Below are 72,089 nucleotides of genomic sequence, written 5' to 3'. Positions count from 1 at the left end.
AGGAAAAAAGGAGGGAGGGATAAAGAGAAGAGAGGGAAGGACAAGTGTACAGGTTCATAACTGTTCTGAAGAAATCATCAGAAGTCTACACAAAATTAGCTAAATGTCCTTTTAAGTTAAGAACCAAATAACAAACCTTGTGATACAAACTGATATGCTAAAAGACAATGCTTAGAAAATGAATATGTACAAATAAATTGTTTGTTTGCTTTTCTTGTTAGAAATGAACTCTTCGCTAGTAGGATCAGTGTCTTAACATAGCAGCTGGCACAAAGGTAAGTACTCTTTATATGTTTAACTTGATAACTTCATTAAGTATATATTATAAAATATATAGTTTCATTAGGAAAAGTTTTGTCAAGCAATTAAAAAAAAATACTTTGAACAAACTTTACGTATTTCCCATGTTTAAGTATCCATTGAAGCTCTGCTATCTTGATTTTTCCTTTCCATGCTTTTTTGGATAAATCAGTGCCATAATGGGGAGAGTCCTTTAAAGTGAGCCTCAAACATTGCAACATTTTACTCCCTAGAGCAAACAAACTTTTATTTTAGTATGACAGAAGACATCAGTTTTAAGGAAATATTTGGGTGAAACCTTTTATCCAAGGAATCAATTTAGCTATGTAGAAATAGCTACCCGTTAATGCATGCATCAATTTATTCTTTTTAGAGATGTTTGTCTAACACAGGTTAAACCAGAATAAGTCAATGAGGAAGCATATAAATTTGAATGACAAACAGAATACATATCTCATTTTGTTGAGATTTTTCCATAAGAATAACATTAAAAAAAAAAACCTGCACCCTCCACTTTTAAGGAAAGAAGACTGTAGCTACCCCACAAATTTCACGCATTAATTTTGCAATATTTTATGTGAGATAAAGCAAGATGAAAATTAATATTAAGAATTCAAGAGCATGAAAGGCAATATAATGGGAGGACATGGTTTTCTTCCTTCTTGGATTTCCTAAAAAAAAATTAATTTTCCAGAGATGGAAGCATTGTCTTCCTAAGAGAGCAGGGTGCTTAATAATACTTTTAAAACACTATAATTTAGCTAAAATAAAGAAGCAAAGGGGAAACGATTGAACACTTCTCCATGGTGTAAAAAGGAGGAAGAGGAGCAGAAAAATCACATAAGTCCTCTTAACTGATCTAGTTTACCTTTTGTGTTTTGTTTTGTTCAAGTAACCTATTTAAAAACGCATCCATGCATAGATTGCCCCTATTATTAATAGTAAATGTAAATTTCAACCTGTCAAGTTTTTCTAGCCCCACTTTTGCAAGGTGTTTTTATTTTTAAGGAAAAAAAAAATTAAAAAGCAAAGGCATTTCCTAGGGCACATGCTGCCAGACACCCAGCATTTATCTTATCTCAGTTGATGACTTTCCTTTTATCCTGAAATGATTTGACAATGACTCTATGATTTCCTGTACAAATTACCCTTTGAAAGTGGCAGTGGCGCTTGGCAGCGATCTTCACTTAATTACTGAGTGGATTATTAGCATACGGCTCCCCACCCCCCTTCATTTCTTTATATCTTCTAGATTGCGTTGACAGTTCCCTTTCATTGCCTGCTTTAACTCACTGAATACTAAACATTATGCAGATTGCAGCCGAGAAGTACCCAGGCTACTCCAAACCTCTAGTCTGCACCAAAACCTTTTTGATGGAGAGTAATTTACAGGTCAGAAATCAATAGTGTGTCTGGGAAGTGCATTTGTGGGTTTTCTTAATTTAGATTGGGGTGGGTAGCGCGGAGCACTAATGTTCAACAGTGAATATTCTTCCTCGATCTTTCTGAAAAACAATTAGTTTTGTTCCTTCCTTTAGTATCCTCCGTCTTTAAATAGGCTGAGATCTTGAGATCCTATTTCTCTTATACTCATTATGCTACCTAACTTGGCGGGAGGGGGTTAAAGAGTCCCTGTTTTGAGAAATGATAAGCTTCACTCCTTAATCTGTCTCTGAAGTCGGGGGACTGATAAACTGACCTCCTCGGCAGGCATGTGTAAAGTGTTATTTATTGTTTGCCAGGGCAAGACAAATGCAAATGATAAATTGCGAAGATGTCTTCCGCACTCTCAAAAGGAACCTTCTCTTCTGTCTTGGCTCCCGTCTTTTGGCAAAAATTTGCACATATGTCGGGCATTCACCATCCAGATCTTTATCCTTTTTTTTTTTTTTTTTTTGTTCATCCCTGTACTGCATTCTAAAGCATCTTCCACATTTCCCAGGGTATAGTAGGGGCAAGAACCCCTTTCCATTTCAGCCTTATGATGTAGCTTAGTTTAAGGGGGTGATTTTTGTTTGTTTGTTTCCTCTTCTTGGGAAAAGAATACAATATCTACATGAGTGATTTCAGGACTTGGTGGAAGTGACACCAAAGCAATAGGAGTCAGCACGGGTGGGGGGAACAGCTGGGTGCTGACTGTGTCATCTCCATTCCAGGACTATCAACCACCAGCTTTATTCTTCTACTGTTACATCTGCTATGAAATTTGGGTCTTCCAGGTGGCAGCCCAACATGCTGTCCAGTGCTATCGGGCCATTTAAATGCTTTGAGCTAATGCTGCATATCCATTTTCTAAACAAGTTAGCAGATACCATATGCAGCAATTAAAGTTTTATTGAGTGGTGCCTGCTTACCATACTGAATTTGGATTGGCTACCATCTGTTTCAAAGCCTGTGGTACCATCCCTGTTGCTTGAGAGAGCATTTGTAAGGATAAAAGATTTTTTTCTCAACTTCTGAAGAAGCTGCTCGCATTATTTTTTTACATGCAAGCCCACAAAAGTGGAATTGGTACAAATGAAAAATACCAGACAACGAGAAGTTAGGATTGAATACATGTTTTTGAGTGATATTGGCCATCACACCAGAAACAAAATTTTGTATCTTCCAGCCTGGCCATTTTTAGTATATATGTCTTGCTGAATATGTTATTTTTCAGAGATACTTTCTATGGGAAACCCAATGAATCAAAATTAGGACTGAGCAAAGAACATGAAAATTGTTTTGCATTTGTAAGAATTAATGCAATTATTCTCATTTTCTAGGAAAATTTTACCTGGAACCACAGGGAAAAATAAAATACAAATTTTACATTTTATTCACTGTACTGCTAAAACTCTGTGGAGACAACGTTGTTTAAGATCAGTCAGAGCTGAACAAAGGGTTTTGAAGAAAGCATTTATTAAAATTTAAGTGATGTCTAAATACTTGAGCTGTGATGGTTTACTGATACAATGTTAATGTTTGATGTTTTCTCAGAGACATTTATCACTGTTCCTTTGACCTTCATGAATGCTGAGATGGAAAAACACATGATAGTGAAATTCAAAAACCTCTTCAAAATTTTAAAACTACCTGAGTGTTAGTGGAGTCTAATAGAATAAGGCCTGGAGTTCAAACCTGTTGACAAACTCTTGATTGTATAGATCTTGAATATATTGTTTGATAATTCTGTGGATGCTTTTCTCCTTGAGAAAAATGAATATATTATAGCTTATTGATTCTGTTCTTTTTAATATTAGCTTAAGAATTTGAGTCTTTGAATCTTTAAAATACATAGCTGATTTCATGGATGGACCTAGAGTTTGTCATACTGAGTGAAGTAAGTCAGACAAAGAGAAATATCATATGATATTCCTTATATGAGGAATCTAAAAAGAAATTATACAAATGAACTTATTTACAAAACAGAAACAGACTCACAGACTTAAAGAACGAACTTCAGGTTATAGGGGGGCAGGGAAGGATGAGGGAAAGGGTTAGTCAGGGAATTTGGGATCGACATGTACACACTGCTATATTTAAAATGGATAACCAACAAGTACCTACCGTATAGCACAGGGAACTCTGATCAATGTTATATGGCAGTCTGGACGGGAGGGGAGTTTGGAGGAGAATGGATACATGTACATGTATGGCTGAGTCCCTTTGCCATGCATCTGAAACTATCACAACATTGTTAATCGGCTATACTCCAGTATAAAATAAAAAGTTAAAAAACAAAAAAAGAGACATCTAGACTGGTATTTGACCAACTATCTGTGTGCTATGTCCCTAGCCAAGTTGACACATAAAAGTAATCATCACATCCATGATAGCTAGAGTGACCACATCCTTCTAATTGAAGCTAACTCTGCTAGATCAATAAGCATAAACTGGAACTGTCTCTGGCAGATGAGGATGTAAGGTCATCCTCATTATAGTCTCACCACAGTATATTCTGATATCTCCATGGGAATTTCTATGCATCTCTGCATCCCCAGAAGAAGCCAGTGCTCTGCATGTTGTTGTGTTTGATAAAGGCTTACCACCTCTCCTGGCTCTTGTCAAAAATTTATGTAGAATTAAAATAATAAAAGGTGGGAAATGAAATAATAAATCCATTAAAAATTTCTAAATAAAATACATAGCTGATAAGTGAAAAGAGAAATAGCTATAGTTTTTGTACTGGCTTTATTACATCATGTGCTGATTGTTCATTAGGGCTTCTTCACTTTTCAGGTCCTGGTGAGCAATGTCAAATTGGATGAGTGACAAGTTCATAGCATCATAGGCTTAAGCCTCGTCTACTTAGAGGAAATGTGACGTGCTTGAACAAAAACACTGACTGTGATTCAGGAGATCTGTTTGCTCACCTCAGAACTACTATTCCCTAGCTAGGAGAATAATCATTCTCTTTTGAGTCCTTTGGCCTGTTCTATAAAATGGTGCTCAAAATCCATGTCTACTTCTTTGGGTTATTGTGGGACTTAAAAGAGTCTATAAGATCTCTGTAAATAATCATTGAAATATGAAATGAAAATAGTAGTTTGCAAATTGTAAAGTGCTGTCACAAATCCTACCCACCCTTCAACTGAAGGTCAAATGTCATGTCTTTAAATAATAAGAATCCTTCACCCTGAACCCAGCAAGTAAGGTATTTGTATCTGTCTAAAGACATTCTTCCCTATTTCTTATAAGCTAAGAGAGAATATTTTAAAAGCCCTCTATTCTTTGCTATTTGATGTATGTGGTCTATGGAACTGAAGCATCAGCATCACATGGGAACTTTTAGAAATTCAGAATTTGAAGCCTGTCCCAGACCAGATCAGATCTGCATTTAGCAAGATCACCAGGTGAGCTGTATGAACATTAAAGTTTGAGAAACACTGCTCTTATAATAATTCTGATTTTTAGGGAATTTCTCAGTTTTTAAAATTAAGTTATTTGCTGTATGAAGATCTTATAGGACTTTAAAGATTACTAGCACAACCCCATCATTTCAACAAAACAAGAACAAAAGAAAACAAATCCTAACTGGGATTCATATAAATTGTGATTTGCATAAGATTAAATGTCTGGTTAATTCATTTATTTATTCAGCAATTACTGAGCACCTACTGTGAACCACACTCTGTAGTAGGCATGGAGGATTCTATTTAGAATAAAATATGGCACCCAGTATTAGACAGCTTGCAGTCAACTGGGGGCAGATGAAAGTTTTCTCACTCCTGTCCGGTCTCCCTTTAGTCATACCACAGAACTCCTCTAAGAGGTGTCTGATCCTGCCTAGTAATTAATCTTCACCCTTGTCTTACATTTCTTCCAGACTCACATATTTATTTATCCCCACTGCTATGACATTAGAAAACCTCTGCCTAATGAATTTGATGAAATCAAGTATCATTCTTTGGTTACTCACATATAAGAGAAAAATGGCTCATTGGCCAGCATCGTGTCATAGCACTGGCAGATACATCTTACAGTATGTGCTTTTTACCTATTCTCCAACCCATGCCCACCCTAACAGAATTAATATTATTATCATATAACAATAATAATAACTAATATATATTGAAGCCTCACAATATGCCGGGCATGAGTCTTAGCATGTCACATGTATTATCTCATTTAATCATTATGTCTGTTCCATGAGGCAAACATCAACTCCCTTTTTACAGATGAGGTAACTGAGGCACAGAAAAATTGAGTAAAGGAATGATAGAAATGCATTGGAACCCTGGGCATTCTGACTTTAGAAGCCTATCATTGTATATAAAACCTTAAGGAAATTATTGTACCTTTTGGAATAATTTCCAGTAGGATAGGTTGTCTCTAATTATGTATTCTTTTCTTTCTGTCCTGAAGCTGGCAGATCTCCCACTGATAACAATGGGAGATCTAGACATATTAGTCCCAAGTAGCTCTTTCAAAAGAATTAAACAAACTGATGAAGATCTTAAGCTTAATTAAAGTACTTTCATTTTCCTGACTGAAAGGTCAGTGGAAGCAAAGAAGAACTGCAGTTTCAATTATTTATTGACTACATAGTGTTCTTCCTTCACCAACAGCAATTCTTTAATTTTTATAACTATAAACATCTTGTAATAATTTTCTTTATTACACAACATTGGATGAATGCCCATATTGCTCCCTTGCATTTTCACTGTAACGGTTTCTTCGAGTATGTGCTTCTTGTCTTTCCTGTTACAGACTAATCATTGGGTCATTTGCCACTAAGTGGTCTAAAAGTGTATTTAGATCTCAATAGCCGATTAGACTTTCACATAAAGGCTTGGTCATCCCAGTCAAAAGGGTGATTTTAACATCAGTCTAAGAGTTTTCTGGCAACCATCTCATTTCTCATTACTGCCTCATTTTTATAATTGGACTTGAATGCTGCATGGACAGAAGCCAAGTCTACAGAAGAGTGAATGATCTGACTTTAGTGAGTTACAGTACCTTCTTCCGTGTGCTGTCAGTATGGAAGAATGTACTGGTCACTTGGTCTATGCTTTAGTTTCTAAACTGCTTGCAGTCTTTGTTTTCACTCCTTCCTGCTCCATTTATTAGTATCCCTAGATGAGTTCAGAAATTGTGTTAAATAACTGAGTATTGATGCTCTTAATAAAGTTTTACAATGCTGAAAATATTAATGGAAAATAAAGTCTAAGGTTTATCTACACCTTCATTTATCATATTCTTCATGAGCTGAGGCAATCAAATACTGCATGCTTTATTGTCAAGGTCTCCCCAACATTAGAACATGCAAAGAATATGTTTAGTACACGTTGTTCTATTGAAATAGACACATTTCTAGAACCTCACTGTAATACTTCTCACTCTACTGAAAAATCCTCTGAAATCCTGGACCAGTTCCAAGAGGATTATGTAATTAAACACCAAAAGATCTCCTTATAAGATAGTTTGTACTAAAAGTAGTCTCATGGTATATGCCCCAGGGTCATGTTGTATATAGAGGCTCCAAGCAATTTCTTCCAATGAGCTAAGGATACCAGTCCATAATCAGTATTTCCACCCCTTGGCCACTGCTTACAGAGTTTGCCATTATTGCAACTTTGCCCTTGGCTCTACAAATAGCTTTGTTCTGGTCTTTCGTTGCCAGCTTGATTTGCGGCTACATAGATCTCTCAACAATATAGAGATGTGCTTCATTGCTTCAAAATCTGGAGAATTTCTGTTCACCTAGATGCAGTCTTGTATTCCTTCAACAATAATTTACTAAGTATATGATCTAAGATATACCAAAACACTCATGATCAAAATCCTTCAACAATACCCATTGACTAAAATATAGTATCAGAACTCCTTAGACTTATATTAGAATCTCTAATATTCTCCAGGATCTGGTTACCATCTGTTTTACTACTTGTGATTCCAATTCCTTCCTACCTCCAACTCTCCCCTTCAATCAACCTGAGTTACTTACTCTCTGTAAGTAATAGTAAAATAAAAACAAATAAGACCTCAACTGACAGGATACATTAGTGGCTCACTCGCACTGACTAGCAAGTTTGGGAAGTAGTCTATGCCTGTGTCTGAGGGCCTGTGGGTAGAGTGAGCCCTGGGGACTGGTGAGTACATGCAGTGCCCCTACATGACTTTCTTTAGATGAGACTGGGTGACAAAGTGGCCAATCTTCTCAGCCCCTTGAACTCAGTGCTTCCATCAGCATCTCTAGAATACTAGGAGGAACCTCAGAAAGTAGGCTTGGGCATCTTTGGCTCATATGCCTCATTCCCTCTACTTTGATGATTTTCTTCTAAGAATCTCTTAAATTTCCTCATACAGCTCTTCTCTGTGAATTCAGATTGTACCTAATAATAGAAAGCATGCTTTTCCCAGAATATTTATTACTGCAGCTTTGATTAGGCATGAGTTTGATTTGTGTAATTATGATTTGTGCTCTTGGGTATGGCACTCCATGCATTTCAAATCCCACAGTACCGCTCCTTGCTTTTCTTTAATTTGCTTTCCTTAACCCTCACTTGACCAGTACGGGTCAGTCTCCAACCTAACCCTTCCCACTCTGTTTTCAATGCCCAACTTACCAGTGAGTGAGGTCATGACACTTAATGGCAATAAAGAATGTGTACCTCAGACTCAACATGTTTATTATCAAAGTACAATTGATCCTTGGACAAAATGGGCTTGAACTGCATGGGTCCACTTAACATGCAGATTTTTTTTCAATAGTAAATACTTTAATAGTACATGATCCGAGATTGGTTGAATCTGAAGGTGTGGAACCGTGAACATGGAGGAACCACTTATATGGAGGCAGACTATGTTATAGGCGCATTTTTGACTACAGGGAAGGTCAGAGCCCTTAACCCCAGCATTGTTCAAGGCTTAACTGTATCTACTTACCACTCCTGGTCCATCTTGATAAATAGAAAGATTTTCACTCACTTCAAACTAGAAATTTATTTCACCTTTATGAATTATGTTCAAGTCCTATCAATTCTTATCTGAGAAAGTGAAGCAGAATCCCAAGCTCAAAAGAGGAGAGTAGATAAAAATCTAAGTCTCTGTGGAACACATATAACTTTTGGACAATATAATTTTTCAGACAATATAATTATATGAATTATATGATTATCTATCCAAGTCTTATCAGTTATCTCTCCCAAGTATCTCTTGAATTTCAATTGGTCACTATCTCACCACAACTACTATCAGCTAACCATAAAACCTCTCTTCTGGAAAAATGTAATATTGTAAACATCATCCAACTTAGCTCCTTCATTGTATTTCTTTAGAATTCATATACGTCCTTTACCCAGATGGCCATCAGGTATCTCTCTGAATCACTACCATAATCATGATTAAATATCACCTTTAATATACATTCAGTGTTACCTAGAAAAGAAAGAGAAAACTCTAAGGCAGAAAAGGATCTATAAGAGCGACACTAAATCCTCCTCCTAGTCTCATCCTGTACTGATCCACATGCCTTAAGAACTCGTGGCGGATGGGAGTGTGTATCCAAACAATCATGTCTCCATACCTTTTCCTCATCCTGCTGCTTCTGCCTAGAATGTCCTTGCAACTTTCTCTTCCTGAAAAACTTCCCTTATCCTTCTAGATGAGGTTCAAATATCATCTGCTTTGTGAAATGGCCCTGATTACATTTGATAATATTATGTCTTCCCCTCCTTTACATACACTTAAAATATGTTTTATATTTCTCTGTGTTTCTGTGCATATGGCAAAGAAAGTGATACAAATATAACATTGTCAGGTTTCCTTACCAGTAGCATCTTTTTTTTTTTAACATCTTTATTGGAGTATAATTGCTTTACAGTGTTGTGTTAGTTTCTGCTGTATAAAAAAATGAATCAGCTATATGTATACATATGTCCCCATATCTGCTCCCTCTTGCATCTCCCTCCCACCCTCCTTATCCCACCCCTCTAGGTGGTCACAGAGCACCGAGCTGATCTCCCTGTGCTATGTAGCTGCCTCCCACTAGCTATCTATTTTATACTTGGTAGTGTATATATGTCAGTGTTACTCTCTCACTTCATCCCAGCTTACCCTTCCCCCTCCCCGTGCCCTCAAGTCCATTCTCTACATCTGTGTCTTTATTCCTGTCCTGCCCCTAGGTTCATCAGAACCAGTAGCATCTTTAATCAAAGAATACATGGTTAAAGCTTTGATAATAGGATAGGTCTTTCACAGCCAACATTTAAGACCCACTGCACTGCAAGTTATTTTCATCAGAATTATGTCTTCCTCAGATAGTCACCTGCTCATGTTCCAAGGTGTCCTACCTGAAAATATGAGCTGCTAGGAAGAGATCTAGAGTGTATTGAGCTGGACACACACAAAAAAAGAACTCTGTTATTGATAACCCAAAAGTTGTATGTCTTCCAGGATACTTTTATATTTTTTTTCTACGTTCCCCTTTTGAGCTTGTGATTCTGCTTCAGCTTCTCAGACAATAATCACCATGAACCAATAATATTAATTATTGCAGTGACTGAGACTCTTCATATACACCAGGCACTGTGTAAGTTCTATAGGGATATAGTAGCCCTAAATTTTGGATGAGGAACGTGAAAGTGAATTCTCCCAAACAGGGAATAGAAATAGTGAATGATGAACAGTAGTTAGTCTGTCCAACTCCGAAGCCTTTGCTCCTAACCACACTTCTGTGTGCTTGCCTGAATCAACCATTAACTAATAGCATTATTTTTTACATTATTATTCATCTCTTTGAGTAAATACCTCTTGTCACCTTTGTCTTGATGACAGAGACCCAGTGACATACTGGGAACTCCTTGGAAATTTTATCACATTGACTTCTCATGTTAAACAGGCTCATATAGGACACTGAAGATAATTCTACAAAAGCTATGCAGTATTATTTGAAACTTCACAGACCTTTGAACCATCTTACTATTTTGTAGCGTTTAAGTCAGTTTGAGATTAAGGCTATCTTGTCACCTTTTTGTTTGTTGAGTATATTTGGAAAAATCTTAAAATAAGATCATCGGTCTTATTTAATCTGAAAGCATGAGGAAAAGGACCCTTTTAATGGCATTTTCTCTCTTTTTTTAAACACTCTATCAGGATGATTTCAAACATTTACAAAAGTAAACAGAATGGCACAATAAATTCTAATGTTCCTCTCTCCCAGCTTTAGCATTCATCAACTATTGTTTCATCTATAACTTCCATTTCTCCCCTCACTGAATTATCTTGAAGCAAATCTCAGATATATCATTTCACTCATGCATTTCAGAATATATTAGTAACTTTCTTAAGCAATGGCAATACTATTATCTACACCTACAACATTAACAATAGTTCCTTATTGACATAAAATGTGCAGTTAGCATTCAGACTTCCTCAAAGTTTGCCTCATATGCACTATTTTCACAGTTGGATTTCTTCTAATTGGAATTCACCCAAGGTCCATAATTTTTATTTAATTAATATGTACTCCTAAGTCTCTTTTAATCTATATGCTATTCTTTTTTTTTTTTTTTTTTGCAATTTATTTTTTGAAAAATCTTAGCCTTTTGCCCTGTCAGGTTGCCTTCATCCTGAAAGTTGCTGATTACATCTCCATAGGGTCATTTAGTAGATTCCTCTGCTCTTTGTATTTTCTGTACACTGGTGGATAAATCTAGGGACTTAACTTGATTGGGTTGGATTTTCTTTTTAGGAGGTGGTAATATTTTGTTTCAAATTTCATAAGAGGGAGGATGTTTCATTGTAGTTAGTACTCTTATTATTACTAAATGTTTCATTGTATTAGTATTATATTGTATTATATCTTAAATTGTCCCTTCATTGTCTAGGGCAAGCCTCTTGAAGGCTCTTGAGTCCTTGTGACACCACCCCAGTTGTCTTTGATAGTGTCCTTGTTTTTTGGTACAAGACGTTTCAGGCTCATCTTGTAACTTTCAGTATTCAGCCTTGGAATCAGCTGCTTGTCCAAGAAGCCAGTTTTGAAGTGAGGAGTCATATTTCTTATAGGCCACAGTCTAGTTTCTAAATTGGAAATTGTCTCAGGTCTTTTTACTAAATAGAGATTTTTTTTGTTATTAATATGTTTTAATTGCTTACTTGATTTACATTATACATAATATATAATATAATATATTTATAGTTTCAGAATAATAACTATAAGATTACTAAAAACTATTTAATTTTTTGTTTTCTTTAGTATCTCCTTAAGATATAGTCCACTAGTGGAATCAAAAAATGATACAAATGAACTTATTTACAAAACAGAAATAGACTCACAGACATAGAAACCTTATGGTTATCAAAGGGAAAAGCGAGGAGAGGGAGGAATAAATTAAGATTTTGGAGTTAACAGATACAAACTACTTTATATAAAATAAACAACAAAGACCTACTATACTGCACAAGGAACTATACTCAATATCTTGTAATAACCTATAACAGAAAAGAATCTGAAAAAGAATATATATATGTACATATATATGTATATATACATATGTATATCTGAATCACTTTGCTTTACACCTGAAACTAACACAGCATTGTAAATCAACTATACTTCAATTAAAAAAAAAAAGAGAGATGTATTCCAGCAGGGATAAGAATATATAGGCAAGTTACTGAATTTTAAAGTTACTTGAAACAATTTATTAGGTCTTGAATAAGCCATCAGCTCAACATACAGTTTAGTTCTTTGTTTAATCTTGCTTTTAAATTTTAGACTCCATTTTTTTTATTTTAATGTAACTTTGTCACATATTCACATAAACATAGTACCAAAATCAAATGAACCAAACAAGGTATATTCAGAGAAATGTAGTTTCTATCCCTGTACTTTTCCCTCATGTTCCCTCTCTCCCCTTGGAGATAACTATTGGGTTGATTTTATTTTATCATTACAACTTCAAGAAAGTGCAGATATATTTATAGTTTTTTGAGATAAAGCAGATTATTATATATACTTTTCTCTGCCTTGTTTTTTTTTTTACTTAATATATCCTAAAAATCACTTCATAACAGTTTATAGATATATTCTTTATCTTTTTTTTTTTTTTTTTTTTTTTTTGCGGTACACGGGCATCTCACTCTTGTGGCCTCTCCCGTTGTGGAGCACAGGCTCCGGACCCGCAGGCTCAGCGGCCATGGCTCACGGGCCCAGCCGCTCCATGGCACGTGAGATCCTCCCAAATCAGGGCATGAACCCGTGTCCCCTGCATTGACAGGTGGACTCTCAGTCACTGCACCACTGCGCCAGGGAAGCCCTCTTTATCTTTTAATAGATGCACAGTACTCCATTGTATGGATGTACAGAGTTTATTTAAGTGGTTCCAATTATGACAGGCATTTAGGTTATTTCCATTGCTATCGCAAATAGTGCTATAATCAATAGTCTTTCACATATGTCTTTCATAGTTTTCTACTGTATTTTTGGAATATATTTATAGAAGTGGGATGTCTGAATCAGATGGTAAATGCATATGGGAATTTTCTAGATACTGCCAAATTTCCACCAATAATATATGAGGGTGCCTTCTTCCCTATAGCCTCATCAACAGGTTGTATTTTTTATGCCATGCAAAAGTTTTTGTTACTTTCTTTGATTGTTTGATTGATTTTTACATAATAATATTTATCAATATTTTCCTTTATCGACTTTGGGTTTTGAGTCATGGTTGGGAAAGTTTACCCCACTCCAAGATTACAGAAGTAATTCTCATGCATCCTTGTAGTATTTACATATGTTAATTGTTTACAATTACATCTCTCAATCCACCTGGAATTTAGCATAATTGATGGTATAAGAATTAGATCCAATCTTACTTTTTTGTATGGCTACCTAGTTATCTTAACTTCGCTTCATGAAAATTCCATCTTTTCATGACTAATTTGAAATAGCACTTTATTGTACACTAAATTTCCATATGCAATGTTGGGTCTATTTTTAAATTTTACAACATGTTATATTAATTTATCCTTCTATATTCATGATACAACATATATTTCTTTAATTATAGACATATTAAAATGCATTTTAATCTGATAAGGTTGGTCCCCTCATTGCTCCCATTTTTCAGGGATATTCTTTTATGCTCTTCTAAATAAATTTCATAATCAAATTGTCTGAGCCAATAACAAAACATCATGGTGCTTTTACAGAGATTGCATTGAACTTATAAATTAACTTAGAGAGAACTGACACTTTTATTGATAATGAATCATTCAATCAAAAACCACGGATATGCCTGACCACTGTTTCAAATCTACTTTTGTGTTTTATAGTTTTCCTCGTATAGGTCTTGAACATTTCTTGCTAAGTATTCTATATTATCATCATTAGATTAGATAGAAAGATATAGATATAGATGTAAATGTAGATATAGATATAAGTATACATAGCAAATAATGAATTTAATGGCTTTTTACCTGCAACACATTTTCATGTGCTCCTGTGCCCTTTTGTCCACAGTATTATATTACTTCTTATTTCACTGACTTTTTCAGAGAGTATGTTAACCAACCACAAAAGCAATACTTGTAGAAAGTGAATTGTTCAGCAACACAATAACAAATGTAAATTCCTTAAAGTTCAGTACTTTCTCTAGTTCTTTTTTTTTTTTTGGCTGCACAGCATGTGGGATCTTAGTTCCCCAACCAGGCATCAAACCCATGCTCCCTGCAGTGGAAGTGAGGAGTCCTAACCACTGGACTGCCAGGGAAGTCCCTCAGCCTCCTAAATGAAGTATCAAGATATATATTTGTAATAGGCAGAGACACAACATAAACTATATGTTCTTCATTTTCTTTGTCCTTTTTTCTTCATTTATTCAAATTATTATCCATTATATTATTAAGAACCCTAAATATACTAGGGAACTGCATCTCTGTTATTTTACCAAATAAATACAAATTCCAACTGATGAACTTGAGAATTTCCTCTTAATGATTTTTTCACTCCAGATTAAATTCCCATACCTCCTCTCTTGATATTTAGTGACTGAAAATAATTTGCCAGGGGGCTTCCTGGCAGCAGTCCAGTGCAAACAACCTAGAGAGCTATAGTTCTTCATTAAAAAAGGCTAATTTAAGCTTAATTATTCTTTGGCTGATCCTCCTGGCTTCAAACTTATTCATTAGTGCCCACAGATATAGTACAACAAAATACACATTTTCTTTTTCTTAAAGATTTATTTCCAAAACTATTTTTTGATTTAAAAACATGTTGACACCACAACATAGTAGATTGCATTGTTGTCCCCAATCCTGTACCTTTCTGGCATCAACACTCTTGTCATGGCCTCATTGTGGTGGAGTGAATTTTCTCATCCCTTGACTTTGGGCTTGGTTTTGTACTCCCTTTAGTCAGTGTCCTGTGACAAGAAATGACAAAACACCATTTCAGAATCTAGGATTTAAAAATCATCATCATGTTATTCCTTTTGCCCTTATGCCATTGCCATAAGAAAAAATATATCCTGGTTTACTCAAATTCTGACACCCAGTTACGGTTCTAATCACCAATTCCAATGTGTGTTGGGGAGCAGGGGTTCCCCACACCACCAAGCAATTCATAGGCACCATCTAGGTGTACTACAATTCAACTCAATTTTGACACTATCTAGCCAGAGATAGCATCAGATTCTATGTGTTGAGGGCTCAGTACCACAAGACTGCCCCCACCCGACTTGAGATGCCAATCAAAAGTCCAGGTTGTGACCTTGCTTCTGACTGACTGGCTACAGATTGGAGGCTCTAATGGCCCCATTCTTGGGTTCTATTAACTTTCTAAAGCAGCTCACAGAGTTCAGAGAAACATTTTATTTATTAGATTACTGGTTTATTATAAAAGAATATAACTCAGGAATAGCCAAATAGAAGAGATGCATAGGGCAAGGTAGGGAAAGGGCAGGGAGCGTCCATGTTCTCTCCAGGTGCCACTCTCCCTGCATCTTCACCTCTTCACCAACCTGGAAGTTCTCCAGATCCCATCCTTTTGGTTTTTTATGGAGGTTTTATTACATAGAGATGGTTGATTAAATCATTGGCCATTGGCCATTGATTCAACCTCCAGCCCCTCTCCCCTACCTGGAGGTCAGGAGGTGGCACTAAAAGTTCCAACACTCTAATCACATGGTTCTCTTGGCAACCAGCCACATCCTTAGGTGTTGTCCATAAGTCACCTCATTAACATAACGAAAGACACCTTTATCTCTCTCATCACATAGAAAGTTCCAAGGGTTTTAAGAGCTCTGTGCCAGAAACAGGAATGAAGACCAAATATATATTTCTTATTATAGATCACAATAACACATTAACACACTAGGACAAGGATAAGAGACATATGAGGGAGAGTTGCCCCAGCTGCCTCACAGTTCTGCAGTGATGAGTAGAGCTGTCCTAAGCTGTCCACACATGAAGAGCGCCACATAAATAGGCCCCAGCTATAGCAGGAGAATTTCTCTTGATCCACAGATTCACAAGTATATGAAATGATTGTTATATAAATCATTGAATGTTAGAGTTGTTTGTAAATGGCTAACTCAACAATTACTCAAATCTGCAAACCAAATACTGACTTAGAGTCTTGGGTTTTTCTTTTTCTTTCACCTTGTAATGCAATTAGTCATAAGGTGTTTGTTCTACCCCTCTAATGTTTTTGCAGCGTCACTTTCTTTCCATTTTCTCTATCATTGTCCTATGCATGCCTTATCATCATGTATCTGAATTATTACAATAACCTTCATACTGGCCTTTGATTTCCTTTCTCTCTAATCCATCTTTCTCAGTGATACCAAAGTGATATTTTGTTTGTTTTGTTCTCCAAATTACAGATTTGATCATGTCCATCCTTTGCTTGGAAAGCTTAGATTAATACCTGTTAAATTGCAGCCACTCTTTCCTCACCTTTCTCATAATGGATTATAGTCACAAGTTTTCCTATGGAGTCTATAAAGGGCCTTAATATGAGTGTTCGCAACAGCCATTCTCCATCAGCACAAACTGTCTCTTTCTTACCTTTGTGGTAGATGATTTGTCATTGTCCAAACACACGTCTACCATCAGATTCAGACTATAACCCTGAACTATCTCTCCAACGTTACTTTCTATTATTCTTTCTCTACCCCACTGAATCTCATATGTTAGCCACAATGAACTAACTTTTGTATTCCCCAAACAAGCTGTTGCTCTCCATAGTAACGCCCAGTCCTCTGGACCTCAAGGTCAAACTGAAATGGTTCCCTCTCTGTGAAGATTTGTTTGATATCTTCTTACACTCTTATCCCAAGGTCCCACTATTCTGGGTGTCGACAGAACTTTAATCTTGTCATATTGACATTACATTTATTTGTATCACTGTATTTCCTGCTGAAGTGTCTCCTACTTAAAGATAAGAACCTTGTCCTACTAACCACACCTAGCACAGTATTTGACAATAGGCACAATACAGATTTGATAGATAAACTACTCCTGCAAAACCATCCAAGTGATACTTGAAAGTCTGTGGTGCAATGTTTCCCTGCTAAATATGATTGTGAAATAGATTTTAGTTTATTTTCTTATTAAAAATTCTTTTCACTTTGAAATTATTTAGAAATCAGACATGATGAAGGTCCAGGGATACTCTCATAGAGTAGTGTAATTTGTTAAATTAAGTGAGTATTCAAGATAGACATTACACACGTTAATTAATAGCATGTAAGGAATGCCTGATTTAATAAGACTATTGTACATGCAAAAGTATTTTAACAAATTAGAGTAAGAGAAAACTAATACCAAAAATGTGAATGCAATTATCATTTGACCATTCTTATCCAAAAGTCATAAACATTCAATACTTTATTTATGCAACAGAATGAAGAAAATAATGTTCAGCTTTTGAATTAACAAATATAAGCATTACTATAACAAATTTATAAAACAAAGGGAAGAAATAAGTATATCATTTAGTAGGTTAAATATAAAATAAAAGAAGCTCACTATTGAATGCACACATGAATCTATAGATAATAATTATACCAGAAGTAATAGTAAAGCTTAGAAGCAGCAAAAAATACTACCTGTGTGGTTACCACCATAGTTTATGGTTCAGAAAACAAAGCATATGATCTCTCAACTTAATTTATGCTCCCCACATCATTCCTCCACCCTGACAGAATGACCCTATTCCTTAGCTCAAAGATTCAGAATCTTACCTTTCTTCTCAAGTAACAGATTTGAAGATAAAGTAGTATGTCTTAGAGAATTTGTGAATTAAATTTAAGGTTCTGAGTGATTATTAGAGTCCACTGGAGGCTTGAGAATTCAGATAAGGGCAGAACAAAGAGAATAGAGGGTCCAGTTCACATTTCTAAGTATAATTGCTTCTGAGAAGGTAGGAAAAAAGGAAAGTTTTAAATGTGGTCACCTATTGTGATCACTTTATTCTGAATCATTCATACTTTCTCTCTTGCTTGAAAACAAAGTGTAAATTTCTACCAACAGGTCTTCAGTCCCCAGAAAAGTGTTTTCCAAAGTGTTGCCCACAAAACAATCCACAATGGCAGGAAAATAAAACACTAAATCTTCTTTTTATGTATATTTTTTCTTATCTGCTTTTATTCAAATACTATATTTTGATGTGTTTGCAATAAATGTGTATATTTCATCACAATATAGTGGGTATTTTTTCTAAACAAATAAATGTGTATTGGAGTATTTCATGACAGAATATTTTTACATAGAATATGTGATTCCAAAATTTTGGAAAGAATATTCTATGTAAATCACTTAGGTTTAGAAAAATATTATAAAGTTCTTATTTATATATTTTTAATCTATAAGCAAGAAATTCATTAAGACTTACTATATCCCATATATGACTATCACTGGAGCCCTCCCTCGATGCCTCTCCTTACTCCTTGATTCAGAAGAGAAAGTGTCACATTTGTTATACAACATATCCTCTGGAACACTGGGAGAATCTGCACTTATTTCTAAAACACTGTAGGTCAAGATGGCAGAGTAGGAGAACGTGGAATTCACATCTCCTCACAGGTGCAGTAGGGGGACATCAGAGCAGTTCTCACGAGGTGACTGCTGGGTGCTAGTGGGGGACCTCGGACACCTAGAAGGATGGGAGGGGTCCCTGCACAACCGGGTGGGGTGTGGTGGGGAAGGAGGTGGAGAGGAGGGGTGGAGATGAGCGAGGCCAGCATCCCTGGGGGTGTCTGGGGGAGAAGAGAGATTCCAGCATTCAGGGGGACCCATTTGTGGCAGGGTGTTCGGCAGGGATGGAGGGGGACCTTCAGGGGTTCAGGGGCTTGTAGGGGAGTGTGGCAACCACTCTGTGGGGGGCAGGATAGAGCAGAGCCTGTGGTGTGGTCTGTGCTGCAGTCCTGTGAAGCCCGGCCTGGATTGTGTCTCCTGGTGGGGAGGAGTGCTAGGTGCCAGAGAGTGGGGTTTGGAGGGTGGACCCAGGAAGGGGACGGCTGTTGGCATTGGGGAGATGGCCTGGGGTGGTAGAGAGGAATGGTTCCATGGCCAGGAGGGTTGGTGGGGGAGGCTAAGTCCACAAGGAAAGTGGGGAGCCATTGTTGAGTTGCATGTTGGGAGCAGGGCTGCCATTGCAATGCCCTTCCTCTCCCGCCAGCCTGGCCTCCTTGGAAAGTGGTAGAGGTGCACACCTGAGCAACCTTGCCTGCCCCTCAAGCCCTGGTGAGCCTGCTATGATCCTACATCTGAGCCCTGCCCCTAGAGGGCCTCCTCTGGCTACACAGATCCCAAGGACCCATATGCCACCTTGGTGGGGTCTCCTCCTGCCCAGCAGGTCCCAGGCCTGGACCCTGACCCCTTAGGGCCACCGAGGGCCACACAGGTCTCAGAGGCCCACCCACCACCCATGACAAGGCCTCCTCCTGCTACTGCATGCCGGGCCTGAACCCCACCCACACCAAGGCCTCCTCTCACTGCATGGATCCTGGTGGGCCAGAACACCCCCCCACACAAAGCCCCCACAGGCCGTGTGGGTGACAGAGACCCATGCACCACCCTGACAGGGCCTCCTTCAGCCTAGCAAGACCCAGGCCTGGGCCTCGCCCCTGACAAAGCCTCCTCTGGCCACGTGGGTCCAGGCAGGCCAAGCACCATCCCCTTCCAAAGCCTCTTCCATCTGTGCTGGCCTAGGCAGACATGCCCAGGCAAGCCTGTGCCCCAGCAGGCCTGTGTGAGCATGTGCGATCTGGGCCAGCTTCAGGAGCAGACACTGGTGAAAGTAACACACACAGAGGTGGGGCTGACACAGTTGGTCCAGAGACCTACCTAGAAGCCTCAGAGGCCCTTCCAGGGAGGCAGGGCCTGGATGTAGCTCACCATGGGGACAAGAACACTGACAGAGGAGGCACCAGGGAATTTTTAGTTTTTTTTTAATTTGTTTTTTAATTTTTTTTATTTGGTTTTTATGTTTTGGTTATTTTTTTGGTTTTGTTGTGTTTGTTTTCTGCTTCTGGTTTCATTTTTACTTTTATTGTTTCTACTATAATTTTTATTTTTCTGCTTTTATTTTATTTTTTATTCTTTGTTATTGTTCTGCTCTTGTTTGTTGTCTGTTTTTTGCCTTTTTTTTTTTTTTTTTTTGCCACGCTGCACAGCTTGCAGGATCTTGTTTCCCAGGCCAAGGGTCAGGTCTGAGACCCTGTGGTGGGAGCACCAATTCCAAGCTGCTGGACTAATAGAGAACTTCAGGCCCCAGGGAGTATTAATTGGTGTGATCTCTCCCAGAGGTCCTCATCTTGGCACAAAGACCAGACTCTATCCAACTGCCTGCAAGCTCCAGTGCTGGACGCCTCAGGCCAAATAACCAGCAAGACAGGAACACAGCCCCACCCATTGAGAGAACTGAGATGACAGAGAAATATGTTCCAGAGGAAGAAGCACAGTAAAAACATAAAAGACCAATTAAATGAAGATGAAATAGGCAATCTACCTGAAAAAGAATTCAGAGTAATGATACTAAAGATGACTCAAAATCTCAGAAATAGAATGGAGGCACAGATTGAGGAAATACAAGAAGTGTGTAAAAAGGAACTAAAAGAACAAATGAATGGCAATGAACAACACAAGAACTGAAACAAAAAATACACCATAAGGAATCAATAGCTGAATAAGTGAAGCAGAAGAATGAATAAGTGAGCTGGAAGATAGAATGGTGAAAATAACTGCCAAGGAGCAGAATAAAGAAAAAAGAATGAAGGGAAATGAGGACAGTGTCAGAGACCTCTAGGACAATGTTAAACATACTAACATTCAAATTATAGGGGTCCCAAAAGAAGAAGAGAAAGAGAAAGGGTCTGAGAAAATGTTTGAAGAGATTATTGTCAAAAACTTCCCGAACATGGGAATGGAAATAGCCACCCAAGTCCAGGAAGTGCAGAGAGTCCCATACAGGATAAACCCAAAGAGAAACATGCTGAGACACATATTAATCAAACTAATAAAAAATAAATGCAAAGAAAAAATATTAAAAGCAGCAAGGGAGAAGCAACAAACAACATAAAGGGGAATCCCCATAAGGTTATTGGCTGATTTTTCAGCAGAAAATCTGCAAGCCAGAAGGGAGTGGCAGAACGTATTTAAAGCGATGAAAAGGAAAAATCTACAACCAAGATTATTGCACCCAGCGAGGATCTCATTCAGATTCAATGAAGAAATCAAAAGTTTTACAGATAAGCAAAAGCTAAGGGAATTCAGCACAACAAAACCAGTTTTACAACAAATGCTAAAGGAACTTCTCTAGGAAGAAAACACAAGAGAAGAAAAAGACCTACAAAAAAAGCCCCAGAACAATTCAGAAAATGGTAATAGGAACATACATATTGATAATTACCTTAAATGTAAATGGACTAAATGCTCCAACCAAAAGACACAGACTGGCTGAATGGATACAAAAAGAAGACTCCTATATATGTTGTCTCCAAAGACCCACTTCGAACCTAGGGACACATACAAACTGAAAGTGAGGAGGTGGAAAAAGATATGCCATGCAAATGGAAATCAAAAGAAAGCTGGAGTAGCAATAGACTTTAAAATAAAGATTGTTACAAGAGACAAGGAAGGACACTACATAATGACCAAGGGATCAATCCAAGAAGACAAAACAATTATAAATATTTACACAGCCAATGTAGAAGCACCTCAATATATAAGGCAAATGCTAACAGCCATAAAAGGGGAAATCAATAGTAGCAAAGTAATAGTGGGGGACTTTTAACACCCCACTTACACCAATAGACAGATCATCCAGACAAAATTAATAAGGAAACACAGCTTAAAAGACACAATAGACCAGTTAGATTTAACTGATATTTATAGGACATTCCATCCAAAAGCAGTAGAATATACTTTCTTCTCAAGTGCATGTGGAATGTTCTCCAGGATAGATCAAACCTTGATTCACAAATCAAGCCTTGGTAAAATTTTTATATATATAAATTTATATATTTATTTATTTATTTATGGCTATGTTGAGTCTTCGTTGGTGCATGCGGGCTTTGTCTACTTGCAGTGAGCGGGAGCTACTCTTCATTGTGATGTGCAGTCTTCTCATTGTGGTGGCTTCTCTTGTTGTGGAGCATGGACTCTACACATGCAGGCTTCAGTAGTTGTGGCATGTGGGCCTCAGTAGTTGTGGCTTGTGGGCTCTAGAGAGCAGGCTCAGTAGTTGTGGTGCACAGGCATAGTTGTTCTGCAGAATGTGGGATCTTCCCAGACCAGGGCTTGAAGCCATGTCCCCTGCATTGGCAGGAGGATTCTTAACCACTGTGCCAACAAGGAAGTCCCAAGCCTCTGTAAATTTAAGAATATTAAAATCATATCAAGCATCTTTAACGACCACAAAGCTACAAGATTAGAAATCAATTACAGAGAACTTCCCTGGTGGTCCAGTGGCTAAGACTCTGCACTCCCAATGCAGGGGACCCAGGATTGATCCCTGGTTAGGAAACTAAATCCCACATGCTGCAACTAAGAGTTTGCATGCCGCAAATGAAGAGCCAATGTGCCACACTTAAGATCCAGCACAGCTGAATAAATAAATTAAAAAAAAAAAAGAAAGAAATCATTTACAGGAAAAAAGCTGCAAAAAACACAGACACAAGGAGACTAAACAATATGCTACTAAATAACCAAGATATCACTGATGAAATCAAAAAGGAAATCAAAAAATACCGAGAAATAAATGACAATGAAAACTTGATGACAGAAAACCTATGGGATATAGCAAAAGCAGTTATAAGAGGGAAGTTTATAGCAATAAAAACCTACCTCAAGAAACAAGAAAAATCTCAAATAAACAACTGAAACTTACAGCTAAAGCAATTAGAGAAAGAAGAACAAACAAAACCCAAAATTCATAAAAGGAAAGAAATCATAAAAATCAGAGCAGACATAAATGAAATAGAAATGAAGAAAACAATAGCAAAGATCAATGAAACTAAAATCTTGTTCTTTGAGAAGATAAACAAAATTGATAAACCTTTAGCCAGACTCATCAAGAAAAAAGGGAGAGGACACACATCAATAAAATTAGAAATGAAAAAGGAGAAATTACAACTGATACTGCAGAAATACAACAGATCATAAGAGATTACTACATGTAACTATATGCCAATGAAATGGACAACCTGGAATAAATGGACAAATTCTTAGAAAGGTACAAACTTCCAAAACTGAGAAAGGAAGAAATAGAAAATATGAACAGACCAAACACAAGTAATGAAATTAAAACTGTGATTAAAAATCTTACAGAAAACAAAAGTCCATACCAGATAGCTTCACAGACAAATTGTATCAAATATTTAGAGAAAAGCTAACACCAATCCTTCTCAAACTCTTCCAAAATATTGCAGAAAAAGGAATATTCCCAACCTCATTCTATGAGGCCACCATCACCCTGATATCAAAACTAGACAGACATCACAAAAAAAGAAAAGTACAGACCAATATCACTGATGAACATAGACACAAAAATCCTCACCAAATACTAGCAAACAGAATCCAACAACACATTAAAAGGATCATACACCATGATCAAATGGGATTTATCCCAGAGATGCAGGGATTCTTCAATATATGTAAATCAACCAGTGTGATACACCATATTAACAAATTGAAGAATAAAAACCATATGATCATCTCAATAGACGCAGAGAAAAATTCTGACAAAATTCAACACCCATTTATGATAAAAACTTCCCAGAAAGTGGGTGTAGAGGGAAGCAACCTCAACATAATAAAGGCCATATATGACAAACCCACAGCAAATATCATTCTCAATGGTGAAAAACTGAAAGCCTTTCCTCTAAGATCAGGAGCAAGACAAGAGTGCCCACTCTCACCACTATTATTCAACGTAGTTTTGGAAGTCCTAGCCATGGCAATCAGAGAAGAAAAGAAATAAAAGGAATCCAAACTGGAAAAGAAGAAGTAAAACTGTCACTGTTTGCAGATGACATGATACTATACAAAGAAAATCCTAAAGATGCCACTACAAAACTACTGGTGCTAATCAATGAATTTGGTAAAGTTGCAGGATACTAAATAAATGCACAGAAATCTCTTGCATTTCTATACATTAGCAATGAAATATCAGAAAAAGAAATTGAGGAAACAATCCTTTTTACCGTTGCATCAAAAAGAAGAAAATACCTAGGAATAAACCTACCTAAGCAGGCAAAAGACCTGTATGCAGAAAACTATAAGTTACTGATGAAAAATATCAAAGACAACACAAACAGATGGAGAGATATAGCATGTTCTTGGACTGGAAGATTCAATATTGTGGAAATTACTATACTACCCAAAGCAATCTACAGATTCAATGCAATCCCTATCAAATTACCAAAGGCATTTTTCACAGAACTGATCAAAAAAATTTTACAATTTGTATGGAAACACAAAAGATCCCAAATAGCCAAAGTAATCTTGAGAAAGAAAAATGGAGCTGGAGGAATCAGGCTCCCTGACTTCAGACTATATTACAAAGCTACAGTAATCGAGGCAGTATGGTACCAGCACAAAAACAGAAATATAGATCAATGGAACAGGATAGAAAGTCCAGAGATAAACCCACGCCCCTATGGTCAACTAATCTATGACAAACAAGGCAAGAATACACAATGGAAAAAAGACAATCTCTTCAATAAGTGGTGATGGGAAAACAGGACACCTACATGTAAAAGAATGAAATTAGAACACTTCTTAACAGCATACACAAAAATAAACTCCCACTGGATTAAAGTCCTAAATGTAAGGCCAGACACTATAAACTTCTTAGAGGAAAACATAGGCAGAACACTCTTTGACATAAATCACCACAAGATCTTTTTTGACCCACCTCCTAGAGTAATGAAAATAAAAACCAAAAATAAACAAATGGGACCTAATGAAACTTAAAAGATTTTGCACAACAAAGGAAACCATAAACAAGACAAAAAGCAACTTTCAGAATGGGAGAAAATATTTGCAAATGAAGCAATTGACAAAGGATTAATCTACAAAATATATAAACAGCTCACGCAGCTCAAATAAAAAAAAAATCAAAAAATGGGTAAAAGACATAAATAGACATTTCTCCAAAGAAGACCTACAGATGGCCAAGAGGCACATGAAAAGATGCTAAACAAAACTAATCATTAGAGAAATGCAAATCAAAACTACAATGAGATACCACCTCACACAAGTCAGAATGGTCATCATCAAAATATCTACAAACAGCATATGCTTGAAAGGGTGTGGAGAAAGGGAACCCTCTTGCACTGTTTGTGGGAATGTAAATTGATAGAGCCGCTATGGAGAACAGTATGGAGGTTCCTTAAAAAACTAAAAATAGAACTACCATATGACCCAGGAATCCCATTCCTGGACATATACCTGGAGAAAACCATAATTCCAAAAGATACATGCACCACAATGTTCATTGAAGCACTATTTACAATAGCCAGTACATGGAAACAACCTAAATGTCCATCAACAGAGGAATGGATAAAGAAGATGTGGTACATATATATAATGGAATATTACTCATCCATAAAAAGGAATGAAAATGTGCCATTTGCAGAGACTTGGATGGACCTAGAGACTGTCATACAGAGTGAAGTAAGTCAGAAAGAGAAAAACAAACATTGTATATTAATGCATATATGTGGAATTTAGAAAACTGGTACAGATGAACATATTTGCAAAGCAGAAATAGAGACACAGATGTAGAGAACGAATGTATGAATGCCAAGGGGTGCTGGGGTGGACTGGAACACTGGGATTGACATATGTACACTACTATGTATGTAGTAGATGGCTAGTGAGTGCCTACTGTATATCACAGGGGAAAAAATAAAGGTACAATCCATTTGTAGGACATATATTAAGTTAACCTTAAAAATGCAATCCAGAGCTTCCCTGGTGGCGCAGTGGTTGAGAGTCCACCTGCCGATGCACGGGACACGAGTTCGTGCCCCGGTTCCAGGAAGATCCCACATGCCGCGGAGCAGCTGGGCCCGTGAGCCATGGTCACTGAGCCTGCGTGTCTGGAACCTGTGCTCCACAATGGGAGAGGCCACAACAGTGAGAGGCCTGTGTACTGCAAAAAAAAAAAAAAAAAAAAAAAAAAAAATGCAATCCAATATACCTTAGGTTCAGACAAATTCTCTTTGATTCCATTTATACATGGCACCTAGAATAGTCAAATTCATAGAGTCAGAAAGTATGTTGGTAGATGCCAGGGGCTGGGGCAGGGGGGCGGGGTGATTGGGGAGTTAGTGTTTAAAGGGGACAGAGTTTCAGTTTAGGAAGGTGAAAAATTTGGGAGATGGATGATGGTGAGAGTTGCACAACAGTGTGAAAGTTAGTACGACTGAACTGCACAGTTATGGTTAAAATAGTATGTTTTATATTATGTGACTTTTATTGCAATAAAAACTCATTTAAAAAAATAAATAAAACATACTCTAGGGGCTTCCCTGGTGGCGCAGTGGTTGAGAGTCCGCCTGCCGATGCAGGGGACACAGGTTCGTGCCCCGGTCCGGGAAGATCCCACATGCCATGGAGCGGCTGGGCCCTTGAGCCATGGCCGCTGAGTCTGCGCGTCCAGAGCCTGTGCTCCGCAACGGGAGAGGCCACAACAGTGAGAGGCCTGCATACCGCAAAAAAAAAAAAAAAAAAAAACATACTTTAACATACTATAGCCTTAGGATGCATGGATAAGTTGGTTTATAGATCATATTATTTAGTATTAACTAAACAAATCCTTACAAAAGTGAACAAGTGGCTTCTTCTCAGAAGCACAGGAAAAACAAGAAATTGACAATCTTGGTATTTTGCCAAGTACAAGCAAAATTAAGAAACTGGCAGAATTAATATTCTTATACCCCTGGCATGACTGTACCATCTGTTCCATAGCAACATATAGACAATGGCCATCTAAGCCGATATGACAAGAAAAGAGACAGATCTTCCAAATTATTGACTGTTTAATGCATGTCACAAATCCATATTACTAATGAGAAACTGTGGCCTCAATTTATATTACATTCTGAGATATTATCTTTTTTCAGCCTCACTGTATACTCTTCTAATTTATAAATTATATGTTTGAAAATGTACATAATTATATACATACATAAATAAATATGTGTAAATAAATGGCTATGATTACATAAATAGTATGCATCAAAATTTATTTATTATTGGGAAGGCATGCTTTAAAATTCTTAGTAGATAAAAATGTAAAATTTTAAATTTGAATACTACAACTCTAGAGACTATAAAACTGTGCTTTAATGTTCTTTAAAGAGCTATTATATCAATAGTTACCTTTATAAACCATGTAAGTATGTGACTGATAAAATATTCTATAGTGCTCTTTTGATTTGGACTGGAACAGTGCTTATTCACCTTTGCCACACAGTTTTTCTGGGGGTTGAATAGGTCCTCTAACAAGTCCAACTCATATGCATTGAAACCTACAAAGACTCTCATAATTTTGACAGATATCATTTATGAGTATACTTCTTGACCTCCAAGAACTGACAGTCAAGTCAGTTAACAGGAAAAAACATAATTAAGATAATATTTAAATATTAAAATTTTAAACATAATTTTATACATTAAGGAAATTTTTTAAGTAAGATAAAAGAATAGAATTGAACTGAGTTGCCAGACTGCAATAATTTTTAATTTTTCATACTATAAAAAACAGAAATTATGAAGACATCTATCTTCTTATTTCACATGAAATTAAATGATTAACAAAACATTACATAGATTTTGTCTTCTCTTGAAAAATTCTAGGACAAAGTTTTACTACTAAATCATTAACTTATAAAAGATAGTGATACAAAGAATGTTATTTTGGAATAGTGAAAAACACTTGGCCCAGAAAATGAAATGAATTTTAAACTGTGCTATTAAAGAATATAATTTTGCCATCAAAATGAATGTTTTCTTAATTCAAAAGGTTGTTTGTGAAGCACTCTCTCTAAATGAATTCTAATTTTTTTTCTTCAGTAGAGGAAGTGTTTGTTTGACAAACTAGAAAAAGGGCATGATAAACATCTCACTAATATTTCCAAAATGTCTACACTTTCTAGATGCTATTTTTGTTACCAGACCCTTCATGGCCCACCTAAAACCAAGTCCTGTGTGGTCATAAATCATTTCCAATTTGGGTATAGATATTTTTCACTCCTACATGTGCCACTCTACTCTAGTGGGAAACTTTTCATAATGTGTCCAGTGTGCATTTTTATTCTGTGTTATGTGCATATGTCATATGGGGCACAAAGTACAGTTTAAAAAAATGAAATGAAGACATTCTCTTATATCAACAACCTTTTCTTAAAGTACTGGCAATTAGTACCAAAGATTACATCAGCTTCATAAAATTCAGACAGTTAAAGTAAAGCACAATATACAATAAGCCACATTACTGCAGGAGCCAGTAATGTTAGAGAAAGCAGATAACTCTTCATGATTTAAAATTTGAGTGTTCCTTAGTGGAACATTCCCACTTTCCTCAGCCTCCTTTTATTTAAAAGCCCAAATTTGGTGACTTCACTGCCCATTAACAACTAAAGGAAAGAGTAGGGAAAGAAAGTAAAGAAGTAAAATTCGTATCAGTAGAAGTACCTATTGGCAATTCTCATTTAAAAACTGGGTAAGAAGAGTTACTGAAATACTGTGCTAAACTGAGATTTGGGGTTTATCTCTTTGTCCATGATGACATAATTCTTATTCTCAAATAATAGAAATCAGGCTTTCTCAGTTCATTGTTGTCTGATGGGATTATAGAAAGAAAACTTTACATTAATCACAATATAAATGTGTGCTTGCCTCCAAAACCATTTAGGATGGTGGCATAGCCTAGAGGGCATCAGGTGAGGATGAGGGACTTAGTTTTCAGGCCCAGACAGGACCCAGAGGAGAATTATCTCTAACACTGAGGAATAAACGTGTTTCAAGGGCAGAATCCCAGGCAGCAGGCTTGGTTTGTCTCAGATGTTGCATGTAGAATCCCCACCCTGAATGAAAGATGCAGCTGTTGACACCAGCAGTTCTAACTGCCCTCTCTTGATTCTCTCATCATGACTCTACAGTCAAGTAGACAGAGAACAAGCACACCGAACACTTTTGCCTTAGAGTTCCATGAGGGGTGCAATCCTGCCTCTCATTCTCCATCATCCTCCTTGCTTCATTTTTCTCCATGGCACTTAATACCATCTGCTTTACTTAGTTTTTCCTTTGTTTATTGTTCATCTCCCCCTTTAAAATGTAAGCTTCAGAAGGATAGTGATGTTTGTCTTCATATTCACTGCTGTATCCCCTGCTCCCAGTTCAGGTCCCAGCATATAGTGAGTGCTAAATAAATATTTGTCACATGTGAATGTGTGACCTGTTGTCCACCTCTCTGCCTACAAGCCCAGAGGATTACTTGAGCCACACTGATATCACAGGTGTCATCCGAGTGCCTTCTCCACAATTACAGTCTGCAGAGGTTTAGCTGACAGGAAATAGTGGGTGGGGAGCTCCTCCCTTCCTACCTCCCCAAATCTCAAAGAGCATGAGAAGGGAGGAGCTTCAAGATGGCGGAAGAGTAAGACGCGGATATCAACTTCCTCCCAACAAATACATCAGAAATACATCTAGCTGTGAAACAACTCCTACAGAACACCTACTGAACGCTGGCAGAAGACCTCAGACCTCCCAAAAGGCAAGAAACTCCCCACGTACCTCTCCCCACGTACCTGAGTAGTGCAAAAGAAAAAAGAAAAAACAGAGACAAAAGAATAGGGATAGGATCCGCACCAGTGGGAGGGAGCTGTGCAGGAAGAAAGGTTTCCACACACTAGGAAGCCCCTTCGCGGGTGGAGACTGTCAGTGGCGGAGGGGGGAAGCTCCAGAGCCACAGAGGAGAGTGCAGCAACAGGGGTGCAGAGGGCAAAGCGGAGAGATTCCCGCACAGAGGATCAGTGCCGACCAGCACTCACCATCCGGAGATGCTTGTCTGCTCACCCGCCGGGGTGGGCGGGGGCTGGGAGCTGAGGCTCAGGCTTCAGAGTTTGGATCCCAGGGAGAGGACTGGGGTTGGCGGCGTGATCACAGCCTGAAGGGGGCTAGTGCACCACCGCTAGCAGGGAGAGAGTCCGGGAAAAAGTCTGGAGCTGCCAAAGGGTCAAGAGACATTTTCTTGCCTCTCTTCCCTGGTGCGCGAGGAGACGGGATTAAGAGCGCAGCTTAAAGGAGCTCCACAGACGGGCGCAAGCCACGGCTATCAGCGCAGACCCCATAGACGTGCATGAGACGCTAAGGCTGCTGGTGCAGCCACCAAGAAGCCTGTGTGAAAACACAGGTCATCATCCACACCTCCCCTCCCGGGAGCCTGTGCAGCCCGCCACTGCCAGGGTCCCGTGGTCCAGGGACAACTTCCCCGGGAGAACGCATGGCGTGCCTCAGGCTGGTGCAACGTCACGCTGGCCTCTGCTGCTGCAGGCTCGCCCTGCATCCATACCCCTCCCTCACCCCCTGGCCTGAGTGAGCCAGAAGCCCAGAGTCAGCTGCTTCCTTAACCACGTCCTGTCTGAGCGAAGAACAAAGGCCCTCAGGTGACCTACAATCAGAGGTGGATCCAAATCCAAAGCTGAACCCCAGGAGCTGTGCAAACAAAGAAGAGAAAGGGAAATATCTCCCAGCAGCCTCAGGAGCAGCGGGTTAAATCTCCACAATCAACTTAATGTACCCTGCATCTGTGGAATACCTGAATAGGCAACGAATCATCCTAAATTGAGGAGGTGGACTTTGGGAACAAAGATATATATATATTATTTTCCCTTTTTCTCTTTGTGAGTGTGTATGTCTATGCTTCTCTTTGTGAATGTGAGATTTTGTCTGTAGAGCTTCGCTTTTACCATTTGTCCTAGGGCTCTGTATGTCCGTTTCTTTGTTTCTTTGTTTTACTTAAATTTTTTTCTCTAAATAATTATTTTTTTTATTTTAATAACATTATTTTACTTTTATTTTATTTTATCAACTCTTTCTTTCTATCTTTTATTCCTCCCTTTAATTCTGAGTCATGTGGAAGACAGGATCTTGCTGCTCCAGCCAGGCATCAGTGCTTTGCCACTGAGGTGGGAGAGACAAGTTCAGGACACTAGTCCACAAGAGACCTCCCAGCTCCACGTATTATCAAACGACAAAAATCACCCAGAGATCTCCATCTCAACACCAAGAACCAGCTCCACTCAACGAGCAGCAAGCTACAGTGCTGGATATCCTATGCCAAACAACTACCAAGACAGGAACACAACCCCATCCATTAGCACAGAGGCTGCCTAAAATCATAATACGTCCACAGACACCCCAGAACACACCATCAGACATGGAACTGCCCACTAGAAAGACAAGATCCAGCCTCATCCACCAGAACGCAGGCACTAGTCCCCTCCACTACAAAACCTACGCAACCCACTGAACCAACCTTAGCCACTGGGGACAGACACCAAAAACAAAGGAAACTATGAACATGCAGCTTGCGAAAAGGAGACCCCAAACACAGAAAGTTAAGTAAAATGAGAAGACAGAGAAACACAGCAGATGAAGCAGCAAGGCAAAAACCCACAAGACCTAACAAATGAAGAGGAAATAGGCAGTTTATCTGAAACGGAATTCAAAATAATGATAGTAAAGATGATCAAAAATCTTGGAAATAGAATGGAGAAAATACAAGAAACGTTTAACAAGGACCTAGAAGAATTAAGGAGCAAACAAACAGTGATGGACAACACAATAAAGGAAATAAAAAATTCTGTAAAATGGATCAATAGCAGAATAACTGAGGCAGAAGAATGGATAAGTGACCTGGAAGATAAAATAGTGGAAATAATTACTGCAGAGCAGAATAAAGAAAAAAATAATGTAAAGAATTGAGGACAGTCTCAGAGACCTCTGTGACAACATTAAATGCACCAACATTCGAATTATAGAGCCCCAGAAGAAGAAGAGAAAAAGAAAGTGACTGAGAAAATATTTGAAGAGATTATAGTTGAAAACTTCCCTAATATGGGAAAGGAAATAGTTAATCAAGTCCAGGAAGCACAGAGAGTCCCATACAGGATAAATCCAAAGAGAAACATGCCAAGATGCATATTAATCAAATTATCAAAATTTAAATGCAAAGAACAAATATTAAAAGCAGCAAGGGAAAAACAACAAATAACACACAAGGGAATCCCCATAAGGTTAACAGCTGATCTTTCAGCAGAAACTCTGCAAGCCAGAAGGGACTGGCAGGATATATTTAAAGTGATGAAGGAGAAAAACCTACAACCAAGATTACTCTACCCAGCAAGGATCTCATTCAGATTTGATGGAGAAATTAAGAACTTTACACACATGCAAAAGATAAGAGAATTCAGTACCACCAAACCTGCTTTACAACAAATGCTAAAGGAACTTCTCTAGGTGGGAAACACAAGAGAAGGAAAAGACCTACAATAACAAACCTAAACCAATTAAGAAAATGGTAAAGGAACATACATATCGATAATTACCTTAAATGTAAATGGATTAAATGCTCCAACCAAAAGACATAGATTGGCTAAATGGATACAAAAACAAGACCCATATATATGCTGTCTACAAGAGACCCACTTCAGACCTAGGGACACATACAGACTGAAACTGGGGGGAAGAAAAAAGATATTCTATGCCAATGGAAATCAAAAGAAAGCTGGAGTAGCAATTCTCATATCACACAAAATAGACTTTAAAACAAAGACTATTACAAGAGACAAAATAGGACACTACATAATGATCAAGGGATCAATCCAAGAAGAAAATATAACAATTGTAAATATTTATGCACCCAACATAGGAGCACCTCAATACATAAGGCAAATACTAACAGCCATAAAGGGGAAGTCAACAGTAACACAATCATAGTAGGGGACTTTAACACCCCACTTTCACCAATGGACAGATCATCCAAAATGAAAATAAATAAGGAAACAAAAGCTTTAAATGATACATTAAACAAGATGGACTTGATTGAAATTTATAGGACACTCCATCCAAAAACAACAGAATACACATTCTTCTCAACTGCTCATGAAACATTCTCCAGGATAGATCATATCTTGGGTCACAAATCAAGCCTTGGTAAATTTAAGAAAATTGAAATTGTATCAAGTGTCTTTTCCGACCACAATGCTATGAGACTAGATATCTATTACAGGAAAAAATCTGTAAGAAATACAAACACATGGAGGCTAAAAAACACAACACTTAATAACCAGGAGATCACTGAAGAAATCAAAGAGGAAATCAAGAAACACCTAGAAACAAATGAAAATGAAAACACAATGACCAAAAACATATGGGATGCAGCAAAAAAGTTCTAAGAGGGAAGTTTATAGCAATACAATCCTTAAGAAACAAGAACATCTGAAATAAATAACCTAACCTTATGCCTAAAGCAATTAGAGAAAGCAGAACAAAAAAAACCCAAAGTTAGGAGAAGGGAAGAAATTATAAAGGTCAGATCAGAAATAAATGAGAACGAAATGAAGGAAACGATAGCATGATCAATAAAACTAAAAGCTGGTTCTTTGAGAAGATAAACAAAATTGATAAACCATTAGCCAGACTTATTAGCAAAAAAAGGGAGAAGATTCAAATCAATAGAATTACAAATGAAAAAGGAGAAAACAACTGACACTGCAGAAATACAAGGGATCATGTGAGGTTACCACAAGAAACTATATGACAATAAACTGGACAACTTGGAAGAAATGGACAAATTCTTAGAAATGCACAACCTTCAGAGACTGAACCAGGAACAAATAGAAAATATGAGCAGACCAATCACAAGCACTGAAATTGAAACTGTGATTAAAAATCTTCCAACAAACAAAAGCCCAGGACCAGATGGCTTCACACATGAATTCTATCAAACATTTAGAGAAGAGCTAACACCTATCTTTCTCAAACTCTTCCAAAATGTAGCAGAGGGAGGAAAACTCCCAAACTCATTCTATGAGGCCACCATCACTCTGATAGCAAAACCAGACAAAGATACTGCAAAAAAAGAAAACTACAGGCCAATATCACTGATGAACATACTTGCAAACATCCTCAACAAAATACTAGCAAACAGAATCCAACAGCACATCAAAAGAATCATACATTATGATCAAGTGGGGTTTATCCCAGGAATTCAAGGATTCTTCAATGTATGTAAATCAATCAACATGATACACCATATTAACAAATTGAAGGAGAAAAACCGTATGATCAACTCAATAGACACAGAAAAAGCTTTAAACAAAATTCAATGCCGATTTATGATAAAAAAAAAAAAAAACCCTCCAGAAAGTAGGCATAGAGTGAACGTTCCTCAACATAATAAAATCCATATATGACAAACCCACAGCCAACATCATCCTCATTGGTGAAAACCTGAAACCACTTCCACTAATATCAGGAATAAGACAAGGTTGCCCACTCTCACCACTATTTTTCAACATAGTTTTGGAAGTTTTAGCCACCTCAATCAGATAATAAAAATAAATAAATAAAAGGAATCCAAATTGGAAAAGAAGAAGTAAAGCTGTCAGTGTTTGCAGGTGACATGATCCTATACATAGAGAATCCTAAAGATGCTACCAGAAAACTGCTAGAGTTAATTAATGAATTTGGTAAAGTAGCAGGATACAAAATTAAGGCACATAAATCTCTTGCATTCCTATACACTAATGATGAAAAATCTGAAAGTGAAATTAAGAAAACACTCCTATTTACCACTGCAACAAAAAATCTAGGAATAAACCTACCTAAGGAGACAAAAGACCTGTATGCAGAAAATTATAAGACACTGATGAAAGAAATTAAAGATGATACAAATAGATGGAGAGATATACCATGTTCTTGGATTGGAAGAATCAATATTGTGAAAATGACTCTATTACCAAAAGCAATCTACAGATTCAATGCAATCCCTGTCAAACTACCACTGGAATTTTTCACAGAACTAGAACAAAAAAATTCACAATTTGTATGGAAACACAAAAGACCACGAATAGCCAAAGCAATCTTGAGAAAGAAAAACGGAGCCTGAGGAATCAGGCTCTGTGACTTTAGACTGTACTACAAAGCTGCAGTAATCAAGGCAGTATGGTACTGGCACAGAAACAGAAATAAAGATCACTTGAACAGGGTAGAAAGCCCAGCGATAAATCCACCCGTATATGGTCACCTTATGTTTGATAAAGGAGGCAAGAATATACAGTGGAGAAAAGACAGCCTCTTCAATAAGTTGTGCTGGGAAAACTGGACAGCTACACATAAAAGAATGAAATTAGAACACTCCCTAACACCATACACAAAAATAAACTCAGTATGGGTTAAAAACCTAAGTGTAAGGGCAGACACTGTAAAACTCTTAGAGGAAAGCATGGGCAGAACATTCTATGATATAAATCACAGCAAGGTCCTTTTTGATCCACCTCCTAGAGGAACAGAAATAAAAACAAATATAAACAAATGGGACCTAATGAAACTTAAAAGCTTTTGTACAGCAAAGGAAACTGTAAATAAGATGAAAAGACAACCCTCAGAATGGGAGAAAATATTTGCAAATGAAGCAACTGACAAAGGATTAATCTCCAAAATTTACAAGCAGCTCAATATCAAAAAACAAACAACCCAATATAAAAATGGGCATAGACCTAAATAGACATTTCTCCAAAGAAAATATACAGATTGCCAACAGACACATGAAAGAATGCTCAACATCATTAATCATTAGAGAAATGTAAATCAAAACTACAATGAGATATCATCTCACACCGGTCACAATGGCCATCATCAAAAAATCTACAAACAATAAATGTTGGACAGGGTGTGGAGAAAAGGGAACCCTCTTGCACTGTTGGTGGGAATGTAAATTGATACAGCCACTATGGAAAACAGTCTAGAGGTTCCTTAAAAACTAAAAATAGAACTACCATATGACCCAGCAATACCACTACTGGGCATATACCCTGAGAAAACCAAAATTCAAAAAGAGTCATGTACCAAAATATTCATTGCAGCTCCTTTTACAATAGCCAGGACATGGAAGCAACCAAAATGTCCATCAACAGATGAATGGGTAAAGAAGATGTGGCACATATATACAATGGAATATTACTCAGCCATAAAGAGGAATGAAACTGAGTTATTTGTAGTGAGGTGGCTGGACCTAGAGACTGTCATACAGAGTGAAGTAAGTCAGAAAGAGAAAAAGAAATACTATATGCTACGTATATGTGGAATCTAAAAAAAAAAAAAAAAATAAAAGGTCATTAAGAACCTAGGGGCAAGACGGGAATAAAGATGCAGACCTACTGGAGAATGGACTTGAGGATACGGGGAGGGGGAAGGGTAAGCTGGGACAAAGTGAGAGAGTGGCATGGACATATATACACTACCAAACGTAAAATAGATAGCTAGTGGGAAGCAGCCGCATAGCACAGGGAGATCAGCTCGGTGCTTTTTGACCACGAGAGGGTTGCAATAGGGAGGGTGGGAGGGAGGGAGATTCAAGAGAGCAGAGGTATGGGGACACATGTATACGTATAATTGATTCACTTTGTTATAAAGCAGAAACTAACACACCATTGTAAAGCAATTATACTCCAATAAAGATGTTAAAAAAAAAAAGGGCAATGGAAAATGAAGTCAAGTTAAAGATTCAAAAGTAAGGTAGAAGCCATAATATCTGCTTATTCTTGTTCCAGTATTAATTGGTCTTGGCATAAAGTAGTTGACTACAGGGGAACCAAAGAACCTTGATAAACGCTTGATGATCCAAACACAACACTGAAGGCTCAAGATGGTGCCTTGGCTCCCCACTGCCATCATTTCCAATGACAAACAGAAGTGCTGTCCCATACTTCTCATGGGTACTGTCTTGTTTATTCTCACAACACTCCTTAGTTAAGCATTACTGTCAGTTTCAGCTGAGGAAACCAATGTCTAGAGAGACTGGTTGTAGCTGGAAATTAAACCTTGCCTCATCTCTCACTGCTCATCCTCTCACATGCTACACTGGAGTCTCAACTGCTTACAGCTCCTGGGGTGCTAAGTTCTGTTATTCTTTCCATTTATCAGAGGGATATCGAGCCCCATGAGGCTCAAATGGTTTGCTCAGAACAACACAGTGGGGAGGTGGGAGAGCTGAGACTCCAAACTCACACTCTTAACCACTTCACTACACTGCTTCCTACTGTCTCCTCATACAGAAGCTGGCAAAAAGAATACAACATACACTTGTATAGCATATTAAAATTACAAAACCTTCTCACACAACATTATCCTATTCCGTTTGAACAACTCCTCCTACAGTCATTCTGTTGGACCAGAGATGAAAGTATAATAAAATGATTATGCATGAAGCCTCAAACTTAACCTTTCATAGAATAAACAGAAAAGGCAGCTGAAGTAATCGTGACTATTTTCCTCCTTCTGTATGGACTGGCAGAAGCTGGAGACCATTGTGGATCAACTGGGAAACTTCTCTAATCCCTCCTTATTTTCTCTCAGCTTTTTGGCAGTTTCACATTCATAGTGGACCAATTGGTCTCCTGAGTTCTGGATAAAATGTAATTTAACTAGGAAATTTTCATACACACACTCTTTTTCTACATTGAATTATATGAGGCTAGATCCAGGCAATACCAAGTGCCAATGAAAAAGTCACCTTTGTCTTAAGACTTTTTAGCTGGTGTTTTACATGTATCAAAATGCTCTCTTCATGTAGCATAGGTACTTATCTGATTTTTCATAGATTGGGTAATGGTGGAATTGGGGTTTATTCTCATAATTACAACCCCAGGATTCACCTTTCAGAGTGGTGCCATTGGAAAGAGTTCATGCAACCCTAAGTATTAAATCAAGGCTGGACGAAGTCCTAAGAATACTAATTATTTCCATAATTATAAGTCAGCACCTACCATGAAGAAGAGTTCAAAATGTGCAAAAAAAATATCTGGGCAGCTGAAGCCCATCTGCCAAAACACAGAGCCCTGAGCTGGTGTGGTGCTTGGTCCTTTTTCACTGTGTGTGCATCTCTGCAGATGTGAAATTATGTTATGATCAATGGATACTGCTTAGTAAATGATTTTGGTGTCTATTTAGCATGAGTCTGAGCAAGAAGACAGTCACTCTGAGGCCGACAGTGCCAAGCCCACAAAAGAGATCCTTGTGACAGGAACAAAAAATGCCTAGTTGGTCCAGGCCTCCATGGGTACTGACTGGGCTGTAATGTGGTTTCTGGAATCAGTCTCATGGGCACTAAATGTCTGACAGAGGAGGGCACATGGTCGCAAAATAGAGCACCCATGTTACTAAGCTGTTGGGATAGTTATCAAAGAGCAAGGAGATAGGCATTTCATCCTTAGGGTGTCAGACCTTGGTTTAAAATCACTTGTGAGGTGCCTTTTGTATGTTTTGCATGGGGATTACCATCTGGTGCTTCTTACACTCCCCTCCCCTGCAACTACACTCCAGTCTTGTAATTGTAATTCCCAGAGCAAACCAACCTCTCTTTACTCCTTGACCTTTAAATATGCTGGTTTCTGTCTGTGGAATGCCCTTTTCCACCTCATACATACCCCTGAGTCAAGACCTTCACCCTGCAGGTCTTGACTTTGAGATCATTTCCTTGATAAAGCCTTTCAGGACCACGTGATGCCCACAAGATTGGGGGAAGGAAATTACTTACATTCTATATTCTAATTATCTGTTTGATGCCTCTCTCCACCAGTGGGTTCTAATTGAGGGATTGTGTCAGGTTTAACATTACTTCCTCAGAGTTTAACATGAAACCCTCCTACACTGTTGGTGAGAATGTAAATTGGTGCAGCCACTATGGAGAACAATATGGAGATTCATTAAAAAACTAAAAATAGAGCTACCTTATGATCCAGCAATCCCACTCCCAGGCATACATCTGGAGAAAACAAATTCAAAGAGATACTTACACCGCAATGTTCATTTACAACAGCCAGGTCATGGAAGTTAGCTAAATTTCCATTGAGAGATGAATGGAGAAAGAAGATGTGGTGTATATATATACAATGGAATATTACTCAGCCATAAAAAAGAATAAATTAATGCCAGTTGCAGCAACATGGATGGACCTAGAGATTATCATATTAAGTAATTCAGACAGAGAAATACGGACATCATACAATATCATTTATGTGTGGAAGCTAAAAAATGATACAAATGACCTTATTTACAAAACAGAAATAGACTCACAGACATAGAAGATAAACTTATCGTTACCAAAGAGGATAGCGGGGGGTGGGGGAGGGAGAGATAAATTAAGAGTTTGGGACTACCATACACACACTACTATATATAAAATAGTTAAACACCAGGACCTACTATATAGCACAGGAAACTATATTCAATATCTTGTAATATCCTATAATGGAAAATAATCTGAAAAACAACATATATATATACACACACATATATATATCTGAATCACTTTGCTGTACACTTGAAACTAATGCAACATTGTAAATTAACTATACTTCAATTAAAAAAAAACATGGTGCCTAGCACATAGTAGTAATTCAACAAATACTTAAAGGACAACTGAATAAAATAAAGAGAAAACTTAATTGGTCATAACATACATCATTCTTTCTAGGAACACTAAGACTTTTGCTAAAGCAAATAGGCAGGGAAATCAGTTGATGAACTCCATGTGGTTGAAGCAGAGATCTATATACCTTTTGAAATCTAAACTTAGAGCAGTAAGGCTGAAACCTCCCTGCAGTTAGAAGATCAGCACAGATAAAAATAATATCAGAAGTAATATTCTGGAGTAAACGATAGTGAGAAGCTGAACTGGGAAATGTAAGTTGGAGAAAAAAACTAGGTTTATGGAAAAAGGAATTGATTCAAACTTATAAATAAATATATATATAAGCTTTAGGCTCATTGTGAAGAACTTTATCAACAACAGGAAAACATTGTAATACATACCTTGCAATAATACACATATCCAACTATTCTTAAGTTGACAGATAGTAATTGAAATATATGTACATTTTATCCCATTATCAAAAATCATTTTGTGGTCCTTATATAGTGCCAAGTAGAAATGATCATTTTACATTTTAATTTAAAAAATTACCCAAACCAAGTATATTCAGCAGATAATTTTTTTGTAAGCCAGTTTCTATGCCAAGCTCTATTTAGACATCTCATTCAATCCCACTGACAACTCTGTGAAATGGTTGTAACTATCACTTAGAAGACAAAGAATTTCCTCTTAATTATTCAGTTAGTAAGTAGTAGGACTCTGATTCAAGTTTAAGTGGGTCTGATCTGAAGTCCATGCTCTTAATCACTGATCTCTGTCCAAACTGGCATATGTGTCACTAAAATATTTAGGTAAAGCAGGTATGTCCTACCAAGGGGCATAAACATTTATTTGAACCAGCCCTTATATGTTCAGAACATAAAACACTGAATTTGTAGTGTTCAAGGGCAATGTTATCTGACTCCAAGTTCTAAGCCAAGAAAGTCAGTGGCAAAAGTTACCTTCTGGCCAAATAAGAGAGATGATTCATTTTGTTTTGACTGCTTCTTTGGCTGAGAATCCTGATTCATGAAAGTAAATTAATGCAAATCATAGTCATACACATTAAGAACTCAAGAGATAACGTTAGGGGAAATCAAATTCTAATAATAACTGAGAACTTTTTGTTAGAGTCTCTCAGAAAATGCATGTTTAGTTCCCAATTCAATATTTTTTTAAGATATGCCTTAATGACAAATCTCTGAATAGTTTTTAGAAATATTTACAATCTGAGGAATGGCATCTCAATATTACAAATCTACTCAAGATGATTATTTGATTTTCCTTAGGATTGTTAAGCATGCTATGTGTGACTAGCTTCCTAAAAGCCCAAAAGAAAAACTAGGCACATATATTCAAACTCACTTCTTAGTTCATTATAACTTCTTAGTTAAATTTAGTAACTCTCCTGAGGAATGTCTAATATTTGATTTCCAGTTACTAGATGTTCTTTTGTTTCTTATGATGTGATCTTTTTGGAGTTCTAACTGGTTACCAAAGAAGATCCATGATTACCTTCATATTTTGTGATCTCACTAGTCTTCTACTTCTTTCCACTCTCTCCACAGAGCTCTAAGATGAGTTAATTTCATGGAACATTATTGAATGCAATCAGAAAGAAGGATCCTTATGGGGAAAGGGTTAATAATAATACCTCTTCCTATTTATAGGTCAAGCCATCAAAGTCAAAAATCATCTTGATCAAAGAATACAAATTGACTACTTAAGTAGCATGCACTGTCTCATGTAACTCAAAAGCTTATAAACCAAATCTCCCCAGTGCTTATATTCTAAAACCAATAATATTCAGTATTTTAAAACTCTATAAATCTATCAGCTACTTTTATACAAGCCTCCTAAATTATAGGTATAATTGATAGGCAGACAGTGAATAGAATGAATTAACTCTTACATAGAACAAATTTATATTTTTTTTAATTGGTGCATACCTGAAACCAGTACGGCATTGTGGATCAACTATACTCCAATAATTTTTTTTAATTGGTGCATAAAGTGTCAGAATCACAGTGACATTTATATGGTTTTGTACAGTCCCACAGTGCTATCCAGAATATCATCTTGGTCTTGGAAGATTGCTATAGGCATTTATATCCCAACTATTTATCTTCAGCACAAGGGCAATGTTCAGAAGTATCCTAGGAAGGATTCCTGACTGTTTAGGAGTTCACAGAATTTGACAGGGCCAGGGTAATGGATAAAACATTTCTCAGGTGTTGATGATACCCCTAGTTAAAGTTAACCTTTAGAACACACTTGTTGGTGGAAACATTATTTCTTAGTTCCTGAGACACTAACAGGTGTCCTCCTTCTCCCAGAATACACTAAGAAATCTAATCCCAGGGGTCCCTGTTGCTGAGAGTAAATGTGACCTATTGTTCATTTTCCCGTAGTCATCAGTGATATTCCATCCAGGATTGGTGATACACAAAGTGCTGTGACACCTACTATGTAGAAAAAGGTAATTTATTGGCCCATAATCCTTCAATTCTCTGGTTTAATGTTGAGCCTATACTGCCCTTTTAAGCCACAACCTTCAACAAATCCATATACATCACTCTTTCTATAGTTAGAAGACAAAATATCAATATGAGTCATACATCTCACACATATCACAAAGCTACTATATTGCCTCAAAAATGCAATCCCCGGGGCTTCCCTGGTGGCACAGTGGTTGAGAGTCCGCCTACCGATGCAGGGGATGCGGGTTCGTGTCCCGGTCCGGGAAGATCCCACATGCCGCGGAGTGGCTGGGCCCCTGAGCCATGGCCACTGAGCCTGCGCGTCCGGAGCCTGTGCTCCGCAACGGGAGAGGCCACAACAGTGAGAGGCCCGCGTAACGCAAAAAAAAAAAAGAAAAAGAAATGCAATTCCCCCAATACTGTTAAACACAATCCCAAGTAGTCAAAACAGTCTTACCCATACAAAATCTAACAAGAACTCTGCAAGGAAATGTCTATGCCATGCACTGACTTGTGGTCTTGCTTTACCTAATTCTCTTAATCAGTAACGAGAGCAGGAGTCTTATTTATCTGGCTTGTACATCACTCTTTACATATTGTTTAGCGCAATGCAGGCACTGTTTTGTAGGCTTTCAAGAACTTCTACTGCTACCATTATCACCATGACAATGTACCTTGAAAGATGATAGTGAAGTTGCTGAGGTCACCAAAGTCCAAGGAAGGGCAACATAAATGATCACAAAATTCTCTTAACTGTGGATGATTGCAGTGCTTGCTTTATTTGCACACCGGTTTGGATGTTCATAGGTGAGAGATTCTCAAAGCAATACTTGAAACTACAGGTCTCCTACCCTCTCCTGCCTACCACCACATGTCAGTGAAAGTCTAGCAAACTACTCTCCTTGAGCTCTCTTGCTGTGTCACACTGCTTGACTAACTGCCCACTCTAAGTCAAATATCCCCTGCAAGAGTCAAATACCCCCTTGCCAGGATACCACTAGTTGTCAAAAAATTAATAAAAATTTTATTTGTATCTTTTCAATGTCTTACTAGCAGAGGGCTGGTAGAAGTTTGTTGGAATAAGGCACTTAGACATCTGGGCTTTTGTAAAGTTGACCTGGTCAGATTTTGAAACTGATACACTTTCAGCACATGCTGCTGTAATTGAGTGCCCGTCTGAACATCCAATATTTCTAGCCCAGCCAAGCATATATTGGATAAATGGATGAATGAATGAATGAATGATGCAATCAGAGGGCCAATTGGGCCAGAAACTAGAAAGGATCCTTTCCTGTTGCTCTCTCTGCCTCTGTCAATCTTTACTTCATATTTTTGCCTTGTAACCTCTTTATAACATCCCTGAGACTGCCCTACAGAAAAACCCAGATTATCTCCCCAAAACTTGTAAATGCCAAGCTTTGGTTACACTATATACCATTTGTCTTCTCAGGAAATGGAAGAATCCCCCAGGGCCATATATCCACATATACATGATAGAGGGGCAAACCTTCCAGGAGATCAATCCATATATCTGACTGCTTTGTAAGGGATTTACTAAGTGCAAAACAAATCATTCTTGGCGCCTGACTTTTGAAACATTTCCCTTTGTGTTTACAGAGTGCAGTCACCCAGCCACTTGCATTCTGAAACATGAAGTTTTGCAGATGGTCTAGTGTGTACTCACTAAGAGGGTCTTCCCCATTAACTCCTCAGCCCCAAACACATGCTGTTTCTGAGTCTGTTCTGGGCAATAATCTCATGGCCTAGCAATAGCCTAGTAGAATTAGTATTAGGTGCTTGACTTAGCGCTAAAAGATTTAGAAATATATTAACAGAAGTTCTACTAAAATGGGCCATCTGCAGAGCCTGAATGCACAAGCTTTAAGGGGGAAAAAAAAACTCACAGTAAAAGAGCAGTGTTTGCAAAAGAGAAAGAAAGTTTCAGGAAGCAGCTTCTGCCTCGTATACTCTCTTGAGCTTTATATTCCTATACTGTTTGGGGTTTTTTGGTAATTATGTGATGCCTTTTTTTGTAATTGTAGCATAGTTGATTTACAATGTTGTGTTATTTCTGCTGTAAAGTGATTCATTTATTCATATATATACATTCTTTTTTGTTTTCTTTTCCATTATGGTTTATCTCAGGATATTGAACATAGTTCCCTGTGCTATACAGTAGGACCTTGTTGTTTATCCTTCCTATGCTGTCTTAAGTTGAGTTCCTTGAAAACAGCCTCTGAGTTAAAAATTAGAGGACAGTACTTTATTAGGGAGAACTCTCAGATGGATAAAAGAGTATGGAAAGCAGGATTTGATAGAGGGAGAAATTGAATTTAAAAAGCAGTTGGAGCCAAGATCTCAGTCAATCCCCTAAGGAACTCTGGAGCTGGATAGGCCTTCAGATTTGTCCACACTGCGGCAAGAGGGTCAGGTCATTTTACCCTTGCATTGCCCACTCACTGAATGTGTGCTGCCTCTAGGGAGAAGGTATAATAGTAGGCCAAATGGTAACCTGCGGCAGAGGGCAATTGCTGGAAGGGACTCAGCTATGAGTGGATTCAGCTCATGAGGCCAAGTCTTGATCTCATGTGTTGGCCTATGAGCTATGCCAACATTCCTGGCAGCTGAGAGAATGAGCGACTTGTTCCAGAAGGAGAGTCTGGGCAGCACACCTCAGTGTCCACTACATCAGCCATGCTTTGAGTCATCAATAATCAATTGAGTATACCCTCCATTTTTTAAATAACATAATGGTTTTCTTCCAAAGTACGACATGAGGAGAACATTACTAGAAGAAAACTGGCATCCCTGAAGATATCACCGCTATTGTCTTGAAGTTTTTAAAAAGGCTTTGCCTAAGCAAAGAATCCCAAACTAAATATGAGCTACCAATCTGTCACTGGAGAACTCATTGCTTGGATATTAATAAGGATGATCTCTAGTTTCTAAACATATCTTCAAACTGAGAAAATGATGTGTAAATGAACTGCAAAGGTACATAAATAGTTTCAGCAACTCCTGGTGTTCCTTCAGAAAGATCAGCCTATGGAATTTTATTTCACAGATAGAGAAGCAAAATTTCTTAGAGGCTTTTCTCAATATGAAAGAAAATTTTATTTGGTAAAATTACTGATCCAACTATAGGAGAACAGAATTAAAACCCAGAACTCATACAAGTTTGTAGGAATAAGGCACTTAGCTAGAAATTTGTTAGATCAGGCTGGTCAGATTTTGAAATTTAGGCACTGGATGTGCAATATAATATCTGCTGTTTACAGGTGAATTCCTTGGAAATGTCTATAACGTTAGGGTTTTATATTATATGCAATATTTTTTTCAGGGAGATATAAGACACTTACCATAAAAAGGACACTAGTTTACTCCTCAAAATGGAAGGAGAGGATTCTTGTCAAAAATACAGCATCAGCTGTGTCCATGCCATTATTCTAACTTGATTATATGTTTTAAAAAAGATTTACTTCTCTCAAGAAGATTTAAAAGTAGTCACAACTACTTAAGTGTTTTTTGAAGATTTTTGAAATCTGTAAATATTTCTTGAATACTCCTTTTGAATATTATGAAAATCTTGATGAAGTCATCACTGGCAACAGTTCCAAAGTCAGAGTCTTTAATAGATGATTACCCAGTGAAGTTGTAAGTGAGAATTAGATTGTTGACCTCTAACCTCAAGGCCTGCATCAAGTTTCTTTATTCGTTAGTTTGCAATCCACCAAGAAGCTGTGAGATCCCAGCTAGGTGTTAACCTCTCCAGCCCTATCCATGCTCTGCTGTGGCCTGTTAGCTAGTGAAACGCAGATCATCCAGAAAGGTCAGAAGTCGAACAATTAGGAAATATTCATGTCTTCATCATTTCAAAGTTCGAAACAATCTTCAGGGATCATGAAATAGATCCAAGACAGAAAAGGCAGCAGCAGCTAATAATTAGGCCATGTTTTGATCTCTTGCTCCGCACAGCCACCTCCCCTTTAGCCCAGCACATGAGGGAGCACTATCTCCCTTCCTTGACCCCATGCTACACCCCTTTCAAAACAGTGCCATCTGATGTCACTGACCAGCTAGATTCATCAGAAAGGACATGACTTCAATATCAACTCCAACCCAGGTATTCCAGCAGTCCCAGGAGGAACATATGACAGAGAGAAATGAAATTGCAGATTACCCCTTTTCCAAATAATGGATATTAGGGAGGGGGAGGAAGATGAAAAAGAAAAAAAATAAAACCTACTTGGTTAAAACCATATAAATGACCCATAAGCGATGTCACTTCAGTATCTTCTGCTTCATTCAAAAAAGTGTGTTTGGTTAAGTGTGTACTCTGTCAAATACACTGTGCTAGGTACTAAATACACTAACTATAAATTAGAAAGTACAGCTTAGCTATTAAAAATGAGTATATGGGCAAAAATACTATGGTTGTTAAGCAGATGACTATGTGATTCCGTAAGTCTCGTTTTAACTTGCTAAATTTTATGTAAAAATATAGTGATAAGGATGAGATGCCTGAGAGAGCTGGGACCCAAATCATGACTCTTTGCCATAAAACAAAACCTTTTCGTTATTCCTTTATCTGCTTTTTGCAGAAATGAGGCTTTCCATCCAGGAAAGATAATGGGTGGCATCTGTTCTTTTCAGGAACTGTTTAACAAAGATTTTGTTCAAGTTTAGAAAAAATATAAATGCCCAGATTTACTCTATTCTAGCATATAGAAACTATAACACAAAAAGCAAGCATGATCAACTAAAGTAAGTTCTGTCAGCAATAAATGTTGTTTGCTAAATAGTATCTTTAATATGAAAACAGGCTGCTTCAAGTGTTTGCAGAGCTATAAATCAATGCCCTTAAGACTTTGCTTAGGCAACTTGTTTTGGGTAGCTTGGTCCCTCTATTAGCTGCAGGTGCAAACATTGCACCTGCAGTTAATTGCAGCCATAATCAGACCATTGTGGGAATAATCAGACACTTAATTTTGAGGATGTAAGTGACTGGCCTACAATTAACCCTGGCTAAACTGTTGGTACCCACATGAAAGGAGGCTGTGCCCAACCCAGTCAAACTTTTTTTTTTTACCATGCACTTCTACATCCTCTGTTTTTCCTTTACAAACAGACAGAAATTAAGGGAAATAACTCGTCATGCGGTGGTAAAATATGTGTGATAAGAATAACCATACTGAGTGAAAATGAAGCTGTATTGACAAAGATACAAACAAGGGCAGCAGCAAATGTATAAATATAAATCAAGAAAGAAACTGTCAAAAGAGTTTCTTCAAACAATGAATTCCTTAGTTATGTCTCCCTTGCCAAACTAGCAGTTTATGATAATGGTGCAGGAAGATTGTGACGAGCTTGAAATCATTAGGTGATTGTTCTTCACCTATGATACGCTCATTCTCTTGAGTGGAGAGGTTCTTAGGAATTTATGTCTATACTGGACTGACATCCAGATGGACTCCCCTTCCAGACTCTGACCTTATTTCGCCCCCACTACCATTCCAAGGGGGAAATACCCCCAGCTACTAGCCATCCATGTTTTAAAAATAGAGATATTACTTACTTAGTTATAAGAAAAGTTAGCTCTTTCAGTCACCAGTTCAAAAATGCCTAGAGTTAATCCAATAACCTTTCTTAAACCACAGGTTAGTCTTGAGAAAAGAAGACATGCTTTTGAGGTGTTATTTTTATTGGATTCTTACAAAATAAAAGACTTGTCTTTGAAAAATTAGAAGTCTTTCAAGCACATTCTTTTACAGTTTACTGAATGCTATATAAACCTGAATGTTCTGTTTATTTATTGCTCAACTAGAAAAATACAACAGAGCCAAGATCATATTATCATAGTTAAAAATAACACTTTCAATGTAAGATAAAGCAAATGTTCTTAACTTGCCTTCCTATCATTTCATCTTCTTGAAAGACTTATATTTCATCTATTGTTTAAAAAATTAATATATCTTAAAATGGAAATTTCCACATAAAAGTGTCTTGTTCGTGCTCAAAGAGACAAATCAGTCTAATATATTCTGCTGCAGACATTTTTAACTAAATCATTAATTGGTTTTCAGAGCTCCTGAATGTACTGGCTGAAGTTTAAAAGTACCCTTAAAATCAAGCGAGAGGAAATATAAAAAATGCAGACTCTTTATCATTCCTTCAACTGCAAGACCACTTCTAAGTTAATGCTATGTATCATAACCGCCAGTTACATAAGCTCTGTCTATAAATTATTTAGTGCTGTAGATAGTAACACTAAAGCTTGTCCAAATGGAAAGATGCAGTGAAGTTCAGTCATTACTATGACTACAAACTAGTGATCCCTCCTTTGTTATGGCCACTGCACAAGTGTTAGGAGGATGCTGTCAGTGATTTCATATCACCCTGAACTGCAACCTTTGCATGGTACCATCCGTTACCAAGTGACCTGCTGCAGCTCATTAAAGTTAATGTAATGGATCATTCCCTCCTCATTGTAATCATCAGCAAATTAGACTCCTTTCTAGGCTAGCCAGGCAGCAGGGAAGAATGTGACTGAGTAGAATGCATGAATAACTTTGCTCTTAGCCATGTGCCTCTATTCAACACAAAGGAGAACAATGCAGAGAATGAGGGGACAGATACAGAAGTTCTAATATGTGCTAGAATGTGCCTTATTTACATCATTGCACAGATCATTGCACATCAAATCACAGATAATTTAATGCTTTTTCAGAGCTAGACCTCCATCCAAGAACAGAGACAAGAGCAGAGAAAAATGACACAGGTAATCCAGGTGAGGCTCCTATTTGGCTGATTTTGCAGTTATTGCCTTTTTCCTTCAGTTGACCTCTACCATTCTCAAAAATTAGAAATATCATCCAAACACTGGTTGTAATTATAAATTCTTTGGAAACCCCAATAATATTATATTGATTTTTTTTTCATTTAAAAAATGATATATGGAAACAGGAATGGAGAAACACACATGAAGGACAAACCACAGATTCTTAGAATTAATCAAAATATCTGTAGAATTCTTGTTCTATCTAATGGTTCCTATTTCAAATACATTTATCACTGGAATATCATTAATATAAGTTTTATGATTGCACTGTGGTTATAATAGTTTCCTAGCATTTGTAATGTTACTAGAAATTGAAGATTAAAGGGTAATCTCATTAGATCATGACATCGTGCGAAGGATTTTCTAATCTATTGGGCTAAGCAATCTCTAGAAAAGAGCAATTTTGGCCTAAACAGGAAAGGTGCTGAACTGTGGTGGCAGGATTTATTAGCTCAGTTAGCAAAATGAGCCACTCTACCACGCTTATGAGAGCTCATACGTTCAAGGAACATCCAGAAAAAGTACATCCAGAAAAAAGAACATCCAGAAAAAGTACAGAAAAAGAAAGAATTAGGAAACACCCATAATTCCTGTGGTATGTAAGTTACACAAAACATGCCTTTAACACAATCACACAATAAACGATTATAAGAGCCATGGTTCTCAAAATATGGTTCTTCAACCAGTAGTATTGGCATCTCTTGAAAATGCATTAGAAATTCAAATTCGTAGCTCACCTTGGATCTACTTAATCAGAAACCCTGGTGGTAAGACCTGACAATCTATATTTTACCAAGCCTTCAAGATGACTGTGATGCATGCTAAACTTTCAGAACCACCATATTAGAGAGCAAAAATAGTGTGAATAGTCTACACACATTAGTTTTATGTTCAAAGGAAATTATTTTCATATGATTATTTGAGGACATAAGTTACCTACAAATGTATTACCATGAAATATTATAATATGCATACTTGTGTATGTGTAACAAATATGTGTATATATGTGTATATACATACTTGATTATACACACACGTGCACACACACAATTGGATAGCTACTTAAACTGATATAGTATGCTGTGCTTCCCAGGCACAGTATAAGAATCCAAATGATCAACAGTTATTGCTATGAGAATAATGATTATGCTTGTCTTATTTACCTTCACCTCCATACCTTCAGTATCAGTAGAAGCTGGCATACAGGGACTGTTATAAAAAATACTGAGTGAATGATTCTATGATTTTTAGGCTATGCTCATCTCTAGTTGGTTCTCATATTAGAGCGTTTAAGTAAATAAACTTTGGAAAACACTGATAGGAACTAGAAGAGGATATATCTTAGACAAAAATAAAGTAAGAATAGAAAACAGTTAATGATTATCATCATCATAAAATTATAGATTGTGTCTTATAATTAATTGTTATAGGTCTTTTGTAAAAGGTTTTTGTATCAACTGAGCAAGTATTCAATATTATTTTTTATTTCTTATTGTAATTTAAATACAAAATAAGGATGTCTACCACCACCACTTTTATTCAATATTGTACTGGAGGTTCTAGCCAGAGCAATTAGGCAAGAAAAGGAAATAAAAGGCATACAGATTAGAAAGGAAGAAGTAAAGCTCTCTCTATTCACAGATGACATAGTCATATATATAGAAAATCCTAAGGAATCCACAAAAAAAAGAGCTCTTAGGATTAATAAACAAATCCAGCAAGTTTGCAAGATCAATATACAAAATTAATTGTATTTATACACACTAACAATGAACAATCCTAAAATAATATTAATAAGATAATTCCATTTCCAATAGAAGCAAAAAGAATAAAAAGAGTAGGAGTAAATTTAACCAAAAAAGTGCAAGACTTATACACTGAAAACTACAAAACATTGTTAAAAATAAATTACAGAAGATCTAACTAAATAAAGACCTCCCATGTTGACAAAACAGAAAATTTAATATTGTTAAGATGACAATACTCCCCAAACTGATTTACAGGTTCAATACAATTCCTATCAAATTCTGAGATAACTTTTTTGCACAGATGGAAAAACTGACCTTAAAATTCGTATGGAAATTCAAGGGATGCAGACTAGCCAAAACTATCTTAAAAAAAAAATTGAGGATTCACACATTCAATTTTAAAGCTTACAACAAAGCTAAAGTAATCAAGAGTACATGGTACTGATATAAGCTAGATATATAGTTCAATGGAATAGAATTGAATGTCCAGAAATAAACACATACATTTACGTCAATTGATCTTACAGGACAGTGCCAGCACAATTCAAAGGGGGAAAGAATAGTGTTTTCAACAAATGTTGTTGGGACAACAGGATATCTACATGCAAAAGAATAAATTTAAATCTCTATCTTAAAACATATGCAAAAATTAACTAAAATAAGACCTAAATGTAAGTACTAAATCTATACAAATATTAGAAGAAAGTATAAGAGTAAATGTTCATAACCTTAATTAGAGAATAACTTCTTAAATACCAAAAGCCTAAGCAACAAAAGGAAACAATAGATAAATTGGACTTTATCAAAAAATTTTAAGTTTGTGTTTCAAAGGACACTATCAAGAAAGTGAAAAGACAACCCAGAGACCAGGTGAAAATTTTTGTTGCTAATTTAACTGATAAAAGATTTAGGTCCAGAAAATATAAGGAATTCTTACAACTCACCAGTAAAAAAGCAACCCAATTTAAAAATGGGCAAAGAGTGGTATTTAAAAGTGGACTTGGATTGCCTTTAAAAATATATTGCAAACTCTAGGGCAATCACTAAAAATATAAAAAATTAAAAAGAAGTAAAACTGATAAGCTAAGAAAGGAGAGAAAATCGAACCACCTAAAAATGCTCAATTAAAACCATAAAAGGTAGAAAAAGAGTAGGAGACAAATATAGGAACAAAAAACAAAGGCAACAAATAGACAACAGTAATGAATATGGTAGACATTAATCCAACTATACCAATAATCACTTTGAAGGTTAACAGTCTAAGTTCACCAATTAAAAGACAGACGTTGTCAGAGTGGAACAAAAAATGAGACTCTATGTTGTCTACAAGAAACCCACTGTAAATATAATGAAACATATAGATTAAAAGTAAATGGATGGAGGAAAATATATCAGTCTAACAGTAATCAAAAGAAAGCAGGAGTGGCTATACTAATTTCAGTCAGAACAGACTTCAAAGAAAGGAAAGTTATCAGAGAAAAAGAAGGGCACTACATAATGATAAAGTGGTAATCTTCCAAGAAGACATAAAAATCCTTAACATGTATACCCCTAACATCAGAGCATCAAACTATGTGAGGCAAAAACTGATAAAATTGTGAAGATAAGTAGATGAACCCACAATCATAACTGGAGACTTCCACATCTGTCTATCAGAAATGGACAGATCCAGCAGGCCAGAAAATCAGTATGGACACAGTTGAACTAAACAACACTATCAATCAACTGGCTATATTTTATGTCTACGGACTATGTCATCCAACAATAGCAGAATATAAATTCTTCCCAAGCTCATATGGAACATTCAATATATAGGCCATATTCTGGCACATAAAACACACCTTAAAAAATTTAAAAGAATAGAAATCATATAATGTTTGCTGTCAGACCACAATAGAATTAAAAGAAGTCAATATGAGAAAGATAACTGGCAAATCCCAAAATATATAAAGATTAAACAACACACTTGTAAGTGACACTCTTTGAAATGATCTCTAAAATCAATAAGCCTCTAGTCAGGCTAACTAGGGAAAAGAGATAGAGGACACAAATTACTAAAATATTAGAAATGAAAGAGGTGACAGCACTATAGATCTTAGGGACATTAAAGGGTTAATAGAAGAATATGATGAACAGCTCCATGTCCATAAATTTGATAACCTAGATGAAAAGGACCAATTTCTTGCAAGACACAATTTGCCAAAATTTACACAAAAAGAAACAGATTATCTGAATAGGCCTATATCTATTAAAGAAATGAATCAGTAATTAATATACTTGCAAAACATAAAGCACCAGGCCCAGATGTGTTCAATGGTAAACTCTACCAAATATTTAAGAAGGAAATTATACTAATATTCTATAATCTCTTTCAGAAGATAGAAGTAATGGAAATGCTTCCAAACTCATTATATGAGGCCAGCATTACCCTAATACCAAAACCAGAAAAAGACATTACAAGAAAACTACAGACCAGTATCTCTCACGAATATAGATGCAAAAATCCTCAATAAAAAATTAGCAAATTGAATTCCACAATGTATGAAAAGAATTATACACCATGACCAAGTGAGATCTACCCCAGGTATGCAAGGTTGGTTAACACTTGAAAATCAACTAATGTAAACTATCTCATCAACAGGCTAAATGAGAAAAATCACATGATCATATCAACGGATGCAGAAAAAACATTTGACAATATCCAGCACCCGTTCATAATAAAAACTGTCAGTAAACTAGGAATTGAGGGAAACTTCCTCAACTTGATGAAAAATATCTACAAAAGAACTACAGCTAATATCATACTTAATGGTGAAAAACTTGAAGTTTTCCCACTAAGACCAGGTGCAAGGCAAGGACGTCCCCTCTCACCACTCCTTATCAATATTGTACTGGAGGTTTTAGCTAATGCAATAAGCCAAGAAAAGAAAATAAATGATATACAGAATGGGAAGGAAGAAATAAAACTATAATGTATTTGTTTGCAGATGACATAATCATCTACATAGAAAATCCAAAAGAATTGACCAAAAAAATACACAAAAACTCCTGGAACTATTAAGGAATTACAGCAAGGTTGCAGAATGCAGTGGTAATATACAAAATGCAATTGCTTTCCTGTATACCAGTGATGAAAAGTGGAATTTGAAATTAAAAACATAATATCATTTACACTAGCACCCCACTAAAAATGAAATACCTGAGTATTAACTTAGTCCATTTGGCCTGCAATAACACAACACCACAGACTAGGTGGCTTAAAAACAACAGAAATTTATTTCTCACAGTTCTGGAGGCTAGAAGTCCAAGATCAAGGTGCCAGCATGGTCAGGCTCTGGTGAAGGACCACTTCCAAGATGAAGATTTCTCATTGTGTCCTCACACAATGTGGAAGGGCAAGAAATTAATCTCTGGGGCCTCTTTTATAAAGGTATCCCCATTCATGAGGGCTCTTCCCTCATGACCTAGTCTCCTCTCAAAGTCCCCACCTCCTAATGAATCACCTTGGGGTTAGGATTTGAATATATGAAATTGGGAGGGGACACAAATATTCAAACCATAGCAGGGATAAATCTGTCAAAATAGATATAAGTTCTATATGAGGAAAACTATAAAACTCTGATGAACAAATTCAAAGAAGAATGAAATAAATGGAGAGATATTCCATGTTCATGAATATTAAGACTCAATATTGTCAAGTCAGTTCTTCCCAACTTGATCTATAAACACAATGGATGCTAGAAGACAATGGATTAATATCTTCGAAGTAAGGAAAGAAAAAAGTTGTCAACTCAGAATTTTATGTCCAGTTAAACTATCATTCAGGGTGTAGACAAAAAAATATATTATCTGATATTGAATAACAAAGAATTTACCACTCTTATGAAAAGACTCTCACTAAAGGAACTATTAAAAGACATATGTTGGCAAGAAATATATACATAAAGGGGACAGTGAGATTTAAGAAACAGTGATTGAAAAGATTATTTAATTAAAATTCACTTTAATATAATAATGAATTTATGTTTTAAAAGCATAGTGGTGAGAGTAATAGCTAGACTGCAATAATGAAAATGGAATAAGGAGTTTTTCTATACATATTTAAAGTATTTCCTGTCTTGAAGAAGGATGGAAATAATGAGTTACTTTAGACATTTTTAAGAAAAAATTTAGTCAAATAAGTTTAAAATAAAGAATAACCACTAAAACAAAAATTTAATTTCAATTCAAAACTGCAGATTAAAGAGGTATAAAGAAGAAGGAAATTAATTTTAAGAATTACAAAATAAGATGGTACAAAAACATCTAAATGAATCAGAAATACAAAATGTAAATATATTAAACTCAACTACTAAAGACAGAGATTATTGTATCAGACAAAAGAACAAAATTCAGTTGTGTTACTTGCTGTATATAAGACCACAAAGATTAGGAAATGAAAAGACTAAAATTGAATACCACTGGGAATCAAAAAAAAAAATTATAGCAATATTCATCTCAGACAATATCAAATTTAAGGCAATTGCATTAATAGGAATAAAGAGAAACTATATATTTTAATGAAAAGAATAATAAAGATATAACTCATGCATTGTAAGCACCTCACAATCATCATTCTCTCTAATCAATAAAGATTCACACTAACTGAATAAGTTTAAGTGAAAATGAGTACTTGACTACAAAAGAAAAATTTATTCACTCATCCTTAACTGTTAGCACATAACAATTTAACTTAAATTTAGACTACTATCCATAGTTAAATTTATTTCTTTTTTCAGTTCTTAATCTTTATGTTTTGTGAATAAAACAAAAGAGCTTTTCTGTTATACATACATCTCTCTGATCCACTGAGACTTCAGGAGGTAAAAAAGATCTGCCTGGCTATCTAGGAAAACAGACTCTGGGACGAAGCTTAAATGCCAATGCTTTATTGAGATGTGCAAAACCAGGGTAATGAGAGTGAGGGAAAAGTTAAGTGAAGCATGGAAGAATGGGAAGCAGATTCAAAGTGGTATTTTTTTAGTTGAACCTACTTCAAAGACACAGGTATTCATTCATCTAAAGATAGACTACACAGAAATGCTAAACCTTGAATACTCTGTCTGGGGGAAGAATGGAGAGGGAATTTTTCTCCTGCCTTCCTCCTGTCTCCTGTCCTCATTAGTCAATGTTCATTCCATGAGGAGTTAAATGCTTCGCATTTCTGGGCTGCATCACCTGTCTCCTCTGGAACCTTTGCCTACTTCAAAGCTCTTCAAGTCTGGAAGCGATGGAAGGAGCCCAGAACCCCAGGAGACAGCCTCAAACAATCAAGCTGCATGGACCATAAGAACTCAGTTTTCCAGGAAGTGGGCAAAGCATGAGGCCCAGGGCCTGAGAGAAAATAGGATGAGGTGATCTGAGGCAGCATATGAGATGTCTGATACAACAGCCCTAAGCCCCGGTCTCACTAAGTACCTTTGAGCTCTCGGGTAACTCAGTATTGCTTGACTTTTTGAAATTATGGTTGGACTGTATCACCGAGGCCCCTGGAAATTGAACTATTAGTAAAATTCCTTTTTTCTGTACCCTGCAACCTTGTCCATAAGGACACACTGTTAGAGAACATTAACTACTCTTTAAGGGTCAAGGAATGGACAGGCATGATATTGCAAATGTCTACTGGATAACATAATCTACTGAAGCAGATATTTACAAGTTTTATGATACTCAGATTCTATGTCTTAATTGCCCTCCTGGATTTAAATTAGACAATGAATGCTTGTATTCCCCCTTACTTGGTCTTCCTAGGTGAGAGAAAAAAATGCTTTCAAAATAGCTTTTTTCTATTCACAAATAATTTCACAAATTATCATGGTTAAAAGTGAGATTTTTGTGGACCTGGTTTTCTTGCCATGTATTAAGGAAGTAGCATACAAACAGTTATTCTCTCTCACTTTGTATGAAAGAAGGACAATCATTGTGCTGCTCTGTGGTTTAATGGGATTAAACATAACCTCAAGTCCTTAGAAAGATCACACTTTTGGTTTACAACTATGATTGTGTAGTTAGCAAAGCCATGATTATGGAAAGAATGAGAGTGATTTTATAAAGCTGATGTCTTACCATTTTGGATACATATAGCTTTGTATCCTCTTTTTCTCCTTATATTTTAAAATAATCTTCAAAAACATGAATCACTTGACTATAAAAAGAAAATATAAAGAGTCTTTAAGTTTGTTTTGTTGTTGTTGTTGTTTTGTGGTACGCGGGCCTCTCACTGTTGTGGCCTCTCCCGTTGCGGAGCACAGGCTCCGGACGCGCAGGCTCAGCAGCCATGGCTCACGGGTCCAGCCGCTCCGTGGCATGTGGGATCTTCCCAGACCGGGGCATGAACCCGTGTCCCCTGCATCGGCAGGTGGACTCTCAACCACTGCGCCACCAGGGAAGCCCAAGAGTCTTTAAGTTTTAAATTTCAAGATTTGCTATCTTATACTTAGCAACTATGGTTTATGACTTCCTTACAAAATCATGTAAAATTTGCAACACTAAGCAAACCTATCAAGAAACAATTATCTGTAGTTCCCCATTGGTTTTTCTTTGTCTGAGTTGCCTACCAATTTTTATTTTTGTATTTTTCACAAAGTGCTAATTCTAATATGAATACATTTTCATATTCTACTTTTTCAATTAGCTTTATTATGTGAAGAGTTTTTAGTCTATAATTTTTTTAATCTTATGGTTATATAGTATTCCAATAAATTGATATTCCATAATTTACTTGACTGTTACTCTAATCATAATACTATTTGTTTCATTATTTTTCAGCTTTAACATTTTGCTTCTATAGATATCTCTGAAAAAAGCAATGTTAAAAATGTACTTAAATTCCAAATAGTAGTATTACAAGTTTCCAATATTCTATTAATCTCACTAATTTCCTTCTAGATGACCACAATTTTTTCTCCTCAGAATATACTTTGAAAATTTTCCCATTTGTCTTTTTTCACCAATATTTGTGTCTTTTTCTTACTAATTCTTTGCATTTCTCTCAGTCCCTTTAGGCTATAGGTGTTTCTAGAGACCTATCATCACTTCCTTCTGTCCACAACTGATTTCTGTCACTGATTTCTCTTTTACTTTGAGGTCATATGAAGTTCGATTTATCCTAATGCTCACAAGAATAAGGTTACAAAAATTGTAACAACTTACATAAATTTTTCAAAACATTGCTTGCAAACACCGATCAATCTTCAAATGAATTGCTCTAGAAGATTTTTATTTTGGTTCAAAAATCCCACCATTATGTGAAGCATTTTTCTTATTTTAGAATTTCCCTGAAAAGCACTTATTTTTCTTATAATCACAATGATTATTCTGAATTATTACCCTTTTTGTTTTCTAATAATTATCAGTGTAACCCTTTTTAATGGCTACCATCATATCATTAAATATGGCAGTTTAAAGATTGCCACAAATTCGTTGATATTCCTTCCATCAGAAGTTAGGGTGTGTGCTCCTCTCCATAAATATGGGTGGACTCTCCAACCTGCTTTGACCAAGAGAGTATGGTGGAAGTGACAGACAGATAAGAAACTGGCAGCGTCCATTTCTTCTGTCTTGTAAAACTCATTGTTGAACTCCTCAGTTGCCATGTGAAATATCCAACTATACTGAGCTCACCATGCTGTGAAGAAATCCAAACTAGCCACATGTAGAAGCCATAGAGAGAAAGAGAAATGCCCAGTCAACCCCCAGCTGTACTACCCAACCTCTAACTTTTGAGTTACCCATCCGAGGCTTCAGACATTATGGAACAGAGATTGTCCATTCTTACTATGCTCCTCACACACAGAATCATGATATAATAAACTATTTTTTTAAATTTTCTTTTAAAGTTGATTGGAGTATAGTTGTTTTACAATGTTGTGTTAGTTTCTACTGTACAGCAAAGTGAATCAGCTATATGTATACATATATCCCCTCTTTCTTGGATTTCCTTCTCATTTAGGTCACCTCAGAACCTTGAGTAGAGTTCCCTGTGTAGGTTCTCATTACTTATTTATTTTATACATGGTATCAATAGTGTATATATGTCAAACCCCATCATTCATCCCACCTCCCCTCCTTACCTTTGTTCTCTACGTCTGTGTCTCTATTTTACTTTGCAAATAAGATCATCTATAACATATTTTAGATTCCACATATATGCATTAATAGTGCTGCAGTGAACATTGGGGTGCATGTGTGCTTTGGAAATATGATTTTCTCTGAGTATATGCCCAGTAGTGGGATTGCTGGGTTATATGGTAGTTCTATTTTTACTTTTTTAAGGAAACTCCGTACTGTTCTCCATAGAGACTGTATCAATTTACATTCCCACCAACAGTGAAAAGCGTTCCCTTTTCTCCACACCCTCTCCAGCATTTATTATTTGTAGATTTTTTGATGATGGCCACTCTGACCTGTGTGAAGTGGTATCTCATTGTAGTTTTGATTTGTATTTCTCTAATAATTACTGATGTTGAGCAGCTTTCATGTGCTTCATGGCCAACTGTATGTCTTCTTTGGAGAAATGTCTATTTAGGTCTCCTGCCCAATTTTTGATTGGGTTGTTTGTTTTTTTGATATTGAGCTACATGTGCTGTTTGTATATTTTGGAGATTAAGACTGCCATTTGCAAATATTTTCTTCCATTCTGAGGGTTGTCTTTTCGTCTTGTTTATGGTTTCTTTGCTGTGCAAAAGCTTTTAAGTTTCATTTTAAGAGTATTTTCATTACTCTAGGAGGTGGATCCAAAAAGATCTTGTGGCGATTTATGTCAAAGAGTGTTCCTCCTATATTTTCCTCTAAGAGTTTTATAGTGTCTGGCCTTACACTTAGGTCTTTAATCTATTTTGAATTCATTTTTGTGTATAGAGTTAGGGAGTGTTCTAATTTCATGCTTTTACATGTAGCTGTCCAGTTTTCCCAGCACTACTTATTGAATAAATTGTCTTTTCTCCATTGTATATTCTTGCCTTCTTTGTCATGTATTAGGTGACCATCAGTGCATGGGTTTATCTCTGGGCTTCCTATCCTGTTCCATTGATCTATATTTCTGGTTTTGTACCAATAACATATAGTCTTGATTACTGTAGCTTGGTAGTATAGTCTGAAGTTAGGGAGCCTGATTCCTCCAGCTCCATTTTTCTTTCTCAAGATTTCTTTGGCTACTCAGAGTCTTTTGTGTTTCCACAGAAATTCAAAAATGTTTTGTTTTAGTACTGTGAAAAATGCCAGTGGTAATTTGATAGGGATTTACATTGAATCTGTAGATTGCTTTGGGTAGTAGTCATTTTGACAATATTGATTCTTCCAATCCAAGAACATGGTATGTCTCTCTATCTGTTTGTGTTGTCTTTGATTTCTTTCATCAGTGTCTTACAGTTTTCTGTGTACAGGCCTTTTGCCTCCTGAGGTAAGTTTATTCCTAGGTATTTTATTCTTTTTGTTGCAATGGTGAATGGGATTGTTTCCTTAATTTCTCTTTCTGATCTTTTGTTGTTAGTGTATAGGAATGCAAGATATTTCTTTGTATTAAGTTTGTATCCTGCAACTTTACTAAATTCACTGGTTAGCTCTAGTAGTTTTCTGGTGGCATCTTTAGGATTTTCTCTGTATAGGGCCATGTCACATGGTGTGTTTTGGGGTGTCTGTGAGCTTAGTATGACTTTAGGCAGCCTGTCTGCTAATGGGTGGGTTTGTCTTCCTTCTTGCTAGTTTTTTGGCATGAGGCATCCAACACTGGAGCCTGCAGGGAGTTGGGTGGAGCAAGTTCTTGGATTTGAGATGGAGACCTCCAGGAGAGCTCTTGCAGGTTAATATTTCCTGGGGCCAGGAATTCTCTGGCAGTCCTGGACTCAGTGATCCTACCCCAGAGGTTCAGGCCCATCCCCCAAGACCCTGCAAGCCACATGTCATGGATGGCATGCCATGTAATGTCAGGGAAAAGAAAGAAAAAAAGGAGAGGAAGAAAACAAATGAAAACGAACAGATAAAAAAAATCTCAAGACAAATAGCAAAGACAGAAACAAACAAACAGCAACAACAGCCAAAAAAAAAAAAAAACAAAGCCCCAGACAAATGGTGAAAGCAAGACCAAGCAAAAACAAAGAAACACACACAAAAAAAAGAAACAAAAAACAAGAGAACAACCAGGCAAACAAAAGAACCCAAAAATGAAATCAAAGAATTAAAAACAAAATTAACATAAACACAAAACAAAAAACAAAACCAAAGTGAATGCAAACTGAATAATAAAGCAAACAAACACCCACAAAAAAATTATTAAGGTAAAAACAAAATGGAACAAAGAAAAGAAAAACACAGAACAATGAAAAAGCATAGTAAAAATTGAAATATAAAACATAAAAAATATATTAAAAATTTTAAAAGGAAAAACAAACCAAAAAAAACAAAATAAAAATATTTTTTTAAAAAAACCAACAACAGAATGAATCAAAACATAATAAAAATAATAGTGATAATAATATTTACCTGGGTTCTCAGCTGTCAGTGTCCTTGCCCCACCTCCACCTCCCCAGGAGGCCCTCCAGTGCCTCTAGGTTGGTCTCTGGACCCACTGTGGGCACTGGGTTGATAGCTCAGACTCTAATCTGGCCCAACTCCCTCATGTGTTTGCCCCCAAAGTCCACAGCTGCCAGAGCTAGGCTGGTTTCATTTGTGGGAACAGCTAGACCAGTTTCATTTGTGGGGACACTTCTTGTCCATTCAAACATTCCATAGACGCAGGGTCTACCAAGCCAACTGCAGGGATTTAATCTGTGTCTTGTGCAGTTGAGGAGTTTTTCCTCTTCTTTAGTCGCCCTGCCCGTGGGGCTCAGCTGTGGTTTTAGCCCCACCTCTGAGTGTGGGTCACCCACAGGATTCTGCTCCTGAGGCTGCCCTAGAGCACCCGGCCCTGTCCTGGTGAGGACAGAGTGCAGAGGTGGCACAGCTGCCTGGGTTTCAGGACCCCTAGTGGCTATAGGTGCATGGGGAAGCCACTGGCTACAGGAGTGAGAGATTCGGCCCTAGTGGGAGCATTTTCTAGTGCCCGGCAGCAAGCATGTGAGGGCTAGCCCTGGCAGGGCCCTTTCCTATTCCCTGGGGGGACAGGGACCAGCACATGGGGAGAGAGAGGCTGCAATGGCAGCTCCACCCTCTGTGAATCACTCAACAGTGGCACCTTCCTTCCATGGCAGTCTGGCTTTTCTCCACAGGCATTCCCGGTTGCAGATTTCCTGCCACCCGTCCCCTCAGGCTGTCTCCTTGCAGCCAACAGCAGTCCTCCCCACCCAGGTTTGCTCTCCAGTCCCCACATTCCAGCTCTCAGTCCCCGTGTGCACCAGTGGACACGCATCCCAGTCTGGGGCATGCAGGGCTGTGGCACGGACTGCCTGTGTAGTTCTCAGTTTGCCCTGTCTGCCACCGACCGGCCATTTCACCCTCCTCTGACAGCCTCAGATGCCTCCCTTCCATCCCAACTGATTTCCCATCAGTGAGATGTTTTCCCCAGATACAGGAATCTCTCCTGTGCTTCAGCTCCCCTCTAGGGATGCAGGTTCCTCTCTTCTTCTCTCTCCTTTCTTTCTTTTGTCCCACCTGGTTATACAGGGATCTTTATTGTCCTTTCTGGTGTCCAAGGTTTTCTACTAGTGTTCAGCCAGTGTTCTGTGAGAATTGTTCCATCTGTAGATGTATTCTTGATACATTTGTGGAGAGAGATGAACTCCATGTCCTCCTACTCCTCCACGGTCTTGAAAAACCCCTCCACAGTAGCTCTTGGGTTCTACATTTTCAACAACGTCCCTGCATTTTTATTTTAAGCCACCAAGTTTGAGGGTAGATTGCTACATAGTAATAGATAGATGGAACCTGAAGTGGTCATTTATTTATACTATTTTTAGAAAATTAGGTTATTTCCAATATTACTATTGTTAATACTTTTGTATTAAATACATTTGTATATAAATCTATATGACTATCTGCTTATTTTCTCAGTATCAATTCCTATAAATAGATTTCGAGGACAAAGGGCATAAATGAATATTTTAAATGTTCCTGATACACACTGCTAAATTTCATTCTGGAAAGATTATGGTGAATTACACTCTTAGAAGCAATGTAAAAGGGTGTCTATATATTCACATTGTCTCCAACACAGGCAATTAATATTTTAAAAATTAGTTGTCAATATGGTGGTCAGAAATGGAAACATGTATTTCTTGTGCTATGAGTCAGAATTAAACTTTTACTTTCATATGATCCTTTCTTTTTCCTCTTGTGAGTTGCCCAATGACATCAGAAAAGACTACTTATAAATCAACTTAGAATTCTTATTTAATGCCTTATTCTTTAATTCCAGAAATTTAATCATCAAAATTAAAAGCAATCTCAAATGTAAAATCAGATTTAATGTTATTTTTAATAGGAATATAGGAATAGAAAGCTCAGCTTCAATATATTTCAAAATTAGACTGAGATTTCAATATGTAATATTTACATACATATGTATATAAATATAAATATCTAAATAAATAACATTATTTTACTTCAAAATATTAGGAAACTATTTCTTTACTGAGACAATTCTAATTTATATTGTCAAGCTGGGGAGTCAAGCTAATCTTGCAATTGACATTAAAACATTTTTTCACTTTTTAATTTTAATCATATTTATTTTTATTGAAAAATGTATCAAGCATCCAAAAGAATGAATATGTATATAACAGTCACACAATAATAATAAAATGTACACCTTCTATAGTGGGTTTAACAATGGGCCTCCAAAGAAGTATGTCTACCTGGAACCTGTGAATGTGACCTCATTTGGGAAAAGGGTCTTTGCAAATGTAAGTAAGTCAAAAATATTGAGATTAGATAATCCTGATTAGAGTGAGCCCTAAATTCAATGACACATGTCTTTATAAGAGACAGAAGAGGGGAACATAGGCAGACATGCAGAGGAGAAGACCATGTGAAGAAGAGAGAGAAACTAAATTCAGGTGTATACCAGCTAGGGATTCCAAACATTACCACAGGAACTAGGAGACAGGCATGAAATGGATTCTCCCTTAGATCCTCCAGAAGGAAACAATGATGCTGTCTTCTAGATTTCAGATTTCTGGCCTCCGAAACTATAATAGAATAAATTTCTATTGCCTAAAACCATCCAGTTTGTGGTAATTTGTTACAGCAATCCTAGAAAACTAATATGCCTACATGTTACCCTTTACCTTAAAAAAGAAATTAAACTGACAACACCAAATGCTAGTGAGGATGTAGAGCAAAAGGAACTCTCATTCATTGCTAGTGGGAATGCAAAATGGTACAACCACTTTCGAAAACAGTTTGGTAGTTTCTTATAAAACTAATCATACTTTACAATACAGCTATCATAGTCCCTGGCATTTACCCAAAGAAGTTAAAAATTTGTGTTCACAGAAAAACCTGCACACAGATGTTCATAGCAGCTTTAAACTTGAAAGCAACCAAGATGGCCTTCAATAGGTGAATAAATAAATTGTGGTACACCCAGACAATGGAATTTTATTCAGCACTAACAAGAAATGAGCTGTGAAACCATGGAAAAACATGGAGGAACCTTGAATGTATATTAATAACTGAAAGAAACCAATCTAAAAAGGCTGCATACTATATGATTTCAACTATACGACAACCTGGAAAAGGGAAAACTATGGAGACAGTAAAATAATCAGTGTTTGTGGGATATGGAGCAGAGAGGGATAAATAGGAAGAGCACAGAGGATTTTTAGGTCGTGAAAATACTCTGTATAATACTATAATAGTGGATACATGAAATTATACATTTGTCCAAACCCGTAGAATGTGCAGCACCAAGAGTGAACTGTAATGTAAGCTATGGACTTTGGGTGATTATGATTTGTCAATAGATTTATCAGTTGTAACAAATGTACCACGCTGGTAGGAGATGTTTATAATGGGGGAGGTTATGCATGTGTGGGAGCAGGGAGTATATGGGAAATTTCTGTACCTTCCTTTCAATTTTTCTGTAAACCTATAACTGCTCTAAAAAAATGCTTTTTTAAAAAATGAAGAGGGCTTCTCTAGTGGCACAGTGGTTGAGAGTCCGCCTGCCGATGCAGGGAACATGGGTTTGTGCCCTGGTCTGGGAGGATCCCACATGCCGGGGAGCGGCTGGGCCCATGATCCATGGCCACTAGCCTGCATGTCCGGAGCCTGTGCTCCGCAATAGGAGGGGCCACAACAGTGAGAGGCCCACATACCGCAAAAAAATAAAAATAAAATGAAGATAAAATAGAGCTATTTCTAGTTTTTTTCAAAAAAGATTAAAACCACTTTTTTTTAAAGTTACTTTTGTGTCCCTCCTCAATAGCATCACCTTCATTACCTACCAAAAGTCACTACTATCCTAAATTTTATATTAATCATTTCCTTGTTTTCCTTTATGATTTTATCATAGACAAATAGATAAACAAATTATAGATGATTAGATAGGTGTATAGATAGATAGATATTCTAAACTATGATTTTTTTTGTTCTGCCTGTTTTTGCACTTTATATAAAATGGAACACTGCACAATTTGTATTTTTCTAACTTGCCTTTTTTTCTCAATATAACATTTATGAGATTCTTTAATTGTTGATTTAAACAAAAGTAGTCCACTTTTATTGTTTACCCATTCTATTGTTTATCAGTTCTGGGTGATTTCTAGTTTTCTTTCTGTTATAAACAATGCAGCTAAAAATCATGTTTGAGATTATGTCTTCAGCTGCATATAGCAAGGTTTTCTCTAGTTGAGGAAGTATAACTAGAATCAGAACTTCTGGATTATAGGGTATGTTCTTCCACATTCTTTAGGTAATGCCAAAATGTTCCCAAAGTGATTGAATCAATTTTCACTCTCATCAGCACTGAATGAGTGTTCCTGTTGCTCCATAGCCTGCCAATAGTTGTTATTGTCAAATTCAACATCCATTTATGATAAACTATCCAAAAAGTGGACATAGAAGGAACCTACCTCAACATAATAAAGGTCATATATGACAAACCCTCAGCTAACATCATACTCGATGAAAATCTGAAAACATTTCCTCTAAGATCAGGAAGAAGATAACTCTGTCCACTCTCACCACTTTTATTCAACAAAGATTTGGAAGTCCTAGCCATAACAATCAAAGAAGAAAATAAATAAATAAATAAAAGGGATCCAAATTGGAAAAGAAGTAGTAAAACTGTCACTGTTTGCAGATGACATGGTACTATACAAAGAAAATCCTAAAGATGCTACCAGAAAACTACTAGAACTCATCAATAAATTCAATAAAGTTGCAGGATACAAAATAAGTACATAGAAATCTGTTGCATTTCTATACACTAACAACAAAAGATCAGAAAGACAAATTAAAGAAACAACCCCATTTATCATCACTTCAAAAAGAATAAAATACCTAGGAATAAATCTAAGGAGGCAAAAGACCTGTACTCCAAAAACTGTAAGACGCTGGTGAAAAATCGAAAATGACACAAACAGATGGAGAGAGACATACCACGTTCTTGGATTGGAAGAATCAATATTGTCAAAATGACTATACTACCCAAGGCAATCTACAGATTCAATGCAATCCCTATCAAATTACCACTGGCATTTTTCACAGTACTAAAACAAAACATTTTTGAATTTCTGTGGAAACACAAAAGACTCTGAGTAGCCAAAGAAATCTTGAGAAAGAAAAATGGAGCCAGAGGAATTAGGGTCCCTGACTTCAGGCTATACTACAAAAAATCAAAACAGTATGGTACTAGCACAGAAACAGAAATATAGATCAGTAGAACAGGATAGAAAGCCCAGAAGTAAACCCACATACCTATGGTCAATTAATCTATGACAAAAGAAACAAGAATATACAATGGAGAAAAGACAGTCTCTTCAATAAGCGGTGCTGGGAAAACTGGACAGCTACATGTAAAAGAATGAAATTAGAACATTCTCTAACACAATGCACAAAAATAAACTCAAAATGGATTAAAGACCTAAGTGTAAGACCAGATAGTATAAAACTCCTACAGGAAAACATAAGCAGGACACTTTTGGACATAAATTGCAAGATCTTTTTTGACCCACTTCCTAGAGTAATGGAAATAAGAACAAAAATAAACAAATGGGACTAAATTAAACTTAAAATCTTTTGCACAGCAGAGGAAACCATAAACAAAATGAAAAGACAACCTACAGAATGAGAGAAAATATTAGCATACAAAGTGACTGACAAGGGCTTAATCTCCAAAATATGCAAACAGCTCATACAGCTTAATATTTAAAAAAATAAAAATAAAAAAATGGGCAGATTTAAATAGACATTTCTTCAAAGAAGTCATACAGATGGACAAAAGGCACATGAAAAGATGCTCAACATCACTAATTATTAGAGAAATGCAAACCAAAACTACAAAGAGATATCACCTCACTCCAGTCAGAATGGCCATAATCAAAATGTCTAGGGACTTCCCTGGTGGTACAGTGGTTAAGAGGGGCAATGCAGGGGACAGGGGTTTGAGCCCTGGTCTGGGAAGACCCCATGTGCCATGGAGCAACTAAGCCCATGTGCCACAGCTACTGAAGCATGCATGCCTAGAGCCTGTGCTCCACAGCAAGAGAAGCCACAGCAAGTAGAAGCCCGCACACATAATGAAGAGTAGCCCCCACTCACCACAACCAGAGGAAGCCCGCATGCAGCAATGAAGACCCAATGCAGATAAAAAATAATTAATTATTATTATTTTTTTAAGTCTACAAATAATAAATGCTGGAAGGACTTCCCTGGTGGTCCAATGGCTAAGAGTCCGCACTCCCAATGCAGGGGCCTGGGTTCGATCCCTGGTCAGGGAACTAAATCCCACATGCCGCAACTAAGAGTTCACATGCCACAGCTAAAGATCCCACATTCTGCAACTAGAGATCCCGCATGCAGCAATGAAGATCCTCCATCCCACGTGCCACAACTAAGACCCGGCACAGCCAAATAAATAAATAAATATTTTTAAAAATTAAAGAAATAGAAAAAAATTAATAAAAAATTAGAAAACAATAAATGCTGGAGAGAGTGTGGAGAAAAAGGAAACCTCCTACACTGTTGGTGGGAATGTAAATTGGTACAGCCAATACAGACAACAGTATGGAGATTCCTTAAAAAACTGAAAATAGAGCTACCATATGATCCTGCAATCCAACTCTTGGGCATATATACAGAGAAAACCATAATTCAAAAAGATACATGCACCTCAATGCTCATTGCAGCACTATTTATAGTAACCAAGACAAGGAAGCAACCTAAAAGTCTATCAACAGGTGAATGGATAAACAAGATGTGGTATATATATACAATGGGGTATCAACCATAACAAAGAGTGAAATAATGCCATTTACAGCAACATGGATAATCATATTAAGTGAAGTAAGTCAGGCAGAGAGAGACAAACATCATATGATATCACTTATATGTGGAATCTTAAAAAAATGATACAAATGAACTTATTTACAAAACAGAAATAGACTCACAGACATAGAAAACAAACTTACGGTTACCAAAAGGGAAAGGGGGATGGGGGCAGGGATGAAGTAGGAGGTTGGGATTAACATATACACACTACTATATATAAAATAGGTAACCAATAAAAACCTACTGTATAGCAAAGGGAACTATACTCAATATTTTGTAATAATTTATATGGGGAAAGACTCTGAAAAGGAATATATACATATGTATATGTATAAATGAATCAGGGTCCTCTACACCGGAAACTAACACAATATTGTAAGTCAACTATACTTCAATTAATAAAATAAATATTTTTTAAATTGTCTGATTTATTTAGATAATTTTCAACTAGGAGAATTTCAACTGAACATCAGAGAATCATTTTTTTTTATTTTAAATGCATTACTATCTAGTGTAAGAAAACACACATTTTTGAGGACCTACTATGTTTTATACCTATGTCATTCTATCTAATGACAACACCATGAAGAAGATATTTTAATTTCAAATTTACATTTGAGAAAACTGAGCCTTAGAGGAATTACTAGCTAAGTAATTTACACAATATTTAATAAAAAGAACTTTAACCCAAAGATTTGGCTACTCTTTTTCTTTCTGTTATGCCCATCTAATTTTTTAAATAGAAAATTTGTAGTCATAGCCAATGTCACAAACCAAGTTCATGTACTAACTTACTCAAAAAAAAAATTCTAAGAATCAAATTAGAGTAGAAAACTGCCAATCATCTTAGATATATGTGATGTACTGTTGACAAAGAAGAAATCCATTTTTAATGCTTCAGCATATCATTAGGGAGACAAGCTGACTGAATGAACCAAGCCTGGCATTTATCTCTGAACCCAGATAAAGAATCACTGAGTCGTGCTATTCCACAACCTTCTTCCTGACAGCTACTGACAATGTTTGTAATTACTTCAGCAGTCTTTTCAGTGTCATTTAAGCCGGTCTGTCTTTGCCTGTTCTGCTTTAATCTGGGTGGGGGGGTGTGTGTGGGAGGGGGCACAGGGGGGAGTTGGATGCTCCAATAGAAACATCTTAGATATAGGGTCCTTATTTCTTTAAATTCCATGATCTCTGGGTGTACCTGTACTTGATGGTCCATTTTTTAGCATCTGATCATGAAAAAAGGTAAGAATTAACAATCCATTTTTAATATATGATCAAAAAATAATAAGTGATACCTTCTTCACAGTTCTTGCCCCTTAAGATTTCAAGGCAGGTAATAAAAATAAGACAGCTTGTAGAAGATAATACCTATCTCCTAAACTGGATCTCTACCCCAGATCTCTACCCCTGGATCTCTACTAACTTAAAGACGTAATACTGAAGACAACTTAAAGCACTGACAATATGAGAGAGGATTTGCTCTCTGTGCTGCTTAGGAGATCCTAAAGTATCCACTGACAATTGACAGCTCCCTGTGAACAGATTTGATCTGGTCCCTGTACATTACTAGACATGTACAATGGCTGGGTTCAGAACCTGCATCCACTAATTCTGTTGTCCTCAAAAAACCATCACTAGGCAATATGACAAGAGAATTGCCTTTGCTGAGTAAATGTTGTTTCAAAGAAACATTTTATTGAGTAGATGCAACTTTGCTGTTAAGACAATCCTACCCACAGTATATGCCAACATAATTCTCTCTGAATATCCTGATATCATAGAGATGACTTTTGTCTTCAGTGAGAATAAAAAGAGCTGACCACAAAATTCTATACAGGAAAAAGGTCTTTGTTGTCCATCATCTCATCTTATTAAAATCTATTGATTAGCACTTCTATAAATTGACCACTGCTATTCTCACTAGTGGCCCTAAGGTTCTGTATTTCTGAAACATTTAAGATTCAGCAATGTTGATGCTATGTGCATTATTTTGTTTGTTTGTTTTTTTATACTATTAAGCCTTAATGTAACTAACAGAAGAAACTTTGCTTTGGGGGAATGGTAACTGGGGCAGGAGGTGGTCGGTGGGGGGGTGCTAAAGGTCGTGGTGAAGAGTAGAAAATAGAATAGCTGTTTTTCATTGTAAGTTTTTCGATTCCGTTTGATTATTAATCATGCTGCATATATTGCTTTTATTTTAATTTATAACAATTACAAATGTAATACTATGCCCCAAAACTTCACAGTGTAAAATATCTTATTTGATCTTCCCAATAGCCTTGTGGGCAGACACACATGTCCTTTCTTCCTTGTTCAATAACTAAGTATTTGATGTGGGAAAGTCGTTTAAATTCCAAGTATTAGCTCATCTAAGACAGGAGGCTAATTTTACTTCTCCTATTGATATATAAAGCACAAAATTTTATACATCAAACTAGGTAATGTGGAACAATTTGAACATATGCGATGGATCTTTTTATAGCTATAGTAATAAGCATTTATTTTAATACTTATTCATAATTTGTTATAAAAACAGTATTTAAGCATGGCTGTTCTGTCTTGTTATGTGGAAACCCATTGAAAATGATATAAGATTGTTTGTGGTTTTATTGACCTCATCTCAAACTTTGATCCTATACAAGAAACTGCTATTGTCATTGGTAGTCATGACATTTATTATACCCTGAATTTAAAAGGCAATCACTACATTCTACATATGCACAAAAATAATTACTTTATTATTATATATATATATATATATATTTTGTGTGTGGTACGCGGGCCTTTCACTGTTGTGGCCTCTCCCGTTGCGGAGCACAGGCTCCGGACGCGCAGGCTCAGCGGCCATGGCTCACGGGCCTAGCTGCTCCGCGGCATGTGGGATTTTCCCAGACTGGGGCACGAACCTGTGTCCCCTGCATCGGCAGGCGGACTCTTAACCACTGCGCCACCAGGGAAGCCCTATTATATATTTTAATAATCATTTTTATATACACTTTCATGGCTTTTTTAATTATTTAACATTGTGATAATAAACTTATAATAATTTTGTTAGCAATTTGAAATTAGAAACAAGATAAAAATTGAAGGCCAAATTATATATAATGACACATGTCATTAAAAACATGCACATGTTTTTTAAAGTGTCTTTAAAAATACAAACTAAGCAGAAATAAGTAGAACAAGAATTTGAAGTAGCTCTTTATGTGCTTATCCCATCACCTTGCCAGAAGTTCTTGATGTTGCCAATTTATTCCAGACTTTTTCTATCCATGTACAAATGTAGGAATTGTATTATGTCTGACTGTTTATTAAAGGTATATCTCTCTGGAAAGGAAGATAATAAAAGAAAATGAATTAATGTTAAATGAACATCTACTCTGTGTTACTGCCAAGATAGTTCATCATTCTATAGTGTCATTTTTACTTGAATTTTTTTTTGGAAAAACTGTATATTAAAACAAAAATTATGTGTTATGAAATAGAATACAAAATATACATGTTTTAAATAGAGGAAGTAATGAGAATTTAGAAAAATTTCTTGAGTATAGGATATTTTGGTGATAAGGTTTATTCAACTTATCACCCAGACCCCCTTATCACCTTCATTG

Source organism: Delphinus delphis, chromosome 17 (genome assembly GCF_949987515.2).
Source record: "Delphinus delphis chromosome 17, mDelDel1.2, whole genome shotgun sequence".
NCBI lineage: Eukaryota > Metazoa > Chordata > Mammalia > Artiodactyla > Delphinidae > Delphinus > Delphinus delphis.
Note: the sequence above shows the minus strand (reverse complement) of the source record.